Source organism: Sardina pilchardus, chromosome 18 (genome assembly GCF_963854185.1).
Source record: "Sardina pilchardus chromosome 18, fSarPil1.1, whole genome shotgun sequence".
In the NCBI taxonomy this organism is placed as follows: domain Eukaryota; kingdom Metazoa; phylum Chordata; class Actinopteri; order Clupeiformes; family Clupeidae; genus Sardina; species Sardina pilchardus.
In genome coordinates, this window is record NC_085011.1 from 20,044,057 (window position 1) to 20,116,145 (window position 72,089).

The 72,089-nt window shown below is 43.5% G+C and overlaps 2 protein-coding genes and 1 long non-coding RNA gene across 3 annotated transcripts in view; all 3 read right to left on the bottom strand.

The window, feature by feature from the left end:
• Positions 1 to 4,967: 4,967 nt before the first annotated feature.
• mlip (muscular LMNA-interacting protein) lies at positions 4,968 to 26,674 on the bottom strand. The gene is made up of 12 exons (XM_062520013.1): positions 26,490 to 26,674; positions 21,754 to 21,879; positions 19,008 to 19,148; positions 16,675 to 18,315; positions 16,111 to 16,182; positions 15,264 to 15,344; positions 15,043 to 15,129; positions 14,861 to 14,920; positions 14,079 to 14,129; positions 12,435 to 12,479; positions 11,992 to 12,120; positions 4,968 to 5,434 (listed from the first exon to the last, which is right to left on the bottom strand). The coding sequence occupies exons 1-12, from the start codon at positions 26,523 to 26,525 to the stop codon at positions 5,240 to 5,242; spliced, it is 2,664 nt and encodes an 887-aa protein (XP_062375997.1). The 5' UTR covers positions 26,526 to 26,674; the 3' UTR covers positions 4,968 to 5,239.
• A 6,122-nt stretch (positions 26,675 to 32,796) lies between these two features.
• LOC134063503 (uncharacterized) lies at positions 32,797 to 34,251 on the bottom strand. The gene is made up of 3 exons (XR_009936182.1): positions 34,184 to 34,251; positions 33,760 to 33,858; positions 32,797 to 33,159 (listed from the first exon to the last, which is right to left on the bottom strand). It is a non-coding gene; the product is annotated as an uncharacterized LOC134063503 (long non-coding RNA).
• Positions 34,252 to 41,787: 7,536 nt separating this feature from the next.
• lrrc1 (leucine rich repeat containing 1) overlaps positions 41,788 to 72,089 on the bottom strand; it is a 34,044-nt gene continuing 3,742 nt past the window's right edge. Inside the window, exons 2-14 of the mRNA XM_062519387.1 lie at positions 67,440 to 67,557; positions 65,579 to 65,657; positions 64,360 to 64,449; positions 60,735 to 60,791; positions 60,423 to 60,486; positions 60,070 to 60,144; positions 59,126 to 59,270; positions 57,006 to 57,124; positions 54,223 to 54,306; positions 49,980 to 50,095; positions 48,523 to 48,695; positions 43,796 to 43,935; positions 41,788 to 43,456 (exon numbers count right to left, since the gene is read on the bottom strand). Of these exons, the coding sequence (XP_062375371.1) occupies positions 43,298 to 43,456; positions 43,796 to 43,935; positions 48,523 to 48,695; positions 49,980 to 50,095; positions 54,223 to 54,306; positions 57,006 to 57,124; positions 59,126 to 59,270; positions 60,070 to 60,144; positions 60,423 to 60,486; positions 60,735 to 60,791; positions 64,360 to 64,449; positions 65,579 to 65,657; positions 67,440 to 67,557 (1,419 nt within the window). The 3' untranslated portion in view covers positions 41,788 to 43,297. The remainder of the gene's footprint in view (positions 43,457 to 43,795; positions 43,936 to 48,522; positions 48,696 to 49,979; positions 50,096 to 54,222; positions 54,307 to 57,005; positions 57,125 to 59,125; positions 59,271 to 60,069; positions 60,145 to 60,422; positions 60,487 to 60,734; positions 60,792 to 64,359; positions 64,450 to 65,578; positions 65,658 to 67,439; positions 67,558 to 72,089) is intronic.

The following is a 72,089-nucleotide window of genomic DNA, read 5'->3' on the forward strand; positions in this document are numbered from 1 at the left end:
TGTGAAAGCCAGACTGTGGGTTATTTACTGAAGACACGGTGTGTTGAGAGGGGAGAGCCAGGGTGAGGGGTTTTGTGGAGCAGGTCACTGCTACATTTAAACAGCATACAGCAATACAGCCTTTGTGCTCTAGATGAGAGGTCATTGTCCAACAAGAGGGAATTGGTTTGCGTTTATGGCAGAAGCAAGCAGGTGCTCTCTTCCTTTACATGTTCCTCAAAATGTGTGGGACTTTTTCACTTCATGAGATAAACAGGAGACAGTTTGAATTCTTAGCATTTATTTGCTTATTAACTTTTTAATAAAAATCCATTATCCAATCTTATAAGTTGACTTCATCAAATTGAAATAATCAGACCATCATTAACTGTGCAACCTAAAAACAAATCCCATAGCCTAATGATACAAAACATTTAAAAAGCAAAAAGTGTGTTGGTGTCTATATTAACATTTGGTTTGATGTCATGACGTGAACTGGTCAGTGAGCCTAATGGATTCATATATTAAGAAATCATGCTGTGAAGCGTAGGTGGTAACTTCACATGGTAGACGTGAAAAATGAGCATTGCATACAGTATATAGGACATTAGTCTCCACAGTGCTGTTAAATGAATATTGAATTTTAAATGATCTTTCTTGTGGTGCCTGTTTGCTTGAGTTCAGACTGGTGCAGAGATAGAGAGTGGGGATCAGAGACTGGGAAGAAGGGAAAGAAGCCGAGAGAATCAGAAACATGGCAATACATTCACGGCAACACATTCAGTAGTAAACATGTAGTGTATGCATAATGCATACATGCGTCATATGCACACTCCAGCATATATACAGAAATGCCTGTGGGTAAATATGCAGGGGGGGGGGGGGTGACAGGCAGCAGTAGGCAAAAGACGTCTGCAAATGGATCAGGGACAGACCACCATCTGGCTCCCACACAGTGACCATGGCTTGGGAACATCTGAAGGTGCAGTCAGTCAGGGATTTTACCCGTACAATATTTTCAAGCCCATCACATATTTTTCTCTGTGATACTCTACACTGTACACTGTTAACACACTGTCTCTGTAGGCAGCCCAGGCTCCAAACAAGCAAAGTGGGGGCGGCCTGTCCCCAAACAAAGATGAAACCCTGTGTAGAGTTCCTCTGGAAATACTGAAGGTAGGGGGGAGGGGTGTTTGTCACAAGAATGTCTGCTTATAATAATAATAATAATAATTCCATATCAACTCCAAAATATTATCATTTTGTAATAGACATTTGGCCAAACAAATAGTGGATTACTACTTACCTGTTTAGCAACAATAGGTAATTTCTGAATCATTATGAAATGCATTTTTAGTTATCATAATTGATTATTATGATACTCTACCAACATATTGCATGGTATCGAACTATGAATAAACTATGAATAACTAATAAACTATGAATTCTCACAGTAAGGTGGACTGTGCCAGTACCATTCAGAACATGTTTGATGATGGTGGAGGTTATTGTCCAACGTTTTTAACAACACCAGTGGTATTAAATGGTTCCTTGAGCTTTGATGAGTGTCCATATTGTGAATGTGGATCAGTGTCATTTTTCAATGTTAAAAGCTGCAATTGGTGAACAAACTTCTTTGAGAGGTGGATAAGCTCTATTTCTGAAATGTCAGAGGTGGATAACTGGGTATATGTATATGTACAAAGCTGCTTTCCACTTTCAATTACAAAGCAGCTTTCACTTCCAATTTCCAAATGGCAAAACCAGCTGTGAAATTAACCTTAAACTACATTACATTTAAGCTTAAAGTTAAGTGAAGTGATACTGGTTGTGTTCAATATCGCTCCTAACCACTCCTCTGTCTGCCATCACAAAGTGCCTGCCCCATGCTGCACACGTGGTCCCGTGCTTGATCATGGGTTTTCAGGGATTTTGGAAAAAGCTGTGAATGAAAGACTTGCCGGTCAGATGTGCAGGGCGAATTCAAGTGTGCTCGCCTTGCAGATTGGTCTGGATTCATCCAGGCTAGTCTCCGCCAAGGAGGTTGTTTTCAGGGTTTGTTTGTTTGTTTGTTTGTCTGCTTGTTTGTTCGCAAGATAACTCAAAAAGTTGAATTTGAATTTCGATTTTAAGGGAAGGAAGAAACGATTCAATTTTGGAAGTGATCTGTTTCACCGTCTGGATCCAAGAGGCGCTCTCTGAGTGCTTGTCTAGTTCTCATTGTTTTTTTGTACTGAACATCCCCTCCAGATAAGTTCATCCCATTGTCCCTCTAGGCTTAGGGTTAAATGGCTCGGATCTGACATAATGCCGTAAGCCATCTGCTGGGGAGAGCCATGGGGCATCTGTGGTAATTGACGCTGTATCTCTTACACACTGATGCCTGGGCGCCCATCTTATCTCTTCCACAACATGGCAGCATTTAACTGGAGCTTTCATGGACCAGGTGGCCTCAGGCTACTCTGGGAAACTTTCTTGATGAAGTTTTCGTATATTTATTAATTAACAGTATATTATTGTGTTCACACTCACAGCATAGTAATACAATTGTAGTTCTCACTTACTTTTTGCCAGATGTCTTTCTTCCAAAGTGACCAAAATATCTAATAGATTAAATTAGATACGTTATTGTGTATATTCAACTTTATACATGAATCTATAATAGGCTGAATGTGTGTGTGATTTCTGCGGATAGAATGATATCTAACCCTTCACTGTGAACAGTCCTTTCTTATGATCTTCTGTCATATTGTAGCCTACTGTTTACAAAACATCTGTGTCTCTAGGTCTTTTTAAAGGACTTCTTTACATACATACAAGTATGAATGCAACCCTGGCTCTCTGAATGAGAACACAAGACGTTAGTTGCATAGGTCAGGCTGATGGCCACTGAATGTAGCCTCCAGTAGTTATGTGACATTTGTCCTTGACCCAAGACTCCCCTTGTCTATATGGACAGTCAACGTCAAGTAAAAAAACAAAAACATTATGTGGTGATAATTTTCAAAACAGCTGCCAATTTCTTCATATAAATTGGGGGTTTTGAAAAGACATTTCAAACAGGACAAAAGATGTGATTTATATTTGGTAAATAAAAAGGGGCTGCAAATCATTGTAAATATTTGCCAGTTATGCTGAAGAACAGACACTTGTTATTTAGTATTCCATTGTCATAAAATAATACTTTGTCATGCACAGCAACACTTGGGTGCCTTTTGCTCTCTGTGCTTATAAATCTGTTGCTTGAGGTATCGCACTGACAAACAGCTTACAGCAAAACGCCACCATGGAGATATAGTTTCGTTAGAACAGCCTAAATACAATTAACTCCGTCCTTAACATTCCCACCTGCCATAGTAAATATATGGTTATTACAATTGACAAAATACAGCTGCCTCCAGCTAATACAGGGGTCAACTCAGTGGAATGTTTTCCATTGATTTGATATTAGCCCTACTACTGCCTTCCTGCATTTGAGACGCAGTAAGGAGAGACACAAGGGCTGCACTATTGTTTCCATGACACCATGGAGTTGTCAGGTGTGGTGTGTAGGCTTATAGACATCTTTGCTCTTTTAATGTCAACCAAATAGCTCACATGCCTCTTCTTGAGGGTATTGTTTTTTTCATTATGTCATCTTTAGTCAACTGAAAATGTGACTTAGGGAAAGCCTTAGATGACCGAAAATCAGAAAATACAACCGCTGTGTGATGTGTTGGCCTTGAGGTGGAAACCAGAAACTCACAGATGAGGAAGGTAGGCCTTTGACCAACATATTATTCCACTCTCAGTCAACTGTGTTACTCATAGCACAGGAAAGCTCTGCTCATCCCACACGCCTGCGATGGTCTAGACTAGAGTACCACAGTGGTTAGGCCAACATTGGTGACTGGCTCTATATACTGTAGCTAATATGGCTAATATGAAAACTGTGATAAGATATTAACAGCAATGGAATCTGTGCTTTGCGCTGTAACTAGGTCCATACAATTTCCAATGGGTACAAACAGGTTTCAAACAGTGTTCAAATGAATTAAATGTGCGTAATCGGTCGCATATTATGTAACTCTTCTCAACATACTTGATACATTTAACGTTCCCACCATTTAAATGAGATGAACGTGTTCACAAGTCAGTGTTACTTAGCCTACTTACAGTGGACTTTACATCTAAGGCGATGGATGTGTTACTGAAATTATTTGCGCGGTGCAACCCGGTAAAATGTTAGTAGGCTAGCTTATATACTCCAACGCAGTACCACGTTGAAACTAAGCTAAGATGGATAGGAATTTATGTTCAACTTGTTCAAAACGTTACGATTGGCTGAGGTGCAGTGGCTGCAGGACTTCAGAGCGAGCGAGAGCAGGCAAGAGAACAGATGCCACCAAGGTTAAACTTTTAAACCGACTCCAATAGTTCCGTCACGAGTGGCGAATGTTTTCGCGAGGATCTGTTTGGACTAGCAGCTAGAGTGGAGAGGCACACTACCGGTGAGATTTTGTGCACCAAAAATGCTTCATGCTTTGAGGGGAAAGAATTTAGATTTGGCGCACGTCAACATGTGGGTGACAGACGCTGCGTAAAAACGAAGCAAGGCACAAGTAGTAATGTCTTTGTATAATAATACACAGTGCAACGGCAACGCACCACACAGAACATTATTTATAGGCGCTCGCAGTGTATCGTTGTACCTCCAATATAGCTTTTTCCACCAGCCGTCTCTACCGAATGTAAGGATTTGCTAATGTAACAACAATAGCCTGCACTTCAAGGGCCACAACAAAGTATCTTGGGGGCCGGATCTGACCAGCGGGCCGCTAATTGAAGAGCCCTGGACTACATCTTAAAATCCACTTGTAAAAAAAACCTCAGTTTGACCCCACATTCAAGCTTTAAGTTTAAGTAACGCAAATGTATTGTGGCTACAAGTTTTTTTCCCCACTTTAAACAACTCACTAATGATAGAAGGTAGAAATGTAGCTAAACACTGTAAACAAAACAAAATAACTTTATTACTGTGTAAAAATCAACACCTTCAATACAATAAAATATGTTTATTTATAATTGGTTGAGCTGATGTTATGATCTTTATACTTATTCAGTGGCATCAGTGCAAGGGTTAACATGTATTCATTTATGCTCCTTCATATTTTTCAGTTAAAACATTTAGCTTCTGTAACAGGTCAGCTAATACCTTGAGCTTCATGTTCACAGTTGTAGGGAAGCTTTCCATTCTGATTTCTTAACAACTGAAGGCGGCCTAAATATCAGTTTCATGCATCTCCATCTTGGCCAGCGTGGTGGTGAGTGCTGATGGCCCAGTCTGGGAGTTTCCTGCCGTGGCTAGCCGTAGGCTGGGTGGTAACAGGCCGAACACCATTCCACCAGAAGAGGACTGGCTGCTTGAAGGTCTCCCACCATCTGCCTCAGACTCCCCTTGACGTGAGCTGGCAAACTGCAAGTACGTTGTGATGTTAGTGACACTCAATTCCACCACACACTCATCCCCACCCTCAGTATGAAAAACATTGCCAACTGTCTTAGAAATGGCCCCTGGCCTGACCCCTGTATCTATGTCAGATCAGGGTCAAGGCCACTGTCTTAGCTCATAGAACAGAGCTAATCCTCTTATTCCATTTGCCTCTGGACAAAATGTCATGGGTTTTTACCGTAGACTACATTCCCGGAAACCAAACTGCCTTGACTGGTAGCACCTTTACTTGGAAACATGCTTTACATTTTCAGTCAAAAATGTCATCCATTAGGCTACTGAAATGCTGTTGGACTTGAAATCAAGGATCGGTACTACAAACATAAACAATGTCAATGTAGCCTAAATTAGTTGTGTGATACAACAATGCACTGAAACATGCAGAGATTTCACCTGTAAAAGGTTATCCACCAGTCATCACTGGCAGGCTTTCAAAACAGAGCTGGGGGGGAGTCAGTTAGATTTGGCATTTGTAGGAAAATGAGGTTATAAGATAAGAGGATACATACTCTTCTGTGCGTGCAATAACCCTGTTTGACACAGTTAATAATATTACGCACGTTTTCATTAAACGTGGTAATTTAAACGCACGCACGTTCGTATAATAACAATAACAGGTTTATACGTTTAAATTAGGCTACCTTCACACTTTTTGCTTAACATCAATCAGCTACATATTTATAATTAATATTTTGACAAAAAATAGCCTGGAGTTTTCATATTTTTAAAAATTCGACACCCAAAACTATAGACAGTTTACATTATGTGTGAGATGGAGGGCGAGGAGTCACCAAGAGATGACAGGAAAAGAAATGAAAGATATTTAAGCCATAGCAGGTCCTGATGAGTGCTATTCAGGTTATAGATGATGTGTGCTATCTGTTATTATTTGCAGTCTACACACCACTTATCTCTCTCTGTCCCTGCAGAAACAAACGTCACTGTCAGACACACACAGACATCTAAAAGTATGTACAGTATGTCATCATGTAAATGGAAGACATGGCATAGTTGTGACACCACAGAGGTTGTCTTATTTTTGTTGTCATTTGTTGTTGTTTTATTATTATTATTATTATTATTTTCGTATGGTCATATAAAAACACATCAAAACACACATACAAAAAAACATCTCATTGTGTTTTTTATGCTCCAAAGAAACAGGACTAAAAGTTTTGAACGCTCAAAGACTGTCTTATCCTTTTGCATCCTGGGTTGAACATGCCCCTCTGATGACACACTAACTAAACTCTGGCCCCTGCAGTAAAATTGGTCCAGAACCGCTACTGTTACTGTCACATTAGGCTATCCTCAAACGCATATGGTAATATGTGAGACTGATCTGTGAAACTAACGGACCATAGCTCATCTTATTGGACACTGACACAACACTTGTCTTGGTTCCCCCACTGCCAACCAGTCTATAATGAAGTGGCATCATTAGCACAATATCCAACAGCAGAGCCAAGGCTTTGTTGACCTTGCTTACAAACAACTGTCCTGTCGATCAGAGTGTTTCTCTTTAAACACAGACACACAAAGAGTCATTAGAGATCCAAAGAAAGTACCGCCTGAATGGCATTGCCTACAACAGAAGAGTTTCCCTCTCTAATCAGCGTACAGACTGTTAATTTGCGCAGACCTCTCCAGACCTCCCAGGTTGCATATTGCCTAATAATCAGTTTAATCAGAAGCAAGCAGCCATCTCAGGGATAAAGGCTCACTTGAGCATTTAGCACGGCTCTGAAAGGGACTTACTGAGCAGGGTCTGTGGACAGTGCCGAAACATCTTGAGTTAAAAATATCCAGCTGCAACTCTCAGGAGACTTCATTAAGATACTTCATTAGAAAAGGGCACGGAAGCTCGAACCAAACAATGAATTGGAATGAATTAAGAATCAGATAGTGATATGATTAAGAATATCCTAATGTGCTAAGCAGGTAATGATAGCTCTCAGTCGCCTGGGCTTTGGGCTCTCGAATGGACATTAATTAGATTGCAAAAAGAAAACCAATTGTCACTGAAAATGTTTTTCTCATTCACAGCAGTGGATAATCAGGACACAGTCCTACAAATGATTGGGTTGTTAGACTATCTAGTACCTTCTCATATGAGGAGATGGGTCACTTTGAGTCAGTGTCGGTTGATCACCACAATAATCCAATCAAAATGACATAGTTATATAGTTGTCTCCTCACAGTTTTACATGACAAAGTATTGAATACATTGGGAAGCATCTATCTAATGCTTAACATGTCAAGATGAGAGGCCATAATAACTACATAATATGTATTACAACATCTTCCAATAGATGTGTTTAAATGTGCAGTATGTATAGATCCAGAAGCAGACAGCATCTGTCCACTTAATCAGAGGATGTAGTAAAGTTTATCACCTCAAGCAATCAGACGAGCAACCTGCTCTGCTCTCCGGGGGAACAACAGCAGGGGATTGATACAGTATGTGAACCTTTGTTGTCTGTTGGGGCAGATGAAAGCTACAGTGATATGACAGGCGTTAAACCAGAGGGGAAATCAGTATGGCTACTCCATTTCTTAAAGATATAGACCAGTGAAATATGTGGTGTGCTCATAGCATTTCCTCTCCAGTGTTATTATGTTACCTTACACACACACACACACACACACACACACACACACACACACACACACACACACACACACACACACACACACACACACACACACACACACACACACACACACACACACACACACACACAGCTCTGGATATTGCACACTAAAAAAGGTACTATATAGAACATGGTTCTATTGCATTCTTCATACAGTATATGGCACCCCTATATGGTTCTATAAACCATTTTGGAGTGTTAAGTTCATCAAAGGAACCTTAAGGGTTCTTTAAAACTTGCATGGTTCTATATACTGTAGCACCCCAAGAACCCTTGTTTTGACGATGACTTTGGTCGGCAGATTTTCATGTCACAATTGCATCTTTTCTGCAATCACACTCCCATTTACAAGACCACCATGCTGTCACGCCCTTTCACAATCTAAGATACCTTGGCTCGAGTAAAAGCCTCTTAAAATAAGACCAGTGTTTAGGGTGTCAGTGCAACAATGCAATTTCAGTGCCATGGATGCTCACTAAAAGCTTGGTCTCCTTGAGTGGGGAGGTCTACACTGTCATTAGGGAGACTGTCATATTCTTGTAATCTGCGCCTTCTTGTCAGGACAAAAACACTGACAAGTCAATAGAATACAACCAACAAGGAAACCTAATGGGTCACACAGTATATCATTAACATGTTCTTTTGTGTTTCATGTAAGAGCAGGTGCCCTTATTGCCCTTGGTGCAGAGGGTATTAGAATCAGATCCATCTTTCTGTTCATCTTTGTGTGAGTGTGTGTAGGCTTATGTGTGTGCGCGCGTGCGCACGTATGTGTGTGTGTGTGTGTGTGCGCACATTTGTCCGCTCTCATAAGTTAGAGTACTGGTATGATTTAGTGGGTCACCGTATCTCCCCATATCACTTCCACATTATGTTCCAGATGCGGGTCGTTATCTGAATGAAGGACTCTTTTTCACTCACTTTACTGACAAAAAATAGGGATAAGGCTCTGCAGTTGTCTGACTGCTTTCGTTTCCTCAGGTGACAGTTGTCCTTTTGTACTGCATTTATTATGTTTATCAGGAACGTGACGTGTCATGGTAAAGCTTGAAGCTCTACATATATAGGCACCAACAAGAGCGTGCCGTCACTTTCCGTCACTTGCCCTTCCATATCAGCACTGGGGTCTTTAACTGAAGAGCATTCAATACACAATGGATTTCATTGAGCAGCGCCAACAAAAATAGCACTGAATTGCAATTGACACAGTGGTGACGGAAGAGTTTAATGCTAGCGTGTGAGGTTGTATTGAAAGTCATGGAATCTATTGTACGTAAAGCAGAGTGCTCCGCACTCATATTGGGGCCTTGTGTGCAGACACCTTGAACCAAGGGACAAATGCATTCCAAATGCAAACTGCCACTGGTTAGTGTAGCAAAAACAGTAACAGGTGCAGGCTAATGCTATGTGACATTTTATTCTTGTTTTTATTTTGATTTTCAGATTTGAGTTTTGGTTTTAGCCAGCAAACTCACTATAGGCCTCAAGTGTTGAGCAGGTAACTGAAGTGTAACGGAACGCCGGTCATTATCGGGGGAAAAAGTCTGTACAGGGAGAACCGGACTCCGACGCGCCAGGTGGTTCCGTTTAAAAAGAAGCCACATTGTTCAGTTTGTTGTACAACTTTCTTTGGCCATAACAGCGATAGCATGGGCAGTGATAGTAATAATTTATGAGTATTATTTGGAGCTCTATACTATTGCAAGCAGCCTTGAATCACGGATCTGTGCAAGCACTTGCTGTGTTAGAAAGAAAAACACTTTCCCCTCCCCCTGTGAAATGCTAATCGCCAACATGCTATTCTTTGTAATGTGAAACTTCATTGATATGGAACAGAGATTCATTTTTCTTTACTACGTAGATCTACTTCATAGGTGTCCTGCTTAGAATGAATAGCCACCCACCAGCCAATCAGAAAACAGTATTTCTTCTCTCCAGGTGATATTGGAAGAATATCATCTGCAGAGATATGTTTATGATAATGTTTGCTGTCTCACACAATGAGACCAAATAACATTGGACATTTGATGAGCACAGTGAGATGAGATAATATGTCATTAAGAGAGAATCAACCCTACTTTCTTTCTTTAAGTATATTTTTTGGCCTTTTTGCGTTTATTAGTATAAGACAGTGAAGAGGTAGACAGGAAACAAGTGGGAGAGAGAGATGGGGTGGGATCGGAATATGACCGCAGGCCGGATTCGAACCTGGGTCCCCATGGGAATCAACCCTACTTTCACCTCAGAGAATATTCTCTATTTCAGAAAATCAGAAGATGATGAAATGGGGGTCACGGAGCATTTGTTATGTGAATTCCTCTTCACTTTCATTCAATCATAATTAGACTCCCAACTAATAAGAGGATATGCTCTAAAATTTAATCAAAGGCCATACTGGCTACAGACTACGGGGGAATGCAGACCATTAATACTTTAAGAGCAGCACCATGGCCGCCCAAGTAAGACAGAAAAAAAGCAAGGCCAGTTTATGTTGATGAGCCTCACCTCAGTGAGTAATCACCAATGCACAGAGAGACTCCACTAGGCTACCCTGGGAGAAAAGTAAGCGTGTGTGAGATGGGTGAAGGACAGAGAGCATTTCGAACAAGGCGATCACGAGACTGTGCAGGTGAAGAGATCTCTGTCTCACAGGGATGCAGAGGCAGTCGGCTTGCTCAAAAATATGGCCTTGGGCTTTCGGCTTCTCTATCTCTGGCAACAAAGAGATGAGACATGGTTGCTAGGACCAGGGCCGGATTATCCATAAGGGCCATTGGACCAGTGCCCAAGGGCACCAACCATTCACAGCCAGTAGGGGGGGCACCACATGACACAAGCCTTACAAATATTGTATGTTATTGAATTATTCACTCATGAACGCTAACTACAAATTTAGCAACTTCTTGCGACAATGGCAAACTGGGTTTAATTGTTGAAACATCAGAAAATATCCCCTCTTATGCCTGTTTCGTTAGTCAATTTTCAAATTCTCCCAAATCGGTGCTCCATGATTATAAAAGTAATGACTGGCCTATGCAGTAGGCTATCGGCCCATGTTACTTCAAAGAAGTATATGTTCTATAGATCTAACAGAGGTATAGTGGCCAGGGGCACCACATTGTCTTAATACGGGCTTGGACAGATTTTACTCCATATCTTGGAAAATAAATGAACACGAGGACACCTTTTATTTAGGCCTTTTCATTATTCTGGACGGGGACAACCACAGCAGCCATTGGTAAAGTGAGCTCACTTATTCCTCCCTCATTCACAAAACATACAAGCTACATACAGTACAAGGAGACCTTTATGCCTTGACTGTACCTGAACAATATAACTGTTTTTTCATTCTAAGCTATCTAACTATCCAAGTAAAGTGTTGCCACTGTTTCTCCCATGTTGATGATAAGCTGTGTAGAAATTAGACTTGGGAACTTGTCTCTCCTTTCTCCCAAGGGTATCTCTGAAAGCCTCAAGTTAGACATCAATAGTGCTCCATGACATTTGTGTGTCTGAGTTTGGAGCTCTTGCTGTTTCCTTTGGGAGATGGAACTTGACAACATCAGTGTGACTGCAGACCCCCTCCCAGGCACACAAAGCCTGCCAATCCTAACTTAAGGTCTATAATGTGCTATAGCAATGATCTTGAGGAAATCCAAAATTCTATCTTAATAGAGCCTTGAAGACAATATCAAATTTGTAAAAAAAAAAAAAAAAAAAAAAAAAGAAAGAAAGAAAGAAAAATTGGGGAGTTCTTTCTCTGAGGGTAAACGTGGTGTTACTTTTACTTTTATCTGTAGCCTTTACTTTGATACCAGATGACATTATAAGGCCACGGACACAGCCAAAGCACACAATAAGTCTCACCTTGTTGGGGTTGTTCTTAGGATGACCGTCTTGATACATCTTGAAAGGATTTGGGATGTACTCCTCCTCTTCATTATCAATGGGTAACCTTGAAGTTACAGAGGTTGGACGGATCACTCCTGGCTTTGTCTGGGACCATTACAACATCAGAGAGCAGTATATCAGTATATTTTTTAATGCAGTGGTGTCTGAATTTGGTTTTGTGTTGTGAATTTGCAGGGTGTTGTTCATTTGCAACACGTTACCGAAATGTGCTGTGTAAATTTGCAGCACATTTTCTAAATGCTGCACACACGTGTTGCCAAATTGATGAAGATATTTTGTTCTTAAGTTGCTTGTTTTGTCTATTTGCAAGTGTTTTATCGATTCACGTGCATGTGTTATAAATTGCAAGTCCTTTGCACCCAGCGACCACATAAAAAGGACTATAAATGGACACTCACCACATGCTGTTCGCCGGGGCTAGGTGATCGCAAATGGTAGTTTGCCTACAAAGCAGACACATATTCATATTGATTTGCATATATTCATATCATGTTTGAGAGCATAAGAGTCAGTTCACCATTAGGTTAAACACTTGTTCCACAAGGCCTGAAAATGAAACCTTGAAATATCATTATTTACATTTACAGAAAATGCGTCAGGGTTACTGATCATTGGCCATTCTTAGATATATACACTTCCATTGCACTAGAGTAGGTGTGTTGAACTGGACCTCTGAAAAACGTTTCATCACATATTTGTTACATATTTCTATGCAATATTATAGTGTTCATTGTGATAATTCTGGGCTTTCTTTGACATGACACGTACACAGCATGCATGCATAATACAGAATGTCCTATTGTGGTGTGGTCCAGTTTTCTGCCCACAGTAGTTCTAAACATGATGTGTTGAAAACATGCAGTTTAAAATGAAATATCTGTTTGAGGATGACAATGTCAAAAAATGCCAAGAAATGGCATTTCTGCTCTTTTTTTTCAAATGTCGACTGCTGCTATGAGTCTATAATCATTAATAATAACATACAGTTATCCAATGCTATTTCATAATTTAAGGTACACAGACATGTACATGGATAACGGCATGCATTCTGAATGCATACTGAAATGATAAAAAAAAAAAAAAAAACAGGTCAAACCTGCAGATTAAAACAAGTCAGGTGTTGTTGTTGCTGTTTTTTTTCCCCAATAATTTATCCTTCATGCCATATACAGTATGTATTAGGATTTTGGTAGAACCATTTACCTCTGCATTTATTCATTTACCAGATGCTTTTATCCACAGCAACTTACAGAGGGAGAATAAATTTCAAACTACAGTGCAGAGGACACCTTAACCAGGGATTACTTCTGCATCTGTCGGTATGGCTATTAGAGGATAAGAGTGCCTAGTACTAGTCAAATTGTGATCGGAGGAGAAATGGTCCAAGAAGGAGGTATAGAGGAGGGGGAACCATGCTAATTGACATGTGTTCCCTTACCTAAGAAAAGGGATGAGAACTTGAGGGAAAAAATGAGGACAGGGTGTAAAGGCTACACTGTTACAAAGTCACACAGTGCCTCTGGGAAGAGGAGTCCTAACCGTCTCCTAACTGTCATTTTTTTGAAAGCCAAGCACATTAAAGGAAAAAGGAGGACGGGGAGTGTTTTTAGTTTCTGACATACAGTACAATTTAAAAGAGTTTCTTTGGCATAGTTTGACCCATTAACTTAATTAAGTTAGTGTTAACTAATGGACATTGGTTGTAGACTATAAGGAGACAATCAGTATATTTCAAAATTTATATTCAGAATAGAATAACAGCACATGCATTTTACCAGTTCTTTAGCCATTGTTTCTTTATCTTTGCTTATCCCCCTCCCCCTATCCCATTGTGGCACTGGAATTAAATTAAGCTATTTAACACAAACAGTAATTTTAACATCAATACCATCAACATTGGCAGCCAGGGGAGAATGAGGTATAATGCTTAGGTATGTGGGTGGGAAACCATCCTTGGCAAGGAAGGTGCATAACCTCCTACAAGACACTGCCAAGAGGCAAAACACAGCAGAATCACTATAATAAAAAACATAATTACTCACATATTTAGTTTCCCTTCCCACAGTTCTTGGTGAGGATCTTGGCGTGTACCTCTACACAAGCAGAACACAAACACGCAGACACACATCCACACATAAACATACACACAGTGTGAACAACAACAATAGGGACTTGTTTACAGTATGTAGTGAAAACAATAACCATTCTGTAGGCTATGCCAATGCTATAGAAAGGGGTTTGACTTTACACAGTAGTATAATAAAAAATGGAAGTATAGCCACAAGTCATCATTAGACACAAAGGTGTGTTTTTGTTGTCATCTCTCTGTTTTTGATAGGCTACCTGGCCTGTGGAGTGGAGTATTCTACACAAACAACTCCCTTGTCAGACCGCCGGCCAGCGATTGTGTAGAGCTGCCCAGTGCTGGGGCTCTGAGCTGTCAGCTAGGCAATTACTGTCTGGTTGGCCGCTTCTTGCACTCGGGGTTTTACCATTGCTGAGGGAAGTGACAGATGAGGCGGGAGAATGCTAACTCACAGTAACATTACTATGCTACGTGAACTACTGGCTAGCCCTAGGCCATAATGGGGCAATGCAGTGTGGCTATACTGGCTATAAAATAATTATGTGGTCTCACACTTTCATTTCTTAATTTCATTTTAAAGCTGTGGCTCGTTAAACCACAGGTAATGCTGTGGGGTGACCTTGGACATTGTGGCAAGTAACTTTTGCCAAAGAAAAAGAGAAAAGGGAGATGCCTGCGCCGCTAACAACAGTGCTCTTGTGGCGTGCGATGGGATTAGAACACGCAGTACTTGCATACCTTCATGGAGTCGGTGTCTTCCCAGCGCATAGTCGGGGAGGGGGAGAGGAGAGGCCGCCGCTGAAGAGGAACGTGGTTATTGTGAAATCAAAGGGAATCTTTAATACAATCTGCATTTGAAACTTGATCAAAGAAACAGCGAATGAGTCAGGGGAGGGGGGAAATGAATCAACAGAACTCACAAAAGGGATGGGGCTCTCTTCCAGGACTTCGTCGATGGCGGCATACAGCTCCTCGGACTGGGCCCTCAGCTGGGCGGGCGAGCACATCTACAGTATGCCCAGAAGAACAGCATACACTTAGCACAGGTGCCCTGCTCAGTGCTCAGCAGTAATGGGCCCCCAGGTCACTGAGTCACTGACTACTATCATTTTGAGGCGAGTAATAAAAACTATAACTCTACCTCAGCTCGAGCCTCCTCCATTGAGAGTGTCTCCGACGGGTCCAGTGAATTCTCTCTCTTTTCAACCTCTTCGTCGATGGCCTGTTGAGAGCAGCATTAAAGTTGAATGCCATACAGATGATGGAAATCGGTGGAAAACGGATCAAAGTTCTGTTCTGTATTTATGTGAGGGTTTAATTTAAAAGGTGCAGTGCAAGAAGGCTAGGTTAAAGGATAGATGAAATTGGGCGACCAGTGGAGAGGCACAATTCTGTGATTTGTCAGAAAATTATATTTCATCTTATAACTTAGAATGTCATGTTGACATGTTCCCTAAGTCTGTTATGCTGACAGGTTTTGATCTTTTTGAAGTGGTGTTTTTATCTTGATATTTTCTTATATTTCCTTTTAAAAATATATATTTCCTTTTTCATTTCCCATCCTCTTTTACAAGTGAATGTACACATATTTTCTATTGTTAAGGATGAAAACATAATTAAATAATTGGCTAATCAGCTTGTCAAAATATCAAATCTCTTTTATCTAAGCCTGGTTAGTGACATAAACTTTCAAAGAACCTCATTGACAGTAATAATTTTCAAGTGCAGCATTGCCATATCAATGAATCTGCATTAAGCCAATTCAGTTCAGAGCCACATGGTGCAAACAGCAGTAGACCACTGATTGTCCCTGGGCAGCTTCGTGGCTGAGTATAAAATTAGACATAAAATAATGACCCTGGAGCCCATTATGGAAAAATATATGCATGGAGTGAATATGTCAAGATTGAGTATAATTATGAGACCATTAAGAGCATGTGTTAGGATCTGTCTTTCATTGCACAGCCAGAGAGGAGTCAGGCACTCACCTGCTGTTCCAGCAGAAGGGTGTTTGTGGGGATGGCGGCGAGCTCTTTGTAAGACGACTTGATCTTGAGTGGCTGAAAAGACACAGACAGTGTTGAGAAGACACAGACAGAGAGGAATTATCAATCATGCTTTGTGGTTTTTTTTTCTTTCGGTTTTTCTCTTTTTCTAAGGATAAAGTGATATGAGAAACACGGTGCCTGATATTTCCCCTGAGACGTTTGTGAACATTAAAGAAACATGCAGGGCGTTCTCTACCCTTCGAAGTCATGCACCTGTAAAACATTGAAATGTTTAAAAGTTTTTTAAAAGTAATAGTTACAAAAGTACATGTGTGTGTGTGTGGGTGGGTGGGTGGCATGGCGTTGCTCTTAGCAGCATGGGACCTGGCAGTGAAATCCCATAAGTGTCAGTCAGGCCTTGGAGTGAATTCTGAATGCTATCTCCACCCCCACACCTCCACCCCCCCCCCCCCTTCTCCACCCCCCCTCCCCTCGTCTCAGCACGGGTGGATCGCAGGCATGCAGGTGGCGTGCAATCAATCCACATGCCAGCATGCAGGGTACCTGGCTTTTTTTATCCTCCCTGTCAGCTGAGACTGACACACGGCCCCTGGGCGTGGGCGAGGGCGTCGAGGAGGGGGGGAAGGAGGGGAAGGAGGGGGACGGGCTGAGGTCGCGACTCAGGGTCAGCGGGGAAGGGGAGAGAGTGAAGCGGTCTGGAGTGGCAGCCGAGCGGTAGGGGGCCGGTGATACCGAGGTGGAGAGAGGGGTGGGCGTTGGGGTCAGGGTCAGGGTCGGGGTGGGCGTGCGTCGCGGGGACGAGAGCTGGGGGATTCTGGGAAGAGGAGACAGCCTGTGAACGTGGATCGCCGGCGGCGAGGGCTTATCGGAGGAGGGCCGCGCGGTGGTGTTGCCGCCGTTGTCGTTCTCTGAGCCGGAGGCCGGGCGAGAGTTTTCCGAGCGAGCGGAGCAAGCGGTACCTCTGTGGTGCGGCGGCGAGGGGACGCCCGGGCCCTCCGAGGCGCAGCAGGAGGCGTAACTGGGCTTGGGCGAGTCGGACCGTCGGGAGAAGGACGTGTACAGCTGCGGGCTCGGCACCGGGGAGACGCGGATCTCGGCGTTGACCGGCTTGAGGACGCGTCGCGGAGGATCGCTGGCGGATTTCTCCGCCATGAAGGTCCTGGTCGTCGGAGATGACAGCCTCGATCCCTCGGCGCCCCAACTAGCCACGTAACCCTTCAAGGGCTCAGATCGGAAAATAGATTTTTTCGAGCCGTACAGTCCATCTGACGGTGAAAGGAACTGCGACTCTCCCACTGGGTTGAGGCTCTTGGGTTCGGACGTCTCCCTGTGGTGACACGAGCTGTGCTGCTGGGGTGTGTGTGCATCGCAGTCTGAGTCCTGCGCTCCGACTCCCCCTTCCAGCACCGGGCCCACCCGTGCGGCGGCCCTGCAGGCCGGACACGAGGACATGTGGACCGGGCTGATGGGCCAGCAGGGGGAGTAGGGCCTCTCGGTGACGGTGGACAGCACGGGCAGCCGGCCCTTGCGCAGGATGGCCGTCAGCAGGGAGAGCTGCGTGGGGGGCGGCCGGTGCCGGGAGCGCGGCGACACGGACGGGCACGGCGACGTCCCGCGGCTGGCCGCCCGCGAGGAGGAGCGGCTGGCGCCGTCGCCGGGGGTCATCCGCACCAGGCTGGCGCCGGGCGCCAGCGAGTGGCGCGTCACGCGGACCACCGCCGGGGAGAAGGCGCCCGAGCGCACGGACGAGCACGGCGACCAGGCGCGGCTCAGCGAGGAGGGCGCCGGCGACGCCAGGCAGCTCCTGTCCCGGTCCCAGCCCTCGGACAGGATGGACTCGCGCGACGACGACACCAGCGAAGGCAGCAGGTCCACGGACGTGGCGGGGCTCAGGAACTCGTCCCGGTCCTCCGGCGACTCCGGCTCGCGGTTGAAATCGAGCTGCCCGTCGCTGCCCGGAGACACGCTGCGACGCCCGGGCCCGAAGGAGAAGCCCTCGTGTTTGTTGGGGTCGGTTTCCATGGTCGCGCGCAGGGACGCGGGGCTGGAGTCGCTGGAGTGGCAGATCGAGTTCTGGCCGAGAGCGGGGACAGGGGTGGAGGGCGAGGGAGAGGGAGAGGGCGAGGGTGAGGGTAAGGCCAAGGGTGGGGTTTGAGCGATCAGATCAGCGGACGACGCCTTCAGCTGAGAAGAAACATGAGACAGACATGAGATCACCTAAGCACATTCTCCAGGCGGAGGGGGAATCTCAGCCATTTCAACAGCATTATCCCTGTCAAATTAAAATTTATTTACAGGCACAGTCACAGCACAGACAGAAAAGAAACCGTCAAAAAGGCCAAGGTTAACTGGACAAATGAATGCAGCAACTCACTCAGCAACAGTAACGTTTAAAGAGCAAATGCTATTTTGTTTTGTAGCAACAGTATGTGCAATCCTGGCTGCCTTTGCACACACAGTCCACCATGTGAAGGGGGTCCGTATCAGAGACCTAGTGTGTCCTAGTACTAATGTGAAGCTCAGTGGGGTGGGAGCTCTCTCCTGAGGGAAGAAAAGAGGGCTTTTGCCAGCTGGGTTTCACACTCCCGATCCCTCACTTCCAACAGCCTGTCAACATCCCTCAGCAAAGCACCCTGCTGTGGGCTTCACCATCTTTGTTGATTACTGGTCGCTGAAATGGCTCTGAAGTCTGATTTCCTTCAGCTTTTTTTTCTCCCCCTCTCACTTTCACAGTAGAGTGGGAGGTCAACATTTGATGATTTCAAAAGGCAGTTGACTGGGCGTCAAAGTACCCCCACACCCCCCAAAACAACAACTACAACTCTGTAACTTCTCGATTCAGGAAGAAAAACGGTCTTTAATCGGTCAAAACTCACCTTTTTCGCATGTGCCATTTCTCGAGGGGAGTCTCCTGGCTCGTTTTCCTCCGAGTCTCCTATGTACACAAACTCTGCCTTGTAAACACCCCCGTCCATGGTATTTTCATCCGTCGAGTCTTTGATGGGTTCCTCTAGACTCTGGAAAGGGGTGGGGGTGGGGAGTTAGGAAGTCGGACGGAAGAAAAAAAACTCTGAAAAACTCTGTCAGATCTGTCAGTGTCTGATCAGGGAGCCAAGTGTAGGACTCAAACTATTTTGCTCGGTGCAAGCTCCTTCTGAGTTGAGTAGGGAGTGTGACTTGCCTGCGTGTTAGCATATGGGCTTGCATGTGTGTGTGGGTGTGGGTGTGTATGTGTGTGTGAGTGTGTGTGTAAGTGTGTGTGTGTGTGTGTGTGTGTGTGTGTGTGCAGCCAGCTCCCACATCCCTCCTTTAGAGAATCTGTCCCACATGTTTGTTGCACATGCCCCCACACATGACTTCGATCGAGGTTGTGTAAGAGCTCACGCTCGGCAGATGCCTTTCACTCAGCAGAGGGAGCAGGAGCGAGAGCGGGAGGTCGGCTGCCCCTCACTATGGGTTTGGGGAGCGGGGTGTTCTAGCAGCAGTGAGTACGCTCCAGGCTCCAGAGATGCCAGGTGACCAGGCATGAATATAACATTTCACACACAGGGCTCCCCAGGAGTTCACAGGAATGGGGTCTTTCTCAATTGACTTTAGGTCAGGAACATACCAATTTAACTCTGATGAGCATGTTCTGAATTTTGATGGTGACTTTGAGGGAATAGTAAAATGGAATCGCAGATATTTCAGCAGAATTATCCAACCAAACTCCTAGACACAAGGGTGAGATTAAGGAGGCATGCCAAAGACCCCAGATTCAAGTTCTGTTGCACGAATAATAAAGATAGAGGCTCCAGGATAGGAAAGTAAGTATCTCCAGACATCTGTATTAAAACTAATGTGAAGATATAAAGTTTTTGCTCCAGCTAAATTTGATAAAGACAACTTTTTGACTCATCAAAACATTGTGAACATTGTTGATGTTTAGCAAGCTTACAAAGGGAGGATTGTATTGGTGATTCTGAAGTCAAATACTCTATTTTTATAGCAACACTAAAGAGTTTTTTGTACTTTAAAATAATGTTTCCAAAATCATTTCAGTGGTTCATCAACTCATAACAGAGTGAAGGGCACTTCTGCATTCGCTTCACAGCCCTCTATCGGCTATAAGCACACTATGCAAGTTCACCAGATCAGGTTAGCGGATCTGTAGTTTGATTGAATGAGACATAAAAAACTACAAATTTGACTTTCTTCGATGTTGCAACACATATTACTTTCAGAAAGTCATGAAAGATACTCTACCTTGTCTGTGGACATCGTTATTTCGACAGAGGAAAAGTGCGTGTTGCTTTAAAGGAACACTTCACCGTTTTTTCATATTAAACTATGTTATTCCCTTACCTAAGACGAGTTGATACATACCTCTCACGTTTCAATGCGTGCACTCACTGGCTCAGGCGCGCGGCGCAACTTTGATAGCACTTAGCTAGCCCAATGCATTCATTAGGATCCAAACAGAGTTGAAGTTAGAAGCGACCAAACACCTCCATGTTTTCCCTATTAAAATACAGTTACACGAGTAGTCACACGACCAAGTATGGTGAGACAAAATAAAACGTGGTGCATTTCTAAGCAGGTAAGAGGGATAACTATATTGTGTGGCGCAGTAATATCCTCACTCTTACACTTTCAGTTTCACTTTGGAGTGAGGATATTACTGGGCAGAGTCTAAGTGCTCCCAATGTTATTCCGCCACACAATATAGTTATCCCTTTTACCTGCTTATAAATGCACCACGTTTTATTTTGTCCCACCATACTTGATCGTGTGACTACTCGTGTAACTGTATTTTAATAGGGAAAACATGGAGATCTTTGGTTGCTTCTAACTTCATCTCTGTTTGGATCCTAATGTGAGAGGTATGTATCAACTCGTCTTAAGGCCCCATCACATTACAGGCGGCATGCGCTGCGCTCACCGCTAGAATGCTCTTGGTTGAGGTAACGTTCTAACGATTGTTGTTGTGGTTACCGCTGGGTTCCGCGCAAAAGACCATTGACTTACAGCGTGCCGCGGTCAAAGTTCAACATATTTCAACTTTGACCGCGGTAGCGCAAGAGCGGCAAAGCGGCAAAAATGCCGCTATACTGAGCGCAGCGGCAGACCAGTTCTTGCGCTCTGAACCCATTGAAAGTAATGGGTTTCATAGCGCATGCCGCGCGTGATGTGATGGGCCCTTTAATACGCTAGATGCAGGAAAGGCTCTCTGTACACTCGTTTGTTTCCGGTGGAGCCAGGTGTGTTTGAGCCTGCCGCTATTGGTAATGCAATTAGTGTCTACACGGACCCGGTTGGATGCTGCACCTGGGAATCAGCACGTTACGACAAAGAAAGATTTATACGTGTTGAAATTGTTATTATTAGTTGAAGATATTCCGTGTCAGAGTGGAAGATTTAATGAGCATAATATAACAGATGATGCCGTTACAACAGTTTAATTTCCACCGGAAATAAATGAGTGTACAGGAAGAGCCTTTTGTGCACCTAGGCTATTAAGGGAATTAAATAGTTTAATATGAAAAAACGGTGAAGTGTTCCTTAATAAAGAGGAATATTGCAGTACAGTGTGATAAAAAGTTACAGACTATGGGAACACAACAGCTTTTCAAAAGCCCATACCTGGTTTTGGTGAAATGCTGACAGTAATTTTCTCCCGACAAGTATGATTCTGCTCTTTCTTGGCAGCTTTGCCAGAATTGGCACAAAGGTGAACGGGGTGAGGTTTGCTGGGCCTGAGGGTGATGCCTACATCAGGGATTAAAAAAAAAAAAGAAAAATCAATCAATGTTTTCTTTTAGGCAGGAAATGAGTTGGTACCTGACTGAGGTGCAGATTTGACCCTCATCTTGTTAGGACTTAGGAGCCTTCCACCACCCACCGAGTATGTTTGTCCCCCAAAAAGACGAACAGTATTTTCAGGGAAAGGCCTGACACTGAGACACAACACTGGATATGCAATCAGATAAATAATGAACCAAATGATGGTCCAGATTAGATATTCTAAGCAATAGTCTAATGCAATCTAGTATTCAACCAACATCATAGTCCCTAATACATACACTGCAGTTTTACATCTATTTAATTAGACATAACTGCATGTTGTTCGTATCAATCTTAAGAATATGTATACTGTGTGAATGGCATATTTCCAGCATAACAGTGACTATAAGCTGGCACTTGAAATTGTTTTTCTCTCTCTCTGGCATAACAAGGTTTTAAACAGAAGAGCTGCCTGGTACCTTAATTAGGATCCGTTTTGCAGATGTCTGTGCGGCGCTTCAGGAAGCGATCAGACAGATCCTGACACATTGCCTTGTGAAGTGAATAGACTTCAACTCTTAGGCAGAGTTGAACTAACCTCATGAGCATAATAAGGTCTGGTATCCCAATTCACTAAGAGGTTGCTGTATGTAAAATGGAATGCTCTGAAACAGTGGCTCTATTCAACGTCTGAGAACGTGTAGGAGGGAGAAGGCAGAACTTTCCTGTTCACATTTCAAGAGTCGACAATTAACTTTTGTCGGCTCAGAGGCTGGGCCGAGGACATCTGCCTGAATGCTGTCTGTCGCTCTAATGAATGAATCTAGTCAGACAAGATGACTCTCTCAGTATAGCCTTGAGATGTGATTTGTGTAATGCACTGAATGGCATAAAGCCATGGTATAACGTTGAAAATAGACAGCAATGAGGATCTTTTGAGTGTGTACAAGATAGCGACTGGATGGAAAATTGACATGATGCCATTTTCAAGGAAACATGTTTATCTAGTTTACACAATCTGCTGTCAAAAATGTAGGCACCCACACATATCTGCTGACAGCAAAATGTAACTAAATGGATTTCCTTCAAAACAGCATTAATTACATTACCAGGGCTAAGCCGACATCAGTGTCCCTGCAGCTAGGATAAAAATGTTGCTTGATCGCGTCCTTAAAAAGAAGACCTTAACAGATCGCGCTCTGTCTCTCTAAGACACAGCCATGGCATTTGCCGTGCATATTTTTTAATTAAGGTCAGAGGGAAGGAGTGTGATATCCCCTGCATCTCTGCTCACTGCAACACTGCATCAATCCCGAGAGGCTTCTCAAAAGCCAACAGGAGCATCAGAGGGGCTGTGGGTGGACAGGTAAGAGGCCAGTCCTCTTCATCTCCAGCCTAAGTCATATCCTCCTTGACATTGCATCATAAACAAAGGAAAGCTCAGGGGGAAGTCTTCCACTTTGAAGGTGCAACACTGACCGTGCGCGAGAACAAACAAAGCAAAAGGCAACCCAGACCCGAGCAATGTGAGCCCTTCTGTCTCCCGAATGGTACAGCACTACAAGAACTGACCATTTGCTGTCGACAGGCAAAGGAATCTGTTGTTAGGTCAAGTGAAGCGACTCTGACCTTGGCGAAAGATTCACACAAGACAGCCTCACTTAAACGAACTTTGATGTTAGACATCTATGGAGATCACATGCACAGGAGCACTCGGTGAAGGGCTGACATATGGGGCGATATGAGTCATATGAATGCTCGACCACCACCACTCAACACTCCACATACATAGTATGATTGGGTCAATGGTATGTTCAGTGTGATGACTTTATCAGTGTAGTAGTCCCCATACAGTGTGTGCCATAATAGAATATGTTTGATGTGGTTTGCACATGAAATACATGAGGTCTTACAGTGTCAATGTTGATTCAAACCTCTATCAATGAGACTAGCAAAAAATATATTGTAAAAATATATATTTTTTAAAAAATGCCACCATACAGGATTATATGTTGCTACCATGGTGGGTGGTCTGTATATACATCTTAGTCATTCATCTGACCACTGACAAAATATTGCTGTTTGAAAGAATCTTGTGTCTGATTTGTGTGCTGTAACCGGCAGTTGAGCCTTAACCTTTAGCCCTCATGCTATGCCATGCAGTCTATGTGCATGACCAAAATAGACAAACGGGAAGCAAGCAAAGAGTAAGACTGCTAAGGGACACGTCCTGGGTGGCAGGGGAGTAAATAAGTACTACGGTGAATCACCGTTGATATTTAGCTGTATACAAATGCAGGAGGATAGAAGGCAATGCAACTGGCTCTCTGCCTGTTCTCATGTGTGTTAATTATAGTAAAGATCACGCTAGGTGTTCAGTACTGCTAGGTCTTGAGTGAGGAATGTAACACAAGTGGTGTTGGTCACGTAATCTCTCATTTGAAAATAATTACCGCTAGGAGGTGAGAGTTGTTTGTTTCCCTTTTCAAAAAACAGCGCTGGTACTTCAGACGGCCTGGCGAAACTGATTTCTTGCATGGCTGCCTTTTTTAGAGGGTGGGGGAATAAGGGGGGGAATAAAAACAACCCGCATGTCTCCGTAATATTTCACAGAGAAAAACTACTTTGGAATGTGAAATGTGTTATTTTCCCTGGCAGGTGGCACAGAGAGCGATAATCAGCAAAGACTTTGGAGGGCCCACAGAGAGGAGAGGGTTAGTGGACTGGCAGCAAGGACAGGCATTGTGACTCAACAGCAGCCTTAACACCTAATCCACCTGACACCAAAACTGACCAATAAAACTAAATGGGAATGACTACATACCATTCAATAAAACTCAATGGGAATGGCTATATATGCCCCTGAAATTCAACCTCTGGGGAGGAAAAAAAAACAAAAAACAATATATGTATGTGTGTATACTGTGTGTATATATATATATTGAGAGAGAGATAAAGAGAGAGAGAGATTATATATATACAGTATATATATATATATATAGATATATATATATATAATAAGAGTAGCTTGTTGGCTTTTCTCTGGCTGTTTCTTTTGTAACTACAGTGACAGAAGGAGATGTAAACAAACTACAAACAAACAAACCCACACGTCTGCTTAAAGGTTATAGGTGGCGTTTCCTCCTTCCCAGTAAAAGCTGTCTATGGTGATTTAATTCCTGTGGACGTTGCCGAGGTCATACCGTCCTCCCAGATCAGATTACCACCACCCATGACGGACGCTATTTCACTCTGTCTCAATTCATGACTTTCACTCAATAACTCAGGTCTCACTTCAACTTTAACACGGAGAATGTTTCACTGAGTAGTATACTCATTTCATTTCAATATGAATGCATTTTTCTCAGCTGGCGAATCATTCAGAAGTGTAGAGAGAGCACACTCATTTATATCCACTATCACTGAGTGATACACACTGTACATAAATAAAATCTGACAGCTGTTGTTTACAGATTCTCAGATATATCTCAAGAGTTTACAGCGGAGGTGTAAGTAGCACTCTTGGTTTAGTGAGAGGCATTGATTGAGTGTATGTGTGTGTGTGTGTGTGTGTGTGTGTGTGTGTTGGGGGGGGGGGGGGGGGGGGGGTTGGGGCTAAACATTTGACAAAGTGCCTGAATGTTTTTGAATCCATGATTGCCAGGGCTGTTCAGAAGCCCCCAAACCTCAGGCCAATAATAATAAATGACTCCAACCACAAGGCATGATTGTAGGTCCTTAGTGGTTTGAGGCTTGGAGTGGGTGTGCCTCTCCATCCGACTTGTAAGGATATCCAAATACAAGCCTTGCCTGAAAATATGCACAACTTTAAAGCGAGCTTTGATCTGAATTAAAAATAAATATTTCTAGAGTTCAATTAAATTTCTTTTAAAATGCAACCAATGGTGCTTTACTGCAGTAAACTCTGATTGTTGAGCTGATTTAGTTATATCTGTTATTCCTTATCATTGTTTAGTCTAATTCTTATCGTATCTATAAGTATTGTTTGTATTTCATGGCTTTAGCAAGGAGTAGCTGCTTTGGTAGTGTATTTACAGTGTGCATTTAATTGCTGGTTTTAGGATCAAAAAAGGTAATTGTATTTAAGTATTTAACCACTTATTTATTAGGATAAATGAATAAGTAAATAAAGCTGAAGCAATTGTGTTAAAGCATTTAGACACATTTAAGTGAATAATTGTAAAAACTGCTATGTATAGTATTTGTGTAATTATCCACAGGCTATGGTCCGATCCTTTACTGAGGGTTAGATAACAGAAATGTAATATTTCATATGTTAACTTATGGCAACATGCAATTAGTATGAAAGTGAAATTTGTTCGCAATAATTCAAACCCAAGAATTTAATTCCGATTATTCGCCAACTAGATCCTTTTTGTCTCCCCAGACAAAAATAAACAAATCATATTCTATTTAAACCTTTCCATCACATTCTCCTCAAAATAATACTACACTACTTGATGGTCATGGGCCATGGCCTTGTGTGTCCTCTGCCTCCCATCTGTCTTCACGTCAGGAACACACGTCAGCTGTTCTTGACTTTGCCCTTTCCAACAAAATCACGGCTCTCTTACCTTGTTCAGGCTGCCGTTGATATGTTCCAAGTCCATATCTTCCCCTGGGGTAATCTTATGGAGCTAAACAACTTTTGCGCGCTCTTACTGGGAATCGCATACTTCTCAGCTACTTCAGATGAGATCCGACATGCAACAGTGGTGGCAGCAGGCTGTAGAGCTCACTGCCATTTATAGATACTCAAACCCACAAATAGCATAGTGATGGAAGCCAGCCTACATGGCACCGATAAAAACAATGACTGAGCAATTACCGACATTGAGGCTTCCCTCTACTGGCAGTCATTTTGTGTGGATGAAGACAGTGTCTTTTGACACTGCTCATGTTGCAAGGCTGCACTTTGGTGTGTGTGTGTGTGTGTGTGTGTGTGTGTGTGTGTGTGTGTGTGTGTGTGTGTGTGTGTGTGTGTGTGTGTGTTGGGGGGTGGGGAGTGCTTTGAATCTAGGGATCAGAGTTGTTGGAAAAATGCCAGGACATATTTTTGTCTTTCAGAGAGTGCATGCCTTGAATGCCTCTACATCATGAAGCAACAGCTCGAACAAAAACATTTGTTTTCACACAACATTAAAATGCATAAATTTCCATATTTTTTTCTCCTCTCTCATCAACAGTTAATAACCATGTCTGGTTCATCATTTACATTGCCAAATCATATCTAAGAGTTCTATTCATCCAGCATACATTGTTCAATCTATTCTTTTCAGGGGAAAAATTTAATTACTAATTTCTCAATCCTCAATTATCTACTATCCTTCTCAGTTTAAACTCTGATGATTGGAACCCCCCTGCTTTCAAAAATAGACAACAGATATTAGTGAGTGAGTGAGTCATGCATTCTCTCATAAATCCCTTTAGCAGGTCTAGCCTTCGGACTCAAGCAATCAGTTCAGTAACTTAGACAGGAAAATTTGAACAAAGTGTCATGCAAACTCGGTTAAAGGTCACTCATGAAATGATTATGATGATTAATGATTAATGAAGCATTCATGATGATAGTCGCTTTGGTTAAAAAGCGTCGGCCAAAAATAATGTAATGTAATGTAATGATTACCCATATTGTATAAGGTCAGTGTGAGTCACATACGTGGCTCTCGTTATGCTGATGAGATTCCTTGCTGACTTAATTTGTGGGGCAAAACTAACCTTTGTCATTAAACATGACATCCAGGGAGTCAGTGTATGAATGGATATTTAGTTTAAGAAATCCCTTTTAGATGGTTTACAATACACATAAATACTGTAGGTATTCACTATCTAATCCTAACTCATGGATGCATCAATTTGATTTGACTGATTAAGGTGTTTTCTGCGGTAACCTCAATTCAGAATGTGTATTATGTGTACTTGCTGTCTCTTGATGTGTCTTGGCTGAAATGTATTTTCTCTAAACCTGATATGTCTTGTTCGCTGCATGGAGATAAATGCTTGATGACGTTCGTTATAAATGTGTGCCTGTGCTGATTTTAAACAGTACACACAAGCGCTCTTTTGAAAATAAATAATGCAGCAGGCGCTATCGTGTCTGATCCTGCGCATGAGGCAAACCTCAGACGTTCTTTAGCATTGTGCGCACACATCTCTTTTGTTTAAAAGGCATGTTCCGTCTGCAGGTTTACATCTGCCATTGCAGTCACAAATATTTAAGACATGCATATGGCATCCCCAGGGAATGTCTGCAGACAGTGGGGTGAATATATACTGTAGATGTGTTGTGTTTCCTAAACGGGTAGAAACGTATAATTTGAACTTGTGAAATATAAGCAGAGTGTAAACACATACAGAGCATGTGGAAGTCACTAACCATTACAAAAAGCACCCAGTGTATAACGAGAATTCCACTGTTCCAAAATAAATTACTACTTTGCCATGACAATCACCATCATTCGCATGGCAAGATATACACCCCCTAGTCTCACACACACACACACACACACACACACACACACACACACACACACAGAGACACACACAGAGAGAGAGAGAGACACACATACACAGAGACAGACCGACAAACACACACACACACACACACACACACGAGAGACAAACAGACGCACACACACAAACACACACTGACAGACAGACAAACACACACACTGACAGACAGACAAACACACACACACACACACACACACACACACACACACACCTTCCCTTTCCCCCAGGCAGTTCTGCCTCCTCTGTCACTGAGCGAGTGAAAGCTGACTAGTAGACAGGCTGTTGCCTAATCCTTGGTGCGCGTCACATTCTACATTTCCCTCACAGCTGCCCCTGTCCATATACCAGCACCCAGCCACCACTAACAGCACCACCACCGCCACCCCCAGCCGTCCCTGCCTGCCTCTATTTGCCATCACCCCCACCCCTCTACTCTGCAGCAATACACAGCCCTCGTCAATACCAGTGCAACAGCTAGCATGAGAGGTCCCCGTATCCAAGTCAGCCATTACGTCTTAATTATTTTCTCTTCCACAGAAGCACAGTCTCATTGTTTTTATCGCTGCTGTTGCTGGTTGCTGGTTCATTCCCGGGTGACAAGAGCTGAAGTCTAATCTGTAAAGCGCTATAGGAGTGAAGGTATTATGCTAAACTCTCAGTGGGATCCCTGAAGTGGTTTCAGTTCTTCGTTGTCTTTCAATATTTGTTCATTTATTTATATTGACCTTAGTTTCACAAATGAATGACTTATCTGATACTTAGGAGTCCAACACAGATACCTCTGAGAATAACAATCAAGGTGGCATTATATATCACCAACCTTGGTCAGGAGAAAGGTTTCTCTCCACATTCAGCAGGCGGGGACATTTAACAAATGCAAGGTATTCGTGCAAAATGCAAGGTATTCCTTGAATGTTAAAGGCTTTAGTGTGGTACTTGTTTAGAATATTTGCCCTTCCAAATGAGCTCAGCATGCCAATAAGAAAGGTATTCTAGTAACTCAGAAAAGCAAACAAGCTCTGTAGGAGCAAATATGATCATCTGCGGCCGTCTGTCTTGTGTGAGAGAGAAAGAGAGTGAAAGAGCTCAACTTGAGACCTCAATTGTAAAGAACCAATTTCAGGAATCCATAGCGCTCTGTCAATTCTATTTGTGAAGAATAGCGAGTAGCTCAACAGTTGCCATACAAGGTAAACAGTGGCGAGCTTTCACTGTAGATGAAGTCAAGTGGTGAACAAGATGCCAATGCACTGTTTTCACATATAATACAACAATTCCCATTTCAACCGGTACATTCTTTGACTAATGTTGGATTATGCTCTATGTTTGAGAGTGTATATGAAAGCCAGAGAGTGAGGAAAAAATATAATCTTTTGATTTAAGTGACATACATGCAAACTCCATATCATGTGTATTGCCACAGCCATGCCACAGCAGGTCTCATGACCCATGCCATAATAATGTGTCCCTCCCCAAAGCAACTGGAAGGTTCACTTGGTGTCAGTTCAATTCTTTCACCGTTCTGCCCTTGAGCAAGACATTTAACCCCTTGAGTGGCTCCGGGGACAATGTAACAATGCTTTTGAAAAAGCATCTGCCAAATGAAAAAATATGAATGGAAATTTAAATTGGCCAGAGACGACTTGGCAAGTGTAGATCATCTCTTCCCAAGATTATTGTCTGCCTGGTTGTCAATTTCATGCAGGAAACTGACCTCAGCAGATCTGTCACAGTAGCCTAAATGGTTGCTAAATGGTGTCCACTAAGCCATAAAAACCTCAGTCTACATTTCTTTGTTTTCAAAAGTATAACCGCTACTTGTGACAAACACATCCCCGCTCTCTAATTTCATAGTTGAACACTTCCCACTCAAGCTCTCCATCCCTTTTGTTAACACCTGAAAATAACAGTGTGAATGGCAGCTGAGTTCCTGAAAGCTCTGTAAGAACACGGTGCAGAGGTCAAAGGTCATGGATTTAAAACCAAGAGGCAGAAATGGTAGAATACTTACCCTGTGCAGTAGGCGTCTCTCCAAAGGGAATAGCTGCAAATTTGAAGGGCCATCTGAAATGCAATCATTATCTCTCATGCTTATATAAAAGAAACATATACACACTTTCTGTTTCTGGTTATTTGGTCTTGCCTGAATAAGACAAATATGTCTGTTGAACACGCTTGCATAGCAGCATTCAACTTAAAAATGGCAAACATAATGCTAATACAACTAAGATAACCACAATAGTATTTTTAAAAAATTGGAATTTGAATCAAGTATTGGTTACTGAACCAGTATTTGGAGAAATGTTTATTGAAATATTATTTACAGTAAGAATGTCCGGAATATAAACAAAGAAACAACACAAGGCATATAAGGTATTAATTACTGCGCCTTCTGAATGCAGCAGTTACCACTGAACATATAACAGATTATTTCAGTATAAAATCTTAGAGGCTGTACACCTTCCTGCTTTTGTATTTGATTGAGTTACCATCGCAATTATGTCTACACTGTTTTAGAAAGGACAGAGAAACGCATGAAGTATTTAGTGTTGTTGTACTCTGCATACAGCTGCATTGCCAAAGCACTGTTTAGCTTGTCCTGTTGCCCTATGAAACATCTTCATCAGAACAATAGCATGTAATGTTTCGATCGTGTTTTTGATGGTGAGTATAACCATTAAAATATTACACAATGGCCAGCTGTTCCGTGCTTAATTCAAACATAATTTCATTTTAGCTTTTGTTTTGGCAGAACATGATACAGTATACGGAGTCCAAAACTGTATTGTATATTCAGTGGTTTTGCAAAGCTCCAAAAACATTCCTCACTGGACTAATCTTATAATTGGTTTGATGTCAAACTCCAACACACAGCTTTAGACAAGACAGATTTCAGGATAGTTTGAAGTTGTAACACGTAGAGCCTTTCTGATGCCTTTGTGGATTCCCAGAGATGAGCTGAAAAGTAGACATACTGTGGCACATCACCTAACTGTCATTAGCCTAATTGTTGATTTAACTCAAGGCAGATCACAGTAACTCATAGAATCAAATATTTAATAATTAAATAACATTTCCCGTAATGTGCCAGCTTCAACAGCACTGGGTATGAGTCACGCTCTGCCTCAGATGAAGAACGTGAATGATCTCTTTTTTTTATGCTCCAGCTTTATAATCAGACAAAAGCCCTGAGGCAATTTTATACCTATTAAAAGCTGCTCAGCTCTACCGTGGTGTGAATTAGGCAAGTGTTCACTGGTCATTGTACAACTTCAGCGTAGTAATGAAACTGGGGAGGTTCTTAATGCAGATCTTTGAAAGAGAGCAGAACATATGGGTCTGTGTGACTGAGGGCAACTCTTCAACTGTCCTTGGATTTCCAGGCAATAGAGAAATCTGTGGTGGAGATTCTCCGATGAATTTTTAACATCAGTCCTTCAAATGTTTCCAATTAACATACTCACTCTTTCTTCTATATTCTACATGCTTTTCTGTGAACACTGAAAAGCAAGATACCAACTCATTACAAATGCAAATTACATCTAGATAGTATGCTGAAGGTTAACATGCATTTCTTGCAGAGAATGACAACACAGGCTTATGCAAAGACCGTGTGAGCATTTAGAAAGTTTAAGAGTATTCGAGGAGTAAAGCCAGATGTAGAGTGCTTCTGACAAGAGCTACTTGAACAGTCAGTGGTCGCCAGGGTCACAGTCTCCTGATATATGCTAATTACATTGTGAGATATATTGTACAACAACCTCCACAACATGTATTCGGCTCTGTCAAAACGATCCCTTGAACTGCAGCTGGACATTCAGATTAGAGTACATTCAAAATGAATTGGAAAGAGGGGTGTTTGGGTAACATTTGCATTGCTGCAACTCCTTTTCTGTACTGGGCAAAATCCTGTGTGTTTATGTGTGTGTGTGTGTGTGTGTGTGTGTGTGTGTGTGTGTGTGTGTTTCAAAGAGTGAAAAAAGAGAGAGAGTGTGTGTGTGTGTGTGTGTGTGTGTGTGTGTGTGTGTGTGTGTAAAGGAGAGAGAGAGAGAGAGAGAGAGAGAGAGAGAGAGAGAGAGAGAGAGAGTGTGTGTGTGTGTGTGTGTGTGTGTGTTTGAAAGAGTGAAAAAAGAGAGAGAGTGTGTGTGTGTGTGTGTGTGTGTGTGTGTGTGTGTGTGTGTCAGCATGGCAATAATGGTTTTAGTGTAGTATTGTTTTTCAAATGATGGTGTCCTACTGTAGACCTATAGCATCAAATAAGTCTCCACATTTAAGGAACATGGCTCAGACAGCCACAGATAAACCAAAGAGCAAACAAACCGAATCTGCCTCTAATTATGTTTGCAGGACACATCCCCTACTCCTCCATAAGCAGCATTACGTACATTAAGCCCACATACAAAAATGAGTATAAAAAAAATAACACAGCAGCTGGCAGGACATACAGTACGTCCCCAGTGGATGGCGAATCCCTTCCCAGAAGCCTCGAGGAGAGAAGGAGGCTCACTGACCCCCCAGCGTCGACCTCGACTCGGCCCGCCTGGACAGGAGCGCACACCGCACTCGGCGCCGAGCGACTCACGGCGGATAGAAGGCGCTGCTCAAACAGTCCGAGTACAGGTGAGAGTCCGGGTCGTCCAAGTCGTCCAAATCCCCCTCGTCAGGGCTCGGGGTGAGGGGCTCAATGTCCTCGTCCGAGGTGGACGGATGCGTGAGGATGATCCGGGGTATCTGAGGGGGGGGGCAGCAATACACAGGCCGTGTGGGTGGTGGTGGGGACCGACAGAGACGGACAGAGAGGGAGAGAGAGTGAGAAAGAGAGAGAGAGTGTGTGTGACAGAGAGAGGGAGAGAGAATGAGGAAGAGAGAGAGAGAGAGAGGGATAGAGGAAGAGAAATAGAGATTAGGAGATTTATCGTCGAACCAGCCAATCATAGGGAGGAAAGAAGGAACAGGACGGCAATTCTGCTGGGATAATTTAAGGCATAAAGCTATATTTTTGCTACCTGAGACATTACAGATTGCCCCTCAAGTGGGCTGTAATATACAACTACTAAGGTACCGGACAGACTGCTTGAATTGTCCAAAGGAAAACAACCCTGGTTTCTGTTCACAATTTGTGATTATTTTTCTTTGAAGAAAGCCCATGGAGGGAGCCAAACAAACACTACAAAACAATCACCAAACACGACAGCGTCCACACGAAACAAAGTATGCAATCGACGGTTCATAACCTTGAAAGGCCTATTCTGTCAGGCTAGAATTGAGTTCAGCCAAATCGTTGCCTCAGAACGCAGATTTTGAGAGATGCTAATGGCCAGTGGCACTTACCGTCATGGTGTTTTTCATGACCTGCAGAGCGTTGTTTTGGAGCGAGGCGTCGGCGTCCTTCACGGCTCGACCGCGGGCTGGTTCAGCATTGAGCCGGTTCTGATGGAATACATTTGTTCACAGAGGTAATTGAAAATTCAATTAGCGATTCATTCATTCTATTCAGCTCATTAGGAAGTGCTAGGATGCGATACTACACTGAATGCAGTACCTTGAATGGAAAAAAAGGACTTGAATGATGCATGGTGAATGGCGCACACACAGACACACACACACACACACACACACACACACACACACACACACACACACACACACACACACACACACACACACACACACACACACACACACACACACACACACACACACACACACACACACACACACAGCCATCATGAATGGCTAAGAGGAGTCTGCTCACCACTCCGTTTCCATTGCACACCACCACGGCTTCGATCCTCTTGCCCAGACTGTAGTCTGATCCCGGCGGCTCCGCTTTGGGCTGCTTGGGCACATGCCGGTTGCTGCCCACGCCTCCGCCTCCCCCTCCCCCTCCGCCGCCGCCGCCGCCGCCGCCGCTGTTCCCGGGGTCGTGCTGTCGGACCATCCCCAGCTCCGTCTCCCTGGAAGCGACGGGGTTCTCTGGCGGGGGACAGGGCTCGTGCGGCAGGGCTCGCGACCTCAGCACTTTCATCTTGATGCAGCTCCCAGCATTCCTCAGGGCACTGACCGCCTCGTGGTGGGTGACCTCCTGCATGTCCAGACCGTTGACCTGCCGGCACAAGGGCCACATGATTCTCTCACAGTTAGCACTAAGAGCCGGCTGGGGAAAAGGAGTGGGAGAGGAGAAGTCAAATCGAACTACGGAGTTCCATATTGGGAAATAACCCCACTGACCTCCAGACGCACTAATCAACAGCAAGAGGGAGAGTAGGAAAGTATATATATCAGAAGGTCAAATGAGCATGACCTACTTCAGAAAAAGTCAACTTTTGTTGTGCTGCAACATACAGATAATAAACAAAGCTGAGGAGAATAAACAGGCAAAACGTTTGTTCGTTTGTAAACTGTTGATGTCAGATTGCTGTGAGTTGAACTGGAGGTTGATTATGGTTTTGTCCCACAATGCCCTCCACTGGCCAGAAGGAGACACAACATAAAACACAAACCCTCGCCATGCTGATTTGGAAGTTTTCAAATGAGATCGACCTTAAAACAGGTAAAAATAAAACATGTATTCCTCAGAGGCGACTTTGTCTTTTTCTCATGAATTCTATCCAGGTAAGGCCTCTACTGCAGCGTGATGCTTAAAGCCTGTAGGCATGGCAATGAGCATCTTTTTGATGTTAGAAACTGGCTGCAATGCATGTGGTCCGAAGCATCTCAGAACTCTGTGTGCCACCCACCTCCAGCACTCGGTCTCCCACGTGGACCCCGGCCCTCTCAGCAGGGCCGCCTTTCGACACTCTCGAGATGAAGATGCCCTGCAAGTAAACAAACAGATAACCCAACAATGTGGAACATTTGAAAAAAATAAACCTCACTCTTGAGAGAGGTACCGTACGATGCTGAGAAACGGCAAACAACATTTTTGCTGAGGCCTTTTTTTAAAAGGAGCGGGAAATTAAAATTCAGATCCAGCCAGAGCACCGGGGCCTTGCTAATTCACTTGGCGAGCTGTCATCTTCCGAATTAGACGGCATGCGGCGCTTTATCAGTGTGGCTGCAGCTCGGAGGCTGATGCCGGTGTAATGAGTTGGACAGTCCCCCTCTTTAGGGCAGAGCAGAGCTCTGTGTGCGTGCTTGTTGGGGGGGCGAGCAGAACGGCGGGGCGATATGACTGACCTCGTCTTGCTCCTTGTACGGCAGGGAGCCCTTTCCTCCGGCAATGCTGATGCCCAGGCTCCCGCGCTGCCCGCTTACTTTGATCTGGAGCTGAAGGGGAAGCAGACACACATACACACACACACACAGCGATTGGTTTGCAAACCGCAAGACGTGCCAAAGAGGCACGAACAACGTGTGTGCTCAGACAAGACATAACATGAACCACTGACCTTTGACCCCACCAAAACGCTGACATTTGAGACGTCTCAGGGCAAAAAAGAGTTTGTCTCCCTGGTGGACCTCTTAATTGCTCCACTTAGTATCCTACTGTGAGGGAGCTTCTGTGAATGCTTAGTGAGCCGGTATCAAATCACTCTCAGCTTTGAAGCCCTGCACTATAACAAAAGGGCCTGCTACCTTTACCATGCTACCTTTGCCTTTCCCCTTTCTACAGAGCCCCTTTCATTTCGAAAAGTACAAATGGATGCTTGCACAGGCCTAATAGGTCCGTGCCTTAGGGGGGGTCAGGGTGGCTTGAAGATATCTCTCTGTCCCCATCTGACACATTCAAAGTATTGAAGATTTATCCCTTTTCATTGAAGGCTTTTGTCACAAATTCAGCTAAGCTCCGGTAGTGATATCAATGGACCCCATCCTTCAGCACCCAGCACCTAGAGGCTCCTGAGGTATTTCAAGGTGTGGCTGCCTGTGAGCGAGGGATCTAAGCCCTGTCTATGACCAATCTCTTTCCTGACTGAAAGCAGTGAATCTTCAAAATAAACTGTCTGCACACTTCAGCCCCTTTATACAAGTTTTCAAACTACCATCCTCAGGGTTGTTTTGACCGAAAGCTAGGCTACCTATTCAAAGGACTGAAGTGTGGAGACAGTTTATTTAGAAGATTCTCAGTTTTTGTTTGTATGGCACCTTTTTTTTATTGTGAGTGTGGTGTGACTCCTCCAAAACTGACTGAAAGTAGTAAAAAAAAATACCCACATACACACACAACAGGTCCCTTACTCTTAATGGCACTTGGGAGATGAATGATTTGTTGAACACGGGAGTCTTTTCAGGCACAGGGGCTGGTGCGGCTCTCTCACACGTGGCGCTGCCCTCGGGGGGCTCCGGGGCCACGTCTCCGTGGTGACAGAGGGCCGACATCATGGCCCGGCACCTCGGGAGCTTCCTGCTGTCCTGGTGGAGCTCGCCCCGGTGATGTCTGAGGGCCCGGCCAGATGCTTTGGCCTCGGAGAAGTGACCAGTGATGTTCTAGAATGTGGTGGAGGAGAGAGAAAGAGAGGGTGTTTTTTCTCCAAGAGAGCGCTAGTCTTAATATAGGGTGACCAGACGTCCTCTTTTTCCCGGACATGTCCTCTTTTTGAAACCTAAAAATGTGTCCGGGCGGAATTTCAGAATCGTCCGGGATTTTGTTATTCTAGCCTAACGTGTTTTCACCGAATTTGCATTGCTCTTTCATTCACTTAGTAGGCTAATCACGCCCTCCCCCTACAGTTCGCTTGCATTGAGTTGAAGTGTAGAGCCTGACCTTACCGCCATTGGTCTATATTCTCGGCCGAAACAATTTAATTGGTTATTCACCTCATCAGCGCACACTTCCTTGTTTACCGGCAACGCGCAAAACTATCCGGCATCTTCAGCTATGCCGAAACGCAAGTGCAAGTTCACTGACTAATTGAAACGTAATTTCCATGTTTTCGTCTCGGTCGAGATCAATACGAAGCTGAGTGCCTGACCTGCAAAGCAGGCAGTTTAGGAGGACTGAAAAGTATCAGCCATTGGACAACTTTTCAACTTTAAAAATGTCTCATTTTGTGCAATTAGGTTTTATTTTTTCTTATTTTTGTTTTACCATTGTTGTGAATAAACTTTACATTGTATAGCCTACAAATGTATAGTTTGTTTTTGCACATTTAAAACTTTAAACTACAAGTGTTCAAAATAGCCTTTTGAGGCAGTGTTTTTCTGTTAGTGTTGGGCCGGCCAATAAAGCTCATTATCATATCACCATGTATGTTGACACACCCCCCCCCCCTGTAGTGTCCTCTTTTTTGCAAACTCAAATCTGGTCACCCTACTTAATAGTGCCTGTAGGTTTTCCTCTACACGCAACAGAGTTAGACAACCAAGCCATGGCTGCCTCATTATCAACATAAAGAGAACTAACTGCCTACTAGCCAGAGTGAATAACAAAACTGTCACCGTCCTCTACAGAGAGTAATCTTACTTCGTCAGTGCCAGACTCCGCCGGGTCTTTGTCGGGGTTAGAGTTGCGTCCCCTGATGCTGTCACTGACGCTGTTGTGGTTGAGGGCGAGGCCGCTTTGCGAAGGCTCTTTGGCCGCCACCCAGCGCAGGCTGGGGAGCGTCCAGGTGTGGCTGACGATGCTGCTGCTACTGCTGCCACTGCTACCGTTGCCGCTGCCGCTGCTCACAGCGGGCTTAGCGGCTCTGGCTCCCTGCTGTGAGGCAGAACACATTACATCGGGTCGCGCCTAAAGTGGAGAAATTATCGACTGCAGCCAAGCAGGAGATGACCTCGCGGTGTTTTCATGGCTGTGCCATGTTTGGGCCAAATCGGTTTCACGATGCGAGTGTGTCTACCTGATAGAAGCTGCCAGACTGGATGAGCCGCTGCAGTTTGAAATTCCAGTAGGACATTTTAAATGAGCTATGGAGCTGCATGCTGACTGGGAGAAGATCGCTTTTGGCAACCAATAGGCCTAAGCCTACAGTATATTAGGCTACCTGACCTGTCTGAAGGTAAAGTCTGAGTCTGAAGGTCCTATTAGGCTAAATGATAACAAATTGGACCTAAGCACTCTCATTATGAAATAGGCCTACAAAGGTTAAAGGTAGCCTAATTGTAATGGTTGCATTTTGAAAAAGACATGAATGACAGAATGTAAATTCTGTTGCATTAATTGAAATTAATAACTTATGATACTACTTGGCCTATAATGTCTGGTTTTAGATCCTGTCCCTTATTGCCTTGGCATTCTAAAGCAAACAAGGCCTAGGCTAGGATATACTAAGTTCCAAGAAACAAGGGCAGTTATTTGACTGAATGAATCAGTGTAGTCGTCCATCTAGCAAAATGCACACACACACTTGTACATCTTGTGCACCATATGTGAGATATAAGTTATTATATTTTCCAGTTAACCTGGACCAACAGTGAGGAGGGGAAATTCCACATGGTCAACCACATGTTTACCTGTCAACTCCAGGTGCAGGAATAATTATTTATCACTTCCACCTGTAGTGTATTGTCTCTAAGTCCCCTTTTGATTTAAATCAAACACTGTACACTCAAAACTAAAGCTTTGTGGGCCTATTGAAAAGTGCATGCCTTTAAATGTCAAATTCTGCATCAAATCATAATACAGATTACTACTTATGTAATGATCTGTTTGTGTGACAAAAATAGACTGTCTAAAGGTAGGCTGGCCAGTTTGGGGACTGATGAAATTCCTGGGGTTTATGCATGACCTCCCTACAACAGGCAAATACTATCTTACAGGCACACTTGTGACCTTGTAGGCTTATGAAATCATTGCTTTTTCACCAACAAAATGTTGGCAGTATGTGAGGTGGGTACAAAATCCATTACAGAAAATAACTGCTCAAATGTCTTACTTCAAGCGTCAAAACTATAGTTTTGAAGGAATTATTTGCACAGAAAACTGCATGCTACTACATATTGTACAGTATTTTACTGCAGAAATAAAATATTTGGGGCATGGAAATATTATTGTAAGGCAGTATAATTGCACTGCACTTGGAAAAAAAAAGAGTTTTTATGTACTTATAGGCTATTTCTTGAGATAATGGCAAAAAGGCCCACACTTTGTGTTCACTAGATCAGGATTTTTCAAAGTGGGTGCGGTGATGCATGCTCAGGGGTGCCACGGAATAGTCCAATGCTTGATAATTAATTGACTAATTGAAGAAGTGAGCCATAATATCATTTTCAAAATACATTTGTGATAGAGGTACAGACGTTTTATGCACTTTATGCACTTATGCCTTTAGTGGAAGGCATAATTGATTTTTGATTTGTTGATTTGCTCTGTATTATCCTGTTTACACTGTACGTTGCGTGTGGTGTCTTAAGCTGCTGGGACCTGCTTGGGATCTATCTGTCTATCTATCTATCTATCTAAATAATGCACAAAGGAGGTTGAGAGAAAAAAGTAAAAAAAATAGGAGTGCCTTGGATGGAGAGAGATATGTTTAGGGGTGCCGTGAGCCATACAAGTTTGGGAACCACTGCCCCATATCCATTAATCTTAGCATGTAGCCTAAACCAGCTAGCACTGACAGCTCTCTTGTAATACCACATGGTACCATGTGTGGCCACTGTATATCAATATACAATGCAAGTCGACAGAAGACTGTGGCTGTGTACAGTACATAGCTCCACCAATACAGAATTAATTAGATTACAAATGTAAGTAGCTTGGGCTGCTAAAATGTTGAATAGCTCCCAACCCTCACAGAAAATAATATAGTAATACTCTTTAATGGATCTAGTAGTATATATATTCCATGATATTCTCTATCATATCTGCCCTCTATAATAGTCTTATAGCACTTCTATAGAATGTCCCAAAATGCAAGATTCCTGTAGTTCTTTTTCGTTGGGAAGGGTTAGTGACCTGTGGTTTGTTTCCTGAGAATACCTCACATCTTATATGTAGTGGGGTATATAGTCCTGCAAAATCAGATCATGAGTTAATATTACCATGTCAAATTGATTCATGACCAAATTGACCAATCCAGTCAGCCATTACACACCCACAGTCTTCTGACAAGTTATATTTTCAGTTAACTATGTAGCATTTGACTTACCTTCTCAAGAAACCATACCTAAAAAGGTTTCATTAAAAAAACTGGCAAGCACAATTAAAAACTGCATCAACTCCTGAACATGACTTTGAGCTGATTCTAAATCTGCTTTAGAAAATGAGAGAACTCACAGCTGTGACATTTCGGGAAAAGCTAAAGGTAACTGAAAAGTTAAACATAACAATGACATTTTACCTTGACATTTCAAAGCTGTATTTCAGGTATTCCTGTGCTTAGTAACGTATTTAACGGTGTCCCCCTAATTCCTTAAATGTTCCAGAAATCTAATCAGACAAAAGTACACATGAACACCTCAGACACTCAAAGACAAACAGATCTAGAATAATCCACAGGAGAGAAGACCTTTAAGAGAACGACCTTCAAGGACACAACCACCACCGCCACTCTCAAGCGCAAGAGTGCTTCATAGAAATGTCTCTGCCATTCTGTATTTCTGCGTCTCGTGTGACTATTGAAGATCAGGCCACCAATTTGTGAGACTAGTTTATAAAACTCTACTAATTCTACATTACCATATATTCTTTCTACCTGTGCACTTAACACCGGTGACATCACTAATTATCTGATCTACCTGGTTGCTAATCAGGATGAGCTGGTTTTCTAAATGGTTGGAGAAAATATTACTTTACTTTCTGAAATCTGGATGTTTGCCTCTGAGAATGAAATACAATAATCACTCATTGCATGGAATGCATGGACATCTATAGGATAGGCATTGGCAATGCACATTTAAGACGTGAAACATTAAAGTTTCATTTAACATTAACCTCTCACCACCACCCACCCACACAGAGTGCATACATTATCATACAACACACTTGACACGGAGCAATTCACACACAAGACAACACAGAGGTCAACAGAAAAGGTCTGACAAGCATGCAAGGTCACGGCAAGACACTACAGTAAAGCTGCAAGGCTGAATGGATGTTCCAGGTTGTTCCAGGATGTCGTCTGATGGCCTTTCAACTCATCAGACGCTTCGGACATAACCAAGTAATGCCATCGGAATACTACTAATACTTCCAATATCCCATGGGCTTGTGCTGGCAGAGATTATTATGGGATTGATGAAAAGATGGGAGTTGATTTCTCAGTGTCTTAGGCTGAGTGGAATCAAAGTGAGATATGAGAATGGGTCCAGGAGATGATGTTTTGATTGTGTCCCTGCTGAGGAGTACAGGTGTACATCCAATTTGACCTCGGAACAATATTATTTTCGATTATCTTTTTTAATTATTTTTTTTCCACAATGACCTATGAAAAGACCTCAGCTTTTATTGATTCCTAGTAAAAAACAAAATCATAATTTGTGGTTTTACAAATCCATTTTATTGTATCAGTGGTTAAAAGTCCAAGTTTTTAAGCACAAAGATTGTGCTTATTTGAGATTGGCTTTGTGCAGCTTGATCATTAAAAAAAGTAAAATCATTAAAAAAAAAAAAGAAAAAAATGTCCATAAAATCACTCCTGCATACTGTTAAAAATACAAAGTAAAACTTGAGTCTGTAGTGTACCATAAGAATAAGCCGTTTTGATAAAGTGTAAGAAACCCTTGCAAAAGTGCATTTTATATTAATGACAACAGCATTTTCTGAGATCATAACTATACAAAGTATAAAATGTACATTATTTTATTACAAAACCATCTTTAGTGTACCGGTTCTACATGAGATAAAGTACATAAGCAAAAAATTTAGTGGCCGCTGTAATTTATGATTATAAAAACTAAAGGAAAATAGAGAGGCGCGAAGAGAGAGTGAGTCAGACAGCCTTCACACTTGCCTCCGTTTAAGAGACAGTGAGTGATAGTGGAAATTTCAGTGTGCTCTGTTAGCCCTTAAGAACACGCGCTGTATTTACATCCAAGCAGACGTCCGCAGAGAAACCAAGACTAATGAACCAGAAGAGAAGTGTTGAGGCCATCAATACTTTTCAAAGATGTTAAAAAATAAAGCTGTTTTTTATTTATTTTTTTTTTGATTTTGTAATTATATTGTGCCCACTTTTGTGTACACAGTTAAATTCTGCCTTTGATCAAAAAAAACCTGCTGTACACTTTTTTAAAATTTACACCATCACAGCTGCCAAAAGTATAAAAGTAATATTCACAAATAACTATACAAGAATTTTCAAATCAGTAGGTCCAAAAAAAGCCTGGGTTTTATGCATCCCCAAATCAGTAAAAAAAATCAAGTGTCCACCCAGTGTCTTAAAAAATAGAACAAATATATATATATATATATATATATATATATATATATAGATAGATAGATAGATATTTAAGATTTTTGACGTTTATCGCATTGTAAGACTTTCAATAGTGCAACTACCTATTTACCATCTCTACAAAAAATTAAAAGCACTGGATTTTTAAAATATACACACACGCACACACACGTTAAAAATAAGCACACCTGTGCAGATTATTGCCGTGGACATTTTGAGAAGGCACATAAGACCGTGGAAGCATGGTGGTCATGCCCTACATCCAAATGGGACGAAGTGATGAGGGGGCTGAGACAGCCATGGAAGTCCCCGTTCTGATCCGCAGGGGGGAGGGCTGGAGGGGGCATGATGAGTCCGGCAGGACGAGCAGGGGTTGGGGAGGATGTTTTTTTCTTTGGGGTGGGGGGCGGGAGGGCAGGAGGGGGGTCTCAGGTTCCCACGGTGGGGTGCGGGGCAAGTTGTGGCGTGTTGTGGAGGAGTAGTGGCAAGAGACACAAGAGGTAAAAAGACATCTCTGAGGTAAGGAGAGTGGAGAGCACATGAGAGCAAGAGGCGAGCGAGTGAGGAAGAGGAGGAGGAGGAGAGCGAGGTCACACAGACGTGGTCACGCGGTCTGCAGCGTTATTGACCTCGTTTTTGTTGGAGTCCAGGCCTTTGGCGGCGTTCAGGTCGTTGCGGAGGTTCTCGGCGGCCTTCTTCATGCTCCGCAGCTCGCCAGGGTGAGGCGTTGCTCGCCGCATCAGCGTTCCCTGTAGAGCAGGGCACAGAACAACCGGGAGAACACAAGGCATCAGACCAGGCCATGCTTCAGACAAACCAGCCGATATTCAGACAGAGCACGTATCCTCTGATCATTCATTCATTCATTCATTCATTCATTCATTCATTCAAGCATTCCTTCCTTCATTCCTTCATTCATTCATTGAAAGTGACCAAATCCAAATGACATTCTAAGTGACCCACACCTGACACAAGTGATTTGCAACTTACAGTCCTTCTCAGACCATCCCCATTCATAAACATTTCCACGTCCTCTTCTATAACACAGCAATGAGTCTTGCATCGCTTTGTCAGCACAGCACACCCACCTTTTCATCGTCCTCGTCCTCGTCGTCCTCCAGGAAGCGGATGGCGCTGATCCTGTTCTGTGCTCGATCGTCCCAAGTGGTGTCGGCCACGTCGTTCACCAGGCTCTCAAGGCCACCACACCGGGCCAGGTTATCCAGGCCTGCACGTGACACACACAAAAAAGAACGCAACCCGAGGTCAAACTCAAGTCTACATCAGCAAAGTCTGGCCCAGCATAAGGTCATTACGGCCTAAACCTCAGAAACTTCTAGAAGTTTCTAGATGAGCTCTATATTAATGCAACGTGGTGTCATTGTGTTGTAAACACAATGTCCGAACACAACATAACACAGCTCTCCCCACAGTCCCAAAATATTTATATTTGACCTTGCCGTTGCAAATACTTCTCACGGCTTGAGGCCTCCCCACTAGACACCAGCACTTTTGTTTTGGTGCATTTGTTTTGCAACAAGCAAAGACAATCTCCAAAGAGCTGTATCTACTGACTAGGTAATGTTTCACAATTTTATAAGACGTCTCCGGCACACCATCGGCCAAATTACAAGGCCAGTTTTCTGCCTGCGAGGCGCTGCCAGCTATGCATTGTGTACAATTTCCCCTTATTACAAGCTCGTTTGTCATCAAAATGGCGTTGAAGTTGTTATATTAATGCAGAAACCTTGCATAGTGCTGCTTTGAACAAAAACAAAGCCTGGACACAACGCAACACAGCACAGCGTTATCTAGACACTGGCAAAGCAAGATAACACAGCCCCTGCACAACACATGCCAGTTCAGCACAGTGTGATTAACTGAAGCTAAAGATAGCACACCTGCCACCTATCACACCAGAGCAGAGAGTAGAGTAGAGTAGAGCACAGGTCGGCACGGCACGGCGTGGCACGACACGGCGTGAGGTGATCCAGGCCTGACCACAGCACAGCCCAGAGGATCAGGTCAGGGTGGCAGGCCAGGCACCAGTAATCTCACCCTGCTTAGCCACCACATTAAACCCCACTGAGGATGCTTTAATGCAGAGCTCTGCGGTGAGTGAGTGAGTGTGTGTGTGTGTGTGTGTGTGTCACAAATGAGGACTCAGTGCACACCAAGCAACGCCTGACTGCATACAGGCTTAAAGCCTGGCTGGATTTGTTTATAAAGACCATAATAAGGGTGGGAGATGTGTGCGTGTGTGTGTGCGCGCGTGTGTGCGTGCGTGTGTGCGTGCGTGTGTGTGTGCGCATGTGTGTGTGTGTGTGTGAGTGTGCATGTGGCAGGGGTAAGAGGGAGAGAGAATGAAATATATTAAAAAGAGACAAGAGGAAGGGGCTAAGACAGGGAATCAGTGAGAGGAACGAGAGAAGGGGGATGAGAGAGAGAGAGAAAGGGAGAGAGTCCTGGCACCCAGGCACCTCTTGCCTCTTCATCGCCCTAACCAACCCTGCGTTGCCGACACTCGGTCCAAGCGAGCGAGCACGGGTGCCAAGCCCGAGGGAGTCTCGTGAGCCGCTAGGGGATGCCAGATCACAGTTTCAAATCCCTGCTTACTCACGGGCTTACTGCAAGACAATCTGCCCCCAACCCCCAAGCTCACCCGAGCTGACTTGACCTCTGCAAGCCTCCGCACGGCCTCTCACTCACACAAGGGGGCGGGAGTCACGGAAGATGCGGTCAGCAGCCATAAACAAAGCCACATCCTGATCACAGGGGTGCGAGAGACGAGAGATATACCAGCAAATAGTGTGGCTCGCGTTTCATTGGGCACTTGATGGACTGATACGCTGACCTGGGGTCAGAGGGATGTGGGTGCTGGGGCCATAAAATAATTACTATAATCCCAATTGGATAAGGCACCGAATTTGGCGACCCAGTCGCAGTCAAATGTGTCTGCGTCGAGCTGCGAGCTTTTAATGGCTCCGGGCCAGTCGCAGCTAAGCCTCTTTGGCCGTCCAATCCGTGAAGGGATGCATGTGTGTGTGTGTGTGCGTGTGTGTGTGCATGTGTGTGTGTGCGTTTGTGTGTGTGTGAGAAGAAAACGTATCACAAGTGCACGGGGTGATAGAGGCCGAGTCGCGCTGACAGTACACCATCAGCTGCACACCGACACACAAACACACACACACACACGCACAGGCAGACACACAGTCACCGACACACGCAAACACGCACGCACACACCTGGGCCTTGGCGCCCCTGCTCCACCACGAACCCCATCAACAAACACACAGCGGCTTTAGAAGCAATTACTGCTCAGCTGCCTGAGTGTGGCTTGAAGCACTGCAATCAGTGGGAGACGACTAGTGGCGTCATTAGTATATGATAATTTAGGAGAGCATCCTCCTAGCAGCCACTGGATAGTCTTAGAGCCAGTGCAGTGAGCCCAAAATCTCTCCTGCGTGTAGGGGGAAGATTGCTCTCTAGACAACGCTAGACACTTAGGGCTACACTTATGTGCAACGTCAAGTTGAAATTAATGCTAGCTGCTAGCTGCTTCACTGATTGCCTTCGACGCGGTTTCCTGGGCAGCTCTGCTCAAGGGAAGAGCAAAACAGCGGTCGACAGGAACTCCAGTAACTCAAGACCTCAGTCAGTGTTCCGGGGACAGAAAGGGAACAGAGTCATCATACTGTAGGTGGGACGCAACGAATGGGAGGAGAGTCTTTTTTTTTTTTTATCAACGTCACACACAAACAAGGTCCTTAAGAGTCCTTAATATGCATGAATGAATACCAATCCAGGGGACCAGGAGGAAATCTAACAAGTAATGATTTAACGGCGTCATGTTAACACGTTAACAATGGTGTTTACAGAGAGACCGTTGTGGGCATAACGTTACAGAGTGGACACGTTTGTGACATGGAGGACAAAGATAGCAGGTGCTCCAGCCCCAGCAGAGAAAAACAATGCTGACCGTAATGAAGCAAAAGCCAGCCAAAAAGAAAATAATTATGGTCGAGCTAATCTTCCTCTTGGACTCACGCAGGGGGTGGGGGGATGGCGTTGTTTGAAACCAACTGATGGCAGCAGGCAGCATGACAGCCAACAAATTACACTTGACATTTTGAAACTTATTTTGTTGATAAAGGCCGGGTGGGGTTTGACCCCTACCAGAAGGTGAATGACAAACAAGGTTTGAGATGCCACTGCTTGAACTGGCACTGAACTCCTTACACTGGTTCCCCATTAGCTCTTGGATCCATTTCAAAGTCCTTCTGACTGTCTATAAGGCACTGCATGGGTTGGCTCCATCATATATTGCAGACCTCCTCCATCCCCTCTCAGCATCCAGGTCCCTTAGATCTGCCAACAAGGGTCTTCTCTCTGTGGCCCGCACCCGCCTCAAGCAAAGAGGCAATATAGCTTCTGCGGTAGCAGCCCCTCGTCTATGGAATTGCCTGCCCCCCAGATGTTAGACTGTCTCCCACTATCACCACTTTTAAATCAAGACTAAAGACCCACCTTTATTCCTTGGCCTTCCCTGCTTCCTAGCTGTCCATCTCTCTCCTCTCTTCTTCATATTTAAGTGCTATTTATGTTGTCTAGGGCTGTCTATTGTCTATTTGTCTATTGTATTTTTGTATTTGTCCTGCTTACTTTCTCTGTGCTTGACTTATATTTTTCTTGTTCTGATTTGCTTTTATTCTCTATTTTTAGCTAGCCTGGGTGTTCGAATTACATATGGACTACACATCTGATGCATTATGAACTACCGGTACACATACCACATAATACACGGTGATGTGCTGTGAGGTTTTAAAGGACATCGTGACCTTGTTCATGACATGCCTACATTCTTGCCCTGACAGAAAAGAAAGGTACACAAAGTACAAAATGAAAGTGTGGTCCATTCAACATGCTGGCAAGGTAGAGGAGAGAAGAATGTGTCTTTGAAGATCTTCTATTATGCGAGGCTGTTTCAAGTTGCTGCTTCTCCAGCCCGCCGCAAGACTTCCCCGATAAAAAGACACTTAATAGGTAGACCTTGTTCCGTGGAGAGAGCGACAACCTGAGGAGCCCCTTCAACTGCTTTCTGGTATTAACGCAGAATCACTTCAACAAGAGGCCCAAAGAATCACAACAAGGCCAGCGGGAGGGATGGAGGGAGGGAGGGTGAGCTGACGGGCGGGAGGGAGGGAGCCATCGCTGCATGGAAGGCTGGGAATCCATTACAATGAGGGGAGCGAACTCCGCCGGTACACACGCAGCAACGCCAACAGTGCCACCAACAGGGCCGATCCAGTAGAGGGCCTCACCTTGTTGAAGAGCCACTCACTCACAGAAGCGGACGCCACTATTGGCTACGACAGGGCAGAACTGAGCCATACAGTAAATACTGTAATAACTGAACCACATTTGTACTGCCTGAGAGTATAGCAATGATTATTTTACAATAATTTCCCAACTATTAGCCACGGTTAATACATTCATTTTGCAAAATATTCATTTTTTCAGCTATGAGGTTAATACATGGGGGACAGTTAATATGGCATTAATATGGTTTTGTTTAATCTTTTAACTTGCGTAAAATACCATCCTGCGGCTTATGCAAAATGCAGCGAATACACAGGAAATGACTGTATTTAGACAGCTCTCTTATCTACAGTGACCTCCGAATAAAAGGGGAGGTGCAAGCGCAGGACAGGTAGGACAGGTACTGTAGCACAGGAAGAGGCCCGGCATTCCTTATGGCGCTGTAGGGGCCAGTTAAGCAGGCGGAGAGGCGGCGGAGTCAGGCGGGGAATCTTACCTTTGTTGTCAGGCTCGCAAGGTTGCTGCGGCAGAAGCACGCAGGTGAGCACCTTCTCCCCGGACTCGGGGTCCACGTCCGTCTGGAAGGTCAGCAGCGGCTGGGACTGGTTCTCAGACAGCCACAGCGCTTTGAGGCGCAGCGTGGTCAGGGACAGGGGTAGGTAGGACAGCCTGCAGGGGCGAGAGACACCGAGAGAGAGAGAGAGAGAGAGAAAGACAGAGACAAGAGAACGAGACAGTACGAGACAGAGAGAGAGAACAAGACAGAGAGAGAGAGAGAGAGAGAGAGAGAGAGAGAGAGAGAGAGAGAGAGAGAGAAAATTGATGGCACAAATTAGACATTAGGAGTCAGGGTAGGGTAGGTAGACCTGTTGACTTCTACTTCTATTCACTCCATTCTCTATCACAGTAAAACCAAACATGCAAACCAACACTTGTTTTAAACTTTTCAAATGTCATTATGCAAAGTATCCAATTTCCATTGTCTCAGCATAGACTTCCTCCAACTCCAATGAGGTCCAGGGTGCTATTGGTGTATTTTTCACAATGTCAGAGGCGATTTACTTTGATTATTTTGATGGCGGCACTAATGGCAGTGTTTTTGCAGCCCATTTGTTCATGTTTGCATGTTTGCAATACACTAATCCACCCAAAACAACATCCCAATGTTCTTTAACATCAAACTGCAGAACTTCCAAACAGTCTCATCCCATCACTAACACAAAGTCACCTTGAGCTGGCATACAGGCTGAACAGAGACAGCCACATCAGGCAGTCTCTATGCCGTCAGAGCACACAAGTCGCCCCAGCAAAAGCGCTCTCATTCTCAAAGTGTCAACCCATTACAAACACATGAGAACAAAGCAACGCCTTGTGTACCCTTCCAGTGACGCATTGCAATCGAGCATCTCTTTCTCCCTGTGTGTGTTAGTCGTGGAGGTCTCTGACACAAAGCTCTTTTTCCCCCACAAAGCGTTGTCAGACTAGACAAGGACCACGTCTCATCCCCTCTCCAGCGTCTATTCCAAAGTACAACTGTAGAACTAGTGGCCGGGCCTTTTCACATTTTACAAGTTGCCTTTAAAAAGACTCTTGAGCAAAAGCCCTCGTGTGTAAACACTATTGCGCATTCCAAACGGGCAGCTCAGGTAAGCCTCGATACACGGCATAACACAATACGGTGGCGAGACGGGGATTTGCCCGCCTGCCAGGCCTTAGGTCACATATGGCAGATCCAGCCCTGGCATCAAGACAGCATCATTTTCACTCCAATCAGCGGAGTCTCTAAGGTCCGTTATCGACTTCCCCTCGGAATACCTCGGACTGTCAGGAAATAATCTCTTCTGTAATAATCTTGGCAACCCCTAGATGAAAATTGCGATTGGGTGGGTGGGGGAGTGGTTTGGGGCGACATTGAGCACGGTTGGTTTATAATGAGTATCTGTGGTGTCCCACCTGTTTCCAGACACATCAAATACGTGCAGCTCAGTAGCCTGCGACAGCTCGGAGGGAATGTGTTTCAATTGATTCTCACGCACACACAGGACATTCAAGCTGCTGCAGCCGCCAATCTGCCAAAAGAGAAAAGAACACAAGACAAAACAGTTCAAAGCATTAGCCTACATGCAGTGTGCAGAGTGCAAGCAAAAGAAATTATGATAATAAAAAAAATTACTGACTCAATGAATGTTTGAATGAATGAATGTTTGAATGAATGAATGAATGAATGAATGAATGAATGAATTGGTGTGACAAGCAAGTAAATGACGACTGACTAAATGAATAGATTAGTCATGGCATTAATAAGTAAATAAATAAATAAACAAACAAACAAACAAACATTCAGCCATAAACTGAAAACACTTTGCCCAAATAGACTTAACAAAACTGCATCCGTAACCACTCATCTAGAGTGTCAGGCAGACAGGGCATCAATATGGGCTTGACGATGACCGTGAGGCCGACATTAGGGGCAATTAGTTGCGGTATAAAGCAATGCTAATGGCCTGACAGAGTCCAGACAGCAATCAACTCCATCACATTAGACAGGGCAGCACCCCGACACGGTCACACAGACAGGGACAGAGACAACCTCCGCTCTACACAGGATCCATAGTTGTTAGATAAAAGGTGTTGAATGGGGAAACACACAACTGCTTACAAGCCACGGTTCCCAGAAACCACAACACAGCAGTGAGCCAAGAGAAACAAACAACAAATATACAAAGAAACACCAAAACATCAAAAACAAACAGATAATAAAGAAGTGAACAAGAGAGCGGTGGAGGGTGAGGTGAGGGAGTGGAATTAGTGTCATGCTGGAGCTGGACAGAGACACCAAAAGGCGCTGACAGAGTGGGAGATGAATACTGATGAGTCACTCAATGGAATCTGCCTAAGGTGACCCCCAAAAGATGGGTCGCACAGAAACAAGCAACATATAAACGCTAGCATGACTTTGTGAACATATGGCCATAAAGCTTAGCCAGAAGGTTAACAGATGCCTTAAAATCACAATAAAGCCGTTTAGGCCCTTTGATATACCCACTTCAAAACATCCTCCACATGTTCTCACAGAAAATACATTTACACAAGTAATTGATGTTACCAAAAAGATTTATAATACAGATACGCACCTTTTCTATTTGCTAAACATAGTGTGTGAGAGTGTGTGTGTGTGTGTGTGTAGGTAGGTATTAGCTGCATTGTATATGAACAGTGCAACAGAACAGCGTTTTATGAAAACAAAACAAAACAAAACGTTACCATCTATTGATTGCACCTGTAGTCCAATATTCCAATGTATCAGATTCAGATTGTGCTTTAACCATAAAGAAGAACGAAGAAAGACATTGATTCCCTTGGTACATCCCTCTCCTGTGTATTAATGTCATAGCTGAAGACATTTTGTAGAATCAATGTATGAACGTTGGTTAATGTTGGTGAACGGGCAGGCTACAACAGGCACGCAACCTGAGATGGTTTATAAAGCGAGACGATTTATAAGAGGGTAAATTCTGGTATCATTGTGACACGAGGTTTGCAACTGTCATGCCACTAGAGGAGTCATTCAGGAGGTCCAGTGTACTTCCTTTAAGAGGCAGGAAGTAGTGACATTTCGTTCCATGGGAAAATCCCTTTATGATTGGGGCGTGGTAGTGTAGTGTAAGCTTCCACCGTTGTGCCCTTGAGCAAGGCACTTAACCCCAAGTTTTTTCCAGGGACAATGTAGTTCCATGTAATGTGCTTGACATATCTAAGTCACTTTGGGCAAAAAAGAAAGAAATGTGTCTGCTAAATGTAATGTCATGATTCATCTTGGTAACTAGACTATCTTTGACGTAACTGAAGCTCTTTGTTACGTGCCTGGTGTAACCTGCCTGTGATAATTGCACTTCCTCCAAGCTTCTTCCTGCTCTGTCTTACAGCATCTTGGACACTGGTTACTGAGATTAGGTCACTGTGGAGACTGTGTGGAGTGTGAGGTCTTCCCTCACTCACTCACTCTCACAGACAGGGCCTTCTGCAAGTCTGACACAAAGGCACTGTGTGTCCGTGTTAAAAGAGCCTTTCAGATTATGCTTTCGCCACACTCTGTTCTCTCTCCTACACTCATGCAAAACTCAAGAAACTGAAAGATATCGCACTAACGGACTTTCACTTAAATTATATATATGATATAATATATATGATAAATATGAGATCTCATCCCATGAATGTTGAAGAGAAGCTGTAATTCACAGAGGTCAAATTCAATTAACCTCGACTGCACGCACAGACACATAAATACTTCAAGGCTACTAAAACATAATTTTCTTCAGACCAACTCTTCACTGGTTGACCTTCATAATTTTCAGAAAGACGATTAGTTTCATAGGCCACTTGTTAACCTTCAGGGCACGGCACGATTATTGCTTTTAAGTCAGGGGTTAATTCAAAGCTAATACCAAAGTCCAGTCATTTGTGCCACTGCACCAGCACAGAGCAGGGTAAGCCTTGATCACAATCACAGAGAGGGCACTAAAGGAATTACCACTGAACTGGAAGCACCAACCAGGGGACCACAAACACCATCCCCTCTCACAGACTTAACGGTGTCCCCTTTTGCAGACTGACTGAATCGTTCTTTCTCTCTCATTCACACACAAACAGACACAGACACAGACACAGACACAGACACAGACACAGACACAGACACAGACACAGACGACACAGACGACACAGACGACACAGACGACACAGACACACACACACTTTATATTCTATGTAAGGAAAGGTATTAAATGAATCCACAGTGTTCCAGCTACAGACGAGGGGTGTGACCCCAAACTGTTAGCCATCATCTGGAGCTCAATGACAAACAACACAAACGGAGCGCTCCGACAACCACATGCAACTTGAAAATAACTTGATCTAATAGACTAAACTAGATTAACAAATAAAACAAAAGCTGACGTGACAAATTATCTGTTTTAGATGTTCTCCTACACAGGAACACAGAGGAACACAGACACACACACACACACACACACACACACACACACGGCGTGTGCTGTATGCAGTAAATCATTCAGGATTAAAGTATCTGTAGATTGCCAAAGGTCAGGGTTGTTATTCTGCAGAGCCAGAGCACAGCACTAGCTCCTTTGTTTGGTCCTGCACAACATGCATAGTCTACAAGGACGACGCGCGGTGAACAGCAACTTTGTTAAAAAATGAAAAACTGCATCTTCTTTTATGTAGAGATACAAGACTGTCATTCAACAGACCTTCTTTCAGATTATAATACCAAAACAACTAGACTCTTGTGTTGTGGCACTTTCTTCTCAAAACGTCTCTCCCTCTGCCAGCACACAAGCTACCACTCCCAATAAACAGGTGTTGCTATTGCCCAGAGGACTAGGAGGGAACGATACATACTGTATCAAATGAAGATTGTTTTGGTTTGAAGATTGCTTGATATCTTCCCAAAAAACCAACCATTCAGGTTTTACAAATCCGAATAAATCTTCAACAACATCAAATTGGAGCTCATCTGTCCTGTCTACGGTTTCATATCACTGAAATCTCAGATGGTACGCAAAACAATGAACAATTTACAAGCAAGGGTTGATCCGACAAGAGAAGCAGAGCATCGCTTCCCATTCAGCCCCACGCGCCTGACACCGGAACAAACGATGCCCGACACCACTCCAAACGCCCGAGAGGTGGGCGTTGAGACTTGATTACAGCACACTGCCACGGGCACCAATGCCCGCCTCTCATCTCTCAAGTGATTTGTTTACAACAGTCCTCGGAGAAAAAAAACAAGAAAAAAAACAGTGGGCCAACTTCAGAAAGGAGTTGTACAAAACGAGTTGTGTGTTTCTTTGCACTTGCCTCACAGGCGAGGGGAAAAGCACTCCAACACTTAGATTAATCTTGCAGCAAACAAACTGTACCAAGCATCAGTGCTACAGAGTGACAAACGTCCGATTTGTGTGAAACAACACACACACACACACACACACACAGTCATCAATGCAGAGGTCATGAGGTGAAGGGCTTACATGAGGTATAGATAACATCTGTGAAAGATCCAAGTCAAGTCAAGTTTATTTATAGACCGCATTTCATACACAGAGGTCATTCAATGTGTTCTGCATCAACAAAAGCAAACAGCAATAGAAGGGCAACAGTCAAAGATCCACACACATACCTCATTGGGCAACGAAGTCAGGCGATTCCGATCACAGTTGAAGTTTGACAGCTTCCTCAGCTTTCCAATACTTCTGGGCAAACTCTGAAAAGACAGGAGGGGCAGAAGGAGACAGAGTTAAGAACATGATGAGCCCACATCTTGCATGTGGCCACAGCCCTGCCCTTCTACAGAGAGCCCCCTATAGAGACCAACTGCATACATCCACAGTGGAGGCCTCACAAGGGCCTGCGTGGCCCGGCCCACAGCCCTGAGGATTACCAGGCAACTGAAGAGGATGAAAAGGTCTAATGGGTTAGCCGGGGCTTTCCTCGGGACACCCACCGCTGACAGGCCTCACGAGTGAACGAGACCAGGGAGCGGAGAGCGGGAGAGAGGGAGAGGGAGAGGGGAGAAGGGGAGGGAAGGGGTAGGGAGCTGCCCAGTTTAATATAACTGACAAGCCTAGCCGACGTTGGGGCCGTCGTGTTTTGCTCACGGCGGCTGTTCTAAGTGAGCTCCCAGAGTGCTCTGACAGTGGATGCCATTGCCTGGTTCTCTAATGAAGCAGTTTGCGCTCTTAATCAAATAAAGCCCTAACGATTCTGCACAAGAGTCGTCAGCAGGAGGGACCTGCGGGGGTGTGTGTGGGGGGGGGGGGCTTAGTCTACACAGAAAAACAAACACGAGGTAGCAGATTGGAATTCTTTGGCAAGCACCAAAGGAATCTCGGAACTAATTAGCCGTAGTAGACATGTGTGTTGCGCGCTGTCCGTCGGTGGAATTACGACGGGCAGATAAAGCTGGGATTTAATTCCACCATCGGCAAATCATCTGCTGTTCCTTGGGAATCACACATCCAACATATCCATAAAATAAAAATGTTATAGACAGCCAGGTCATCTGAGAGATGTTGATTTATTCTTTTGACATTTCACCAGCCAACACATTGATTTCAGTTGACACATGACAATGATTTTCTTCTGTAATACTTTTAATAATTACAAATCATTCAAATATCATGCTTAAGATTAGGGATGCAACGGTACAGTTTTGCCACGGTTCGGTTTGTATCACGTTTTTTGGGCCACGGTAACGGTTCGGTTTCAATATATCAATATTATCTTGGCTCTAGCATACAGGAGGTTATATTTGCCTTTTCTATTTCAAATCAACAATGTGCTTCTACTTACACTTGCAGAGAAAATATTAAATGCATAGCCAGACACAGATGAAGCAGAATCACAAAAATGTATTATAAGAAAAGAACACCATCATTGCCTTCTGTCATAAACAGGCAATATTATCCATAGTGAAGTGCAGCATAAAGTAATGTGTAATTATTTATTTATTATACCACTGCTTGGTCAAATTTCCTATTGTGGTGCGCTATTTGAAACGTGCATTATTTTTCTATATACCGCACGGCTATGATGTAGTTCCCTTCTTTTGGGCTTATTACACTTGAATATTAATTCGCCAATGTGAATGTAACGGTAAAAACAGCAATGTTGCATCCAAGACAGCGGCAATATAAATGAAAATGATAGTAGCAGTGGTATAAGCGGGATAATCAACTCCGCGCCCTGTGCGTTTCTAGGAAAATAATGCACTTATCGAAGTGTCCGCCTGCGGCGTCGGGTCCTTATTACCACATTATTTTCCTATAAACGCACGGCGCGTCGTTGATTATCCCTTACCTGTTGTCTTACAGAACATATAGCCCTTTTGTAATATTAAGTAGGTTGCATAAAATGTAAACTTTAAAAGTCACTTTCAACTTCTCTCTTACACACTTCGTACAGTTCAGGAATCTTACTGCTGAAATGCGTGCCGGAGGGGATATTGAAGCGATGATCGAGAACATTTATCATGTAGCGAAATCCCATACCCAAAACCACCGTATAGGCAGGGCATCATGTCTTTTCCTATGAACACGCCAATCGCATTCGTTATGTCTTTGTGTTTTTGGGAATTATAGGAATATTGTTGCCGAAAGGCTGCAGCAATGGATGGTTGGGTTTTCGGTGGCAAACTAGCTCTCCGTGCTGCTCCACTTAAGGTTACAGCCGGGTGATGATGGCGCAAATGGGCCGACATGTTGGATGTGTTACCTTTATTAGGTGATCGTTGTGAAGCAGTGCTTGCACACTGTGCTTTGTTTACTGACGGTCTTTTTGACTTGTTCGTAGCTACTTCGAATGTCGCCATGATCGTGCAGCCGCCGGTAAAGTTTGTTTCTTCTCACATGACTCCTTCATTTGCATTTCAATGTGCTTATTGGGTCTTGGGAAATTCAGTAAAATTCTGATTGGTTGTTGCAAGGTTGACGAGAGGCAAGCTGAACAGTCAGAGAAAACTCATCCCCCGGGTCCTAAGCACTCCTTGCTATCGCTCCCAGGCTACGCGCGTGCAATAACCTTGTATTAAATAAAAAGTTTAATGTCGCGTATACCGAAATATTGCGGTTTAGGTCAGTCTATTGAACCGAACAGGCCAAACCGAACGGTTCAATAAATTATTGAAAACCGTTGCATCCCTACTTAAGATTAATACCAGTGAAGAAAAAGCCCTTAACATTCACCAAACCAACCTAATAAACTGACAACTAAACTCTTAGTTGTACAATAAAGAAAAAAGTATAAAAAAGTTGTAGGATTACGGTGAAAGTAATGTGACTTTTTTTTCTACTACTAAACAAGGCCAACTAATGTTCACTGACAATTAATGACCCATGATGAAATCGCCGTGAGACACAGTCCTCAAGTCATGTGGGGTGAGAGAGAGAGTCAAAGCGGCCTCACCAGTATCTGGTTCTCCGTGAGCACGAGTTCCGTGAGGTTTTCACAGTTGCCGATGCTCTCTGGGAGCTGCACCAGTCGGTTCTGGTCTGCTTTCAGTATGGAGAGCTTTCGAAGTTTGCCTGAGGACGAGAGAGAGACAACAAACAGCCGATGAGAAGAGAAAACAACATTCATAAGAACTCTGAGGGCAACTCTAAGGACAACAGATCCACAAATATGCTTCCAAATCAACAAATATGCTTCCAGAACAACAAATACACTGCAAAAACCTATAATCTTATATTAAGAAAAAATCTAGTTGGTATTGTTTTTAGTATAAAGATACTTACTTTGAGCTTTTTTAAAAAATAATATTATTTTCTAAGTAAATGTATCTGTCCATGGCGTAAGTAAAGTAAATGTATCAAATATTAAGATTTATTATGTTAATAAAAGATATTAACACTTCAATTCGATATCAGTTGTTAGTGTATGCTTCGTTTCAAAGTGAATGTGACAGCACAGCAGAGACATTAGTTCATCTATAGCCACTTCATTAACTGATAGGAAAAACAGCTTGAGGTTATGGCCAGCCCATTAGATCAATTTGCGGTCACTCTGACAAAGACCAAGTTTTCGAAAAGCGCTTATGCACAAATCCAGATTATATCACATTTAAATGTTTATATTGAAATGTGTCCCATCGTAGCTGTCCCATGCATGCTGTGTGGTCTGTCACTCAGTGTGGCCCGTTTATGACTATATTATGAGTGTATATACTAATATAGTATATAAGTTATTGCTATTTTCAACATGTCAGCTGTATTTCCTTCCTCTTTTCTTCTTCCATAAATGAGTAAAGATGAGGAGTTGCTCATCTTCACCACTCAGAGGGGTGGGGGGACAGATGATTCCACACAGTCAGCAGATAGGAAACACACACACACACACACACACACACACACACAACCACACACACCCCTACACCAGAGGGAGGATTGTGACTGGGCAGAAGGAGGACAGTGACTCCGCCGGGCGGGCGGGCGGGTGTGTGTGTGTGTGGGATTTTCTCACCCTCCAGATCCAGATTTCTGTCACATATGTCTCTCAAATCCCAAAGCAAATCAGTTGTCTTTTGCTTTGACTGACCTAAGTTCTGAGAACGAGCACTCATACAGACAAATGCATAAGCTGCACATCAGCTGCTCATCAGCTGTTGACTTTATATTCCAGATTATGCTCATATCAGACAGGCAGCAGAGCAGAGCAGAGGGGCTTCCAGATTATGCTCATATCAGACAGGCAGCAGAGCAGAGCAGAGGGGCTTCCGTGAGGACAGATCACCATCACACATGATGAGGTGGATCAGAGAGACAAGTCAGTGTCAATCACAGCTCAAGGCCACCCTCCGTACTGGGAGCTGATTGGTTCAGTAGCGGAAACCTCATGGCCGGCCGACACCACCACAGATTTTTCTGCACTCACAGCCTGATATAGGCGTGTTTTTTTTTTCCCATTTCTGGGATTTCCCCCCTGATGATTCGGTTTCAGGGATTTGGACACTTCACTGGGAGCAGTATTAAAGAACCTTCCTCCATTCACTGGTTTACTGATACATACTGTATGGTAGAATATGACTCAGATCTGGCGTTCAGTGGGGCATTGGGGGGGGTGGTGGAAACACAGAAACACACACACACACACACACACACACACACACACACAACATCTCCATAATTTCCAACTGCTTTCTGATATGAACTGGTGAGTGAGTGAGTGAGTGAGTGAGTGAGTCAGGATAAACCCCAACTTACATTCTTATTCACACTCACATGCTGTGCACATGTAAGAGGATTCATCATAACAAATACACACTAACACACAGCACTCCAAAGCACAGGCCTGCACACACACACACACCATACTCCACTACCATGCTGGGCATTTGTAGGAGGATGCATGCGCACATACACACGCACACACACACACACACCAACGCAGTCCAATATTAAAAGTAGAGATGACAGCCCACAATACATACTCCACTACCATGCTGTGCACTTGTGAGAGGATGCATAAACAAACACTCATGTACACACACACACACACACACACACACACACACACACACACACACTGACCTATGCCTTCTGGCAGCACATCGATGAGGTTCTGGGACACCAGCAGGTCAGTGAGGGAGTGCAGGCAGCTCAGCTCCTCCGGGAGGCGCTCTAACTTGTTCTCCGAGACGTCCAGACACAGCAGGCTCCGCATGCTGCCCATCTCCTACAGGAAACAGCCCAAAAAAATAGAGTCCTCCTGTATCCCACAATGCTTTTGTTTTGAACAGCCATGTTTGTGCAGGCTGGCACATAGGAAATTACTGAAGTCTATCAATAACACACAGACCAATCTGTAGGGTGTGCTTCGTATGGACACACAGGCTGCAATCCTCAAACAACAACACAAAGTAGTCCATGAGAACACTTTGCACTGCAATGTGGTGAAAAGCCATCAGTGAACTATACATTACACAACAGAGAGCATCAACAGATAAACTACACCCTGTTACATGGCCATACATACCACTCTTCCAGCTGCTAATGGGGGGTATTGATCCCGCCCACACAAATGGCTGCATTGCCTGACTTAGTTAAAGTATTTCAGTTTGCGGACCATACTACTACACTGGTTGGGCTTCTGAGCAGTGGTGAGGGTACCGCCACAGGGATTTAATGTATTAGGAGTGCTGCAGAGATGGCGTTTGATTTAGGAGGCCGCTCATAACCAGATCAGAGTCTCATCTAAGCAGATTATAATTATAAAATAAACCTTTTGCTGAATCTGAATAAAACATGTGTGAAACGTTTTAACAGAAAACACAGTGATTGATTATGGGTAACATGAGGCCATCAGCCCTGGTGACATTCTACTGTACATACATTACTATGACCCCCTGCTGGCCTTCACACACGTGGGCACACACACACACACACACACACACACAAACAAACACACACACACACACACACACACACACACACACACAAGCAGCAACAACAACAACGTTTCAGGAATCCCTTACCGCTGGAATTTCAGCCAACTGGTTCCCGTCCAGCCAGAGGTCTTTCAGGCTGACAAGACAGCCTATTGTCTCGGGCTAAACAGGAGGGGAGGTTTGACAGGGTCAGTACAAGAGAGCCACGGAACCAGGTGACTGGCACCAACGCAAACAGGAATGCGGAGCTCAACACATGCAATAGGCCCCGCCGCATTCCTCTGCACTCTGGTGTTCCAGGCATAGCAAGCTCACACAGAGAGGCATGTTATTGTTGGACAGGAAGGAAAAAAACTGACTGATTTTGTTAAAAGTAGGGGAATGATATGCCTCACCTGTTAGACTGTTAAACAGTATTTGAGTTTAGGAAGTAGACTTACCAAGTTATAAAGTTCATTGTTCCCTAGATCCAGTTCTTCAAGTTTACCAAGTTGCGACATAGACCTAGATAAGCAAACACAAAAGATGTTGTTGCTGACAAAACATCTTGTCGATTTTCAATGAATAATTCCTAATCAAATCTGACATATGACTGAAGATATAGACAACATGTGGACACATTGTGAAATCATGGACATATGAGTTGCCAAACTCACACATATCGCAGATGACTGAGGAGACCATTACAACAAAAAGAACAATGTTCCTGTCACCGCATACTCTGAGACACATGACAGTAATCATATACTCACTCTGGTAAATATGTCAACAGATTCTCTCGGAGTTCCAGTGATATCAAGTTACAAAGGCTGTGGAAAAAAGGCAATGGGTTAGTTATCAGCCATCAGATATTGTGCTATTTAGATGAGCGAATGTTTAGGTCCAGGTTTATGGAGTTAACATAACATTTTGACAAAATTGTTAAATCCACAACATCACAAGGCCTTCATTTGCATACAACATTACAAAAACGCTATCCAAAACATTTACCTCCAAAGATAGCTACAAAAGTTACATAAAGTGACACTTTTGGTGCAGGGTTAAAAAGTAGGCCACACCACATTTAAATTGGGCAAATTAGTTTGGAAGGGGAAGAGACAAAGCCCGTTTCTGTTGATTCACTGAAGACCTAGGCTACAGGAAGGAACTGAGCTTAATCATATTTGGGCCACTTAAGAAGACCACAATCAGTTTTGACACCAGTGGGGTGTCCTACGAAGCAAGTTAGACAAATCTAGGTTATCTAGACATATCGAGGCTGCACAAAGCCTTAACTCGGGTATTAAGTTAAGTGATCCTACGACAGCAGGTATGTGATAAATTTGTCAAACTAGGCTTTCAGCTCAGATCTGTGCGCGTTCTCGTGGTTGGGGTGATTTTGACCAATCGGGAAACGTGGAGACGCACAAGACAGCCTAGGTTTAAAAACGATTACTTCCGCATTTATGAGCGGTAGCGAAATCTAGGGTGGTCTTTTTTAGTGTCTAACCTATAACATCGAAAAGTCGATGGTCATCAGATATTGCATGGTATGCATGTCCATAGTAGTGACATATTTGCACGCACAACATACTTAAAAGCGCCTTCGAGATTCAAAATGTTTGCAGAGGCGGGGCCGAACCTGTTCAAAGTATGACAAATTAGCACACGTGAGATAACTTCGTTGTTCAAGATAATGGATTGGTTAGAATTGGTCAGAGGGCGGTGATATTTCACGATTTGAGCTATAACTAAGCACATAACCCGCTCCCGAGCAGGTTTGGTTGCGAGCATAAGATACCATGGTGATACAGCGACGCTAAAACAAATCCACTTTCGTATGACAGCATACCCTGGTTTTGAGCGCAACATATCTCGCTAAGCCACTAATCGAGCTTCGTAGGACACCCCACAGAGGGGGAAACCTAAGCTAACTCGAAAGTTGAAAAGGGTGAAAATGTTTCTAGGTTCAAATCCTGGATTTCTTTCACATTGTATTATGCAATGGTTTAGAACCACTTTTCCGTTAAAGTTAGCCTTGCCTCAAGCTGAGGGCGACTCAACGATTTGACATGGCAACATTCCCACTGGCCTCAATATAGATGCCCACTGGGCAACGGCTGTGGCTATAACACTACTGACAGAGACTGTTCCGCAAAATGCAGGCCAAATGTATTTTCACAAATCTATCAGTTGCAGTGCAAGCGTGCCATCACCAATTTCTTTAAATACTAGGCCCTAATCTGAATGATAGACAAAGTGCAAAGTCTAACTACAACTCATTCAATAACTAGGCAAAAATAAAAACCAATTTGCTAATTTGTCATCATGGGAAAGACAGAGATGAGTCAATTAAATGCCACCACACCCCACATAATAGCTATAGTTGATAATAGATAGACTTCAAACTCTTGGCTGCCTTTTAAAATAATCTGTCCATGGTCCTGAGATGCAGAGATGCAGCGCTGGGACAAACAAATACAAATAAATGTGTTGGGCAATCGATGTCAGCAAACCAAATGATAGAAAACATAATAAAGATAACAACATGCCTGAAAAAAAAAAACTAAACAGTGATAACAGCAGAATGTGTTAACATAGTGACATAGTTCAAATGGCCAGCAGGGAAAACGGATTGCAAAGTCTTTAAACACTCCTCTTCGGTAGTAAACCAATATCGCAAAGCAGCTTTTCAGGTCTTTGATTATGTCCAAAACGGTAGGAAAGCAAATGAAAACTAACTCTGGAAGCAGCAGCTGATGGATTAACTGAGGGAGAGAGAGCGGAGGAGGGGGGGGGACGGGGGGACGCGCGATTTATATCTATAAATAATATCTCGTCAATGACAGGATAACTTACGGTGCTGTCACTAAATCCACAGCGTGCTCAACTCCAACACACACATCAAGCCCATGGTCACATTTGAACAGTTCCAGATTAAAAAGGCAGAGGAGAGAAGTCTTTGATTCTGAAGGCAATCTAAAAGTGGGTAGGGCAATCAATCTAAAAGTGGTTAGGGCAATCTAAAAGTGGGTAGTTTTCTTCCACCAAAACCTAAAAGTGGGTAGATGCAGAGATATTGGCTTTTTGCCAGTATCTGATGTTTTTCTCATTTTGTCCCACTGGTGATACTCCTTACCACCCCACCATACCAGTTTTTTTCTGAAATTCTCTCATGAACCCGATGTTGAGAAATCATGTTTAAGCCTTGATCAGCCAACAGTGCACAGACCTGCTGATATCATCAATCTTGAATTTCCCCTTGGGGATCAATAAAGTATCTAAGTCAAGACCTATCCAGATTCAAAACAATCATAACATGCAAATCTATACTGCTGTTCACAACGTTAGCAACTTTCAGCAAAACGGAAACATTCTGATGTATGCTCTTCTGTATCTATAGCCAACAGAATAGCAGAATAGCTAATCAGCAAGGCAGCTAAATGAGCTGTGTGTAGTGAGGCTAACCTTACACCAAACACTAGCCTATAATCTTCTTTTCACACAGACAGTGGTGAAAAATATGAAGCAAAGCCATATGTCCATCTGTACTCAAATATAAACCCATTAGCAGCCAGACTAAATCTCTTGTTTAGGAACAAATGAGTCGGCCCTGGCCTGGGAGGCAGCACTGCGTTGGACACGAGTGGCTATCTTATCTTGTCAGTGGCCTGGGACGAGCAGCCTGTACCCAGCACTGGAGAAGAGAAGGCCGGACAGAGAGCGAGGAGGAAATTGCAGAGGAAATGAACAGGGTCGAGAAATCACACAAAGAGGAAGGAGGGGAGAGAGAGAGAAGGAAAACAGACTGACAGCAGTTGGACTACGACTGCCACCGCCACTCACGGCCCTTCACACGGTTTGACGCGCTGCGCAGAGCATTCTAGAAGGAAGAACTGGCACTGACAGAAATGACAACGTGGCAATCCATAAACAGACAGGAGATTCTGTACACATTGTGGGCCAAAGGCAGGTACCGTCATGCTCTAGAGCGACGGCTGTTGACCTGAAACTGCAACGAGCGAAATTGTGTGGGAAAGACAGCATTAAACAGCCGAGAGCAACCCCTGCGACATAAATACGAATGTAACTAATGACAACGGCAGAAAGCCTATTTACAAAACTTTCAGAGGGATTTTTGGAACACTCAAAAGACCCTGATTAGTTGAACTACTCTGGTAGCATAGCACACTGCTGACGCTATAGTAGTGCTTCTGACGCGGCGGAAATTTAGATATAATTTTGAATTTCCTGCAATTTCACATGAGCATCATTACAATTATTCTTCCAGCAATCAGAATCAGCCACGGGAGGGATGGGGGGGGCAGAGTTAGAGAGAGAGAGAGAGAGAGCGAGAGAGAAAGAGACAGAGAGACAGAGAAAAGCAAACAAACTTACTTTCCTATGTTTTCTGGCAAGGTCTGCAAAGAAATATCATTGATGGAGAGGCAAGTTAAATTCCGTAGCTCTGGAAAACTTTCTGGCAATCTGCAAAACAAGAACAGAGATCCCAATGCTTATTTCAAATGGCTGCACCGCCTCCACTTTGACATGATAAATTAGTTTGACAGCATTCTAACTTTATGCTGACCACCCCCTCCACACACACACACACACACACACACAATGAGGCAGGCAGGAGACCAATTTCACAGCTCAAAAAATCAGTTTGTAAACTTGATACTGAGTGACTACTACATGTAAATAACACTTAACACAACTTTCCTGGCAGACTTGGACGAGCTTTTTATTCTTTGTTGATCAAAAAGAGAAGATCACACTGTAATTTGCAAGTCCCCTAAATCCTACTAGTCTTTATCTTGAGCCCATGAATAGCAGGGCGTATGCATGTGGGTCTGTGTGTATGGGCAGAAGGGTGCATGCACATGTTCAGTCATGCGTGGCGGCATTTCCAAGTCTCTGTGAGCGCTGACTGGCACGTCTGAAAGCATGCATATCATTAAGTAATCATAATGCCAATCAGACTGAAGCCGCACGCTTCCGGGAAGGGTAAGTAGACCATGGAGACAAGGTCACGCTTTCAATAACGTTTATGGGAAAACCCACACACAAATTGGGGCGCTGTAAATTCAATGAAAAAAAATGCATTAAGGGTGACCCACTAAGCATTTTAGTTCTATTGGAATGGCAGTTAAAAATAGCTGAGGGGAAAGGTTGATTTTGCATTTCTGAATTCGTTTACAACAAAGACGCTGCTCTGATTGGTTGTAGGTCTATCCAATTGAGTGAAGAGGCATTTTTTTTCCCCCCTGGTTTGGTTGAAACACGCCCCATAATTACAGCCCAATGGAGCAGTATCAGACTCAAATTCTGACTAGAATTTTGAGTATGACAACGTCAAGCTAGTACCAGCCACCAATAAACCACAACTTTAAGCCTCACAGAAAACAGGCAAGTTTAACTGAATGAAACTGAGAGCTAAACTTTGTCAAGGGTTACAAATTACTCAGGCTCTGGAACAACCCAAGTACAGTATAATGGGTCAGAATGTTAAACGTTTATACGTTTACATATGCAACCACCACACGTTTACAGATGCAACCACCACCACAACAACAACAACAGCTACAGCAGCATGATATTTCTTGTTAATTACCTTGTTAGTGGGTTTCCACTGAAGTCAGCTACTTGGAGAGCTTTACAGTATGAAATGCTTTCAGGGATTTCCATGATGTCTGTGTGCCAAGAGGCAAAAACAACAATCACGTTAGTAAGGCAAATAACAGATGACACACGAACACAGCACACCCATGACTATTCACGACAGGGATAGTTTGAACTGTAATAAGGTGAAATAAATAAACAAACAAACAAATGAATAACAACATAAGACAAAGACAAGTCTACAGACCCTTTAAACTGCATAAACAAACATGTGCTTTCATAAGGCACTTCTGTTGGCATAGAAAACGAATGGTAACTTGGGGACAATCAAATATTTTTATTATTATTTCTATTATTTTTGAAAGTTTTAAAGTCTACATTTTGTAGAGCAATATGCTAACATCCGATTTATTTCCATTTCAAAGTGTCTGTGCTGGTTGTGAGCACTGCCACCGAAAACCCTCAAATTGAAAGGGTCTATACAAGGTGTCTTAAATGTACTGCGCATGATGCAGTATATTAAACATTATGTGCAAAAAGACAGTCAAAAGTTCAGGGCTTTTGCCCCCCCACGAGGTGCTATAAATAGACTCTGCACATGAAACACTCAGGGGGAGGAAAGCGTCTCATATGAGAAACCACAAGATTACGATGGGCTGCGCCAAACATGGGAGCTGTTTGTAGGAATGGGCATTTGAACCTCTGTAATTGTCCGATGTAATCGAGATAATTATTGCTAGAAGTGTGTTCCTGTGGAGGAACGCCTGTGAGCATGACTGGAAGTTGCTTCGAGGGGGAGAGAGAGAGAGAGAGAGAGAGAGAGAGAGAGAGAGAGAGAGAGAGAGAGAGAGAGAGAGAGAGAGAGAGAGAGAGAGAGAGGGAGAGAGAGAGAGACCGTTATCCCCTCTCTCCGCTGAGGCCCAGTCTAATTGTGGACTCCACCAAAAACCACTGAGGTTTGGGGAGTATGCTGCTGGGCGGGGGGTGGAGGGATGCATATCACAGACAAAACCTACAGAACAATGTCCAGCAGCAGATATGTAACAGTATTCTTTCCTCACTGCCTGTAAACTGCCCAAGATATGTTCTGCATACTTGTGCGTGTCTATTGAGATAAACATATTATGTGATTAAATACAAAACATTAAACTTTAGCATATCTTCACGCAATAAAATACTGAGCAAAAAAGTAAAAGATCACCGCTCATCCATGTGAGGTGCAGGATTTATTATAAACTTGTGGATTTTTAAGAAAAATCCGCACACTTCAGGTCTTTGTTCAAAAAATTGCTTTACTGAACAAGCTTTCGGGCGCTGGACCTTCATCAGGCATTCAATAAATTAACAACAATTTGTTTTCAGTGTTGGTGATTTTTTTTCACTCCCCCTCATCCTAGGAGAGGGGGCAGGGGTTTGGTTGTGGAATATGGGATGGGGTCTGGCAAGAGGGGCTGGAATTCAGACACGATTACCAGGATCACAGAGAAGGCTCTACCTGTTGATTTACGACAATATGTGTATGTCCAAAAAAACTTAAAGACTTAAAGAGGCTTGGCAAACGACGCAAATCATGAAGACTGTGGAATTCAGTACATGTGCGACTTAAAAGAAAGCATGCAAGATAAGTCTACAAGGATGACTTTCTGACAGGACTGCATTAGGCAGTGGCCACACCTCTGTTTTTTAAACATGAGTGATTCAGCAAAGGGTGACAAGAGACAAACAAGCACCATCTAGCTGAGAGAGACAGAGAGAGACGGCGAGAGAGAGAGAGAGAGAAACACAAAGTGAGGGAGCACCAATGAGAGCCGTGACTAGACCTAAGGCATTCCTGAGGGGTGGTTTGCACTTACCATTTCGAGAGACATCAAGTTCTACGAGCTGCATGAAGTTGGCTATTTCTGGTGGAAGCCTTTGGATTTCATTGTCACTCAACCCAAGCTTTCGTAGTTTCACCAGCTGGAAGAATGGCTGTAAAACAACAGCAACACACAAACCATATAAGTCACAGACTTCTTTATAGGCTTGCCAGCAAGCTAACATTACTGCCACGTCAAGGGTTTGCTTAAAAACAGATCCCCTCTAGCTCCTCAGTACACAAAACAATACTATCTCCATGTTCACTTAGGAATTGTTGTTATTGCAACCCAAGGTCCATAGGGATCATTCCTAGACTACTACTCATCTCTTAAGCATGCCTGAAGAAATGTCTGAGGACAAACAATTAAATGAGACTAATTCCAGACAATTTTGGATCAAATGGGATCGGCGAGGGCTATCAGTCTTCCTGGGCAGCCCCACCTTAGGCTAGACTAGATGACCAAGTGTTGGTCCAGGCCCAGGGGCCCTCTCTTCTGAATGCGGCTACACAGGACTGTCATAATATAGCTGACAATTATTGATTATCGATACGATCAGAGGCGCTCTTGACCCAGTGCTTATGCTGAGCATGCAGGAACTGGTGAGTAACTCTGCTGCCTGCTCATTTATACCCATACTGCTCTCTGTTTCAATAGCCATGTTTACATGGACACTTTTATTTCGACTAGAAACAGCAAAGCCGATCGACCGGAATACAAATTCTCATATGTGGTGAGTAATAAGCCTGAACTGATCAAATTTTTCATCAGAATAAAAGAGGTGGTGTAGTCCATTCCTATGTCGACTGAACAGCCATGTACAGTATACGGTCAATCTGATTGGCTGCTGTATCTTCTCAAGGAAAAGTGTTAAAAACTGTTATTACGATCAAAGATTCTAAAGTGCTTGAGAGGACCTGATCGGAATAGAACGTTCCCCATGTAAACAGACCTGACGGTATACAAATTTTTCAATCTGAATAGTTTCAATCTGAATAGACCCCATAAGTCATATGATCAATACACAGTTCTGTTCTTTTGACAATTATTCAAATCATATTCCAGGAGGAAAACCTTAGAAACCAGCAACTGGTGACCTGTTGTTTTAGGAGAGAAAGCCCCAGACCCATTACACATACAGTGAGGAGAAAATGTATTTGATACCATGCTAAAGTTTCCTAAAAAGAGGAATATAAAATCATCATTTGACAATTGATCTTATTGCCTTAATTCAAAAAATGAGTAAAAATAAAACCGCTAAGGACACCAATTTTCTTTGTGATTGAAGAACGTATCGTAAATAAATAAATGTTCTTCCTAAATGCTAGGGGGAAGGAAGTATTTGACCCCCTATGTAACCCTATGGGAATTAAGCACATAGGGTTAACATAGGGGCAGGCAGTTTTTTATTTTTAAAGGCCAGCTATTTCATGGATCCAGGATATTATGCATCCTGATAAAGTTCCCTTGGCTTTTGGAATTAAAATAGCCCCACATCATCACATACCCTTCACCATATCTAGAGATTGGCATGGAGCTTTTTCCAGTAGGCCTATTAGCCTGTTTGATGCTCATTGAGCTCAATGCAAATCAAACAGGCTAATAGGCCTATTGGAAAAAGGACCATGCCAATCTCTAGCTATGGTGAAGGGTATATGATGATGTGGGGCTATTTTAATTCCAAAGGCCAAGGGAACTTTATCAGGATGCATAATATCCTGGGTCCATGAAATAGCTGGCCTTTAAAAAATAAAAATCTGCCTGGCTATGTTAACCCTATGTGTTAAATTCCCATAGGGTTACATAGGGGGTCAAATACTTCCTTCCCTTAGCATTTAAGGAAAACATTTATTTATTTACGAAACATTCTTCAATCACAAAGAAAATTGGTGTCCTTGGCGGTTTTATTTTTACTCATTTTTTTTAATTAAGGCATTAAGATCAATTGTCAAATGATGATTTTATATTCCTGTTTTAGCATGGTATCAAATACATATGCTCCTCACTGTATCTGTGAAAATAACACTACATGATTTCCCTCTCTGGTACTAAATAACATGACCAACAAACAACTGTTAAATTTACTCATCTCCATCGTTATGAAAAGCTTTGCCATTAGTATCCAGTGGCCTTGTCAAGGCCTACCTGTTGTACCTCTCAGACCTCACTAACTAGTCTAGTAGTCTGCTTACTGCTCCCGCCATTTGATAGAAGAACATGAACGCACCAGATCATTACTCCAGGCTTGGGCAACATCACACTTATCACAAATGGCCAAAGGTTTCATTCATGGATGTCCATGCTAATACCACTACCTTTGCCCTCTGTAAAATCCAAATTTGGAAATAATCTGTCTAAACAAAACATTGTGTGTGAACATAAAAACTCTCTCAACTGTCCAGTTTTATGGGTCAAACACACACACACACTTGATAGACAATAAAATGTGACTAGATTAATTCATCACACCACACAGCTCCCATTTCCACAAAAATGAGTGTTGTGTGACTCATGCTGAAACCCTCTGCACCCTGGCATCATGTCTTTCCATTACCTCAAACTAATGCTCGCATCTCGTTGTCAATTCCACAGATTACAGGTGGTGCAGCGGTGTCCTATTTTCTGCCATTCGCTTGCTTTTCCGCTTACAACCGTCATTCGCCAGTTCATTTCCCCCGTGAAGACATTCTACACAACCACCGATTTATTATCTCCACTACGAGTCATCTTCATAAAGCTCCATCTTTTGTCGCTGCTTATCTAGCATTATATTAATATAGACCGCGCTGTGGTTTGAGAGCTCTTTGTTGAGTGAGTCTGAGTCATTCGAGGCTTATTCATACGCTCAGACATTTCATCTTCATTTGTACCCCCCCTCCCCGGGAGAACACTAGGTTTAGGTACACCATTTTTCCTAAGGAGCACACAACCTGTATTTATACCCAGAGCTGTGACTGAAAAGAAAAGGGACTGGAAGAAAATGATGATTTGAAGTCTGTCATTTAACAAGAACTTGTGATGTGCTGTCATCTATATAATTTCACTACTTCTTCACAATATCTTTTTTTTTTCAATGAGAAAAATCCTGAAACTGACACAGGGCTTCCATCCTCACATCTCTTGTCACATCACAACTCCGTGTCATCACAGCCCAGTTTTGTCTAACCTGTGTGCCGACTAGACTCCCTACCCTCCATCAAACCTGTTGCTAAAAAGTAGGTAATTTTGTTCCGTTTCCCCAACAGCCTACAATTTTCTAACTCAGAAAAGGTACCACAGATTTGTACTGTAATTACGTGTGATGTTATGGTCACTGCTGTGGTTTCAATGAGCATACTATTAGCCTAGGGAGGACCCTTTTTGTGAAAAGAAAGAAAAACGATCCAGACTCACAGAGTGCACTTCTAACTGAAAGCTGAAGACCAAAACTCTTTTGTTTCTTTTCAAAATCAGCTAAAGTGGCACACTGAAACCACAGCTAATTGTAGTTGCAACACCTGCTGTTGATGCGTTGTTAAATAACCAAGAAGCAGCGCTTTCTTATGCAATACTGCCAAACCTGTACTACTGGTTAATGTCATTGACCGTCATGTCTCACACATCCCCTCCCCCATCTCACACCATGCTCCAGCCCACGCCATCCCACACAGCCTGTCTGGCTAACAAGTAGGCTACACATGAAAACGGTTACTCCTCTGTCAATATTTAAAGCTTCACACATCAATGGGCTATTTAAATTGGCCTGGACTGGCTCTTCCCAATTTTCACCCTCCCTTGAGGTATGGCTTATTGAGGGGTGGGTGGGTGTGTGTGTGTGGGGGGGGGGGGGGGGGACTAGTGAACTAATTAGGGCTCTGGGAGATGGAGGCTCGGTTATGCTGAGAGCTGAGAGATGCGCATGACATGACATAATAGAGATGAGGAGGCCATCATGTATTATCTTGTTTGCAACACTCACCCCCACCTACACACACACACACACACACACACAAACACACACAAACACACAAACACACAGGCTCTTTCCCTCTTTGTGAAACTACCCAAGCTCATTATCCAGAGTTAAAAACAATGGATGTGTATGTGTGTGTGTGTTTGGGGGGGGGGGATAGGGCAGAGGAACAAAGACCAGGGGTCAATCACAATATCCCCAGAAAGATGTTGGCATGACGATGGATCCCGCCCTGATCTGTTGCCATGCTGATCAGCCAGGTTCAGGCCAGCGCAGGAGCGGGTGTGTTGTGTGTTCTAGAGACCGCTACTCTCTGGCTTCTCTGACTTCCACAACAAGGTTCAAAGTCTCCACTGGCTTCTCTCAACACCCTTAAGAAATGAAAAACTAACCCTTTTCATGGTTAGGATATGGTGCAGGCCTCCAAAGACCACGAAAAGGAGAAGAACACACAATCACCCCCCTTAGTAGACCCCTTAGTAGACAGATGCTGGCCCTGAAATTGCATATTAAAGCAGTCCGAGAGAGCCATGAAGCCCATGAAGTTAAGATCTACTGGTTCAAAGTGTTTCCTCTGTGATAAGCAAGGTCCCACTACGCCGACAATCAAAGAGTGAAGAACACGTGTGAGGGGGACGCCGTCACACCCTGATCTGTCAGCATATAGCCTTCTATCTCGAGCCTCAAAGACA

What these genes read in the sequence shown, in the direction of transcription:
- mlip (XM_062520013.1), bottom strand. Translation starts at nt 26,525, where the DNA reads ATGGACTTGGAACATATCAACGGCAGCCTGAACAAG. An exon ending in GCCCCGGCGAACAGCATGTG is followed by an intron (nt 12,121 to 12,434) that starts GTGAGTGTCCAT and finishes TAATGGTCCCAG; the next exon opens with ACAAAGCCAGGAGTGATCCG. An exon ending in CTAAGAACAACCCCAACAAG is followed by an intron (nt 5,435 to 11,991) that starts GTGAGACTTATT and finishes ACGTACTTGCAG; the next exon opens with TTTGCCAGCTCACGTCAAGG.